Below are 69,957 nucleotides of genomic sequence, written 5' to 3'. Positions count from 1 at the left end.
GCAAGAAAGAGGTGCCGGTCACGTACTGTCCTCTACATTCACCTGGAGAGGAGCATCCGCCCGTGGTTTAAGACGCCGTAGGCAGCAGCCCGTTGGTGGCGGCGAAGCGATAACCCTCCGTTTGGAAACACCGGCCGGCGCACAGGCGACGACGTCGCGGACCGTTCCCGGTCCCGGTGCCGGCAAAGAAGGTATCATCTCGGCAAGACAGGCCATGCTTGCCGACGCCGCTTACTCCCCGGTCTTCCTCGCTGGCATAGAGGAAGAAGAGCATGGCAACAGCTGGTACGACTCCCTCCTCCGCGAAGCTCAGGCGATGGAGGCGATTGATGAGCCGGGACTCCATGATCAAGTACCTTTTTTCCAGCAACAATTTCCAAGATTCGACGAGGAGCCCAGGGAGGAACCCGGCTACAGTCCCCCCATGAGATTGCGCGTCGTCGACCCTTGTGATCTCGACCTCGACGAGGCAGGCCCGTCGACGACGACGCAGAGGCGGCAGAGGGTGCTCCCTCTGGCCCACGACGAAGTGTCCAAGTTCGACTGCGGCATTTGCATGGAGACCATCCCCATACTGGACCTCTTCCACGGCATGCAGTGCCAGCACAGGTTCTGCGTGGAGTGCATGGGCACGTACATCGAGGGAAGGATCAACGGCGGCGAGGTGCCCATCCCGTGCCCGGACCCGGCCTGCCCGGAGGCGTACGGGGAGGACATCGCCGTCCTGCACCCCGAGGTGTGCAAGAAGTCCATCGACTTCGCCGCGTTCAGCAGCTGGGGCGACCGCCTGACGGAGCGCGCCATCCCGCCCAACCTGCGCGCCTACTGCCCGAACCGCCAGTGCGGGATGCTGCTCGAGGCCACCGGCGGCAAGACGCTGGCCAAGGCGTTTTGCCCGGCGTGCAGCCACCCAATGTGTGCCACGTGTGGCTTCGACTGGAGCCATGACGATGCTGATGGCAGCAGCCAGCACGATTGCGACGAAGGCCCAAATGCCGAGCTTGTGAAGAAGCTTGCCGAGGAGCGTCGGTGGAAGCAGTGCCCAAGATGCAAGATGCTGGTTGAAAGGACCTTTGGGTGCGATTTCATGAAATGCAGGTACTATATATACTCAATCTCCTCTTATTTATTTGCCTCAAGTTACTTATTGTTGTTTTATTTAAAATTAATTGTTGCATCATGAACACTTTGCATTTACTTAATTTGGCAACTACTCTCCTACCATTGTGAGTGCTTGTTTCAACGAGAAACTGGACTGAGCCAATACAATACTACTCCGTCCAATTTTGTTTTGTCTTATTAGCTAGCTTTGTCCTATCCTAAGTTAAAGTTTTCTATCTTTGACTATTTTTTTAAAAAAAAGCTGTATAACATAACTTAATAGCATAAGATTTATGTTTTTAGAACTACTATAAGAAATGCTTTCATAATATAATTCACATGTGTAAAACTACATGGATATTTTTTTAATTTGGTGGTCAAAGTTAGTAATATTTGGCTTAGAAAATGAAGAGTCACAGAAAAAAGCTTTGCATTCAAATTTCCCAAACTTGACATTAATATTAACATCTAATCTGTCTTAAAAAATTTAAAACGATAAGCTCTTTTTCTCTGTGAATAATCCAAACAGGACGGATCTTCGTTATTTTAGAATTCATTGATCTTCTACTTATTATATAAGAAAACAGATCACTTTGGTCCTGTTTGGTTCACCTTGGTAAAGTTTAATTCCCGTCACATCGAATGCTTGGTATATGCATGGAGTAAGAGTATTTATCTCTACAACTAAAAAGAGCCACATGTTATCGTCTCCGCGTTTCATCGGACTGCCTCCGTAATCCCGTGCCTCCCCACGACCTCGCGACACCGCCTCACGACGCCGCTGCCTACCAACCTCCCCCTGACCCCGCGACGACGCCCCACGCCCGCCGCCGCCAGCCTTGCCCTGCACGTCGGCGCCGCCAGCCCCTACTCGCCGGCGCCCGCCGCACCGTGGGAAGCCTCCTACTCCCGTGCCCAACCTCCCCACAACCCCGCGACACCGCCCCACGACGCCGCTGCCTACCAACCTCCCCCTGACCCCGCGACGACGCCCCACGCCCGCCGCCGCCAGCCTTGCCCTGCACGTCGGCGCCGCCAGCCCCTACTCGCCGGCGCCCGCCGCACCGTGGGAAGCCTCCTACTCCCGTGCCCAACCTCCCCACAACCCCGCGACGCCGCCCTGCGACGCCGCCGGCGGCCCTTGCCCTGCACGTCGACGCCGCTAGCCCCAAGGGGCCTCCACGAACGCAGAGTCGAGGACCCCCTACTTCGGTCCGGCGCATTTGGCCACAGCCCCATTGCGGATCCATTCCCACTCGTCCTTGCCCTCGCCGGAGCCCTCACTTGATTTGGCACCCTCGTCAAAGCCTTCGCCCTCACTGGATTCTGCCCTCGCCGGAGCTCGCGGTAACCTGCTCCACTACCCCGCCGCCCGCGGCCAACGATGATTTTGTTCTGAATTTGTTTTGATTTTGTTCTGTGAATTTGTTTTGATAACACAGCCCGTGTAAACATGGAGTATTTCAGCTCATTTGCCAAGGTTTCTTTTGGTAGTTCTATAATAGCTGAGTAGGAGTGTTTTGGCTTTGAAAGTAATTTTTTTGAGACAATGGATTCAACTCTCGGCTGCAAAACAGTAAAGATTTACGTTTTAGAAAGGCCTAGCTGGATGCCTGCAACATATGTATGTTTCTCCAAAAAGGGTTGGAGGAAAGTAGATATCCTTTTCATTCAATCGCGTTTCATCATACTTTTGTCACTATGCCCTGTCATTCTTGTGTATGTGTCATGTTTCTATATTTTCTTTTATAAACATTATTTGCAGGTTTTAGAAGATTTACGCACTATTTGGAACTGGGTACTGACAGAAAAGCTACATATCAACCCAAGAGACAGAGGTCTATATTCTGCAATTCTTGTTCTTGGGAAGACATTTGACAACCGAGGTATTTCTCCCTTCATCATACATAGAACTAGGTAGCGTGCCCGTGCGTTGCTACGGGATAACTAACATTTTATCTTTAAAACACATGGATCACACGATAAAATAACAGTACTGTAAAAATTAAATACCAATATTAAAACAACATTATCTCAAAATATAAAGTTTATGAAATCAACACAGTCACGGAAAATGTGGCATCACAAACTCACAAACTCTACTTTATAGACATTTCTATAATACGGCTAAGATAATATTTAATAACGGCAGAAAGAAATCTCCAATATCCATTTCATTCATGCGCCGGAATCAACATTGTTTCCTTTGAAGTTTATATCCTAAATTTCATATCTACCACTCTCAACCAGTATATTGCTTAATCTGCAATTACATGATATGCTTATTAGATTGAATAGATGGATCTAGATAAAAATGGTTAATTAATGATCGAAATGGTTAATCAAAGGCTAAGCCATGTATAGGAAATATTGGAAACTAGACTAACATTTGTCATGGTTGAGTGCTTACCAGTAACCATTGAAATAGTTTTCCATGCAACTATGTATAAGTCCTTGCTGAACTGGTCAACACAAAAAGGATATTGACTCCTGAACTGGTTTCTAGAGTTGCATCTCTGAGAGGTAGTACCACTGCAAGGTGGTCATACCAAACCTGAAAAACATATATACAAATCTACTAATGGCTTTGATATGTATATCAATGCACCGTTCATGAAACTATTTCACTGAATGAACTTGGCAATGAGCTTGACTTGAATGGAGGAAAGGCAACATATTTTCGAGACATGATAGCCTGAGATCCCAAATTTTCTTTAGAAAAAAATAGTTTACTGAAATAATTGACCTAAGATGCTACTGAGAAGAAATTGCCAAATCACTATCATTGGCATTACCTTTGCCTTCCTTTCCTTTACAGCTAGAAGCATTTCTTCTTCCTTCTTTAGCATGTCGAGAAGATCAAACGCCTGTATATGGAAATAAAAAGAATAATATAATAGTAAATCAAATGTTACTATGAATGCAAGTACTACAATTCTTTAAACAGAAAAAAGAACTCAACAATAAGTGTTATGGAAAGCGAACTAACCTTGCAGAGAGCCAATGAGATGGTAGCTAACCAAGCCTGCAGCATACTAAGAGGAATTCAGAACCAGAGCATATGTTCTCATTGATATAGAAGCAAATGCAAGGTAAGAAAAGTTGGAAGCAAACATTGACACGATATGAAAAGGCACTAACAACAAGATTCCAAAATAATTATTCAGTCATGAGAAATAAAATAGCATAGAAAGAACACTGTGGGCTAAAAAATTGAAGACCTTGCAGTGAGGATTTTACTGCTATGGGATAAATTTGATGGTAACACTGTTTCTGTGTCACTGACTGACTGAAGAGAACAAAACATCCTCATGGGCTTGGTATGCACAGAGCATTACAGGGAATGTGTTTGACAGGTATCTAAGAACCTAGCTACATGCAGCAAATTATAAAGCTCCCTACAGCCATTAGACTAAAGAAATTAAAATGCCACCATCAAATGGAAAAGCTTTATCTTTTAGAATATCACAAGCTTATTTTAATTTGAAAAATAAATAAAATCTCTCCTTTCAAGAAAAGCAAGACCATACTTATGACATACACAAGCCACAGATCATTCTGATTTGAAATATGTAAAAACCTAAAACATATCATGAAAACAGCTTCCAGATGTGGGATGCTGACCTCTCTTTCTTCCTCTCCATCATCCTCCAGGTCATCTTCCTCTCCAGCTTCAATTGGGGCAGATAAAGCAGCTGCTCTCAATGAGCGTCCACACCTTTCTTTTCTCTCTCTGATCTCTTGGAGCTTCGTTTCTGCAGCCTTCCAGATATCTAATTCTCTATTGGGTCAAACCCCTAGCTAAATCTGCTAGGCCCTCCTAGAGTCTTTTTCTCCCCTCTTTTCTTCTTTCTTTGTTTCTAAACTTTTCTTACCTTCCATTAGTAATGTACATTATGTACAATACATATAATAATACCACAGTAGTGGAAGCAACTACTGTATATGTGTTTTCTGTTTCCACAATAATTAGAGCAATTAGAAAGAGACCATGAAGGAAGTAAAAAAAGGAATAACAGTCTCTGCATGTGCAAATTGGAGCCTTGTCTTTTCATACATACCATCAGGGTAGTTTTCTACAATACCAATAATCTTTAGAGCCTTGTCTTTTCATCCTGCATTTAGAAACATTGAAAAGTTATTTGCATCTAACTCTAGAGCCTAGCAGGTAAGAAACATATGGCATAAAACTCCAGCTTCCTTTTCCATGTTTCACTCTTACCTACTTACAAAGAAACCAGAGAGAAGAAACATACTTAGTTGTAAATTTGAGGTGATAACAACTCACAAATTCAGTTGTGACATCTGTAGAAGAGGTTCCTTTTGCTTCTTTAGATCAGGCTCCTTCCTTTTCATGTATTCTTGGAAATTGTCCCAAAGTTAATGTTCTTTACACAACTACAACAAATAAAAAGATAAACACATATTCATTTGTGCATGGCCTTTCTAAACAGAAAAATAATTTTTCAATATGTAAGTATGCCTGCATAGTAATCAAGATCCAGAAAAAGCATGTGCACTGAGAATTCTTTAGCCAAAAATTCAGCTAGATTGTAAACAAAAGAGGAAGAGCTTCCCTTATTTTTATTCTAACCAATGGCACAACTAAGCCATCTTGCACTTCAAAGCAGCTGCTCCATCATCAGAACAAACAGTCGAAGCCAAACCTAAAATTGCGTGCCCGCTCATTTCATCGAACACCTATGGCGCGTTACCTCATTGCCAATACCCTTGTCCAATGAGCCAGTTCTGTCCTACGCTCACGGCCAGCGGCTGACCGCCGCAACCTACTTCCACCAGCCACTCCCATCGTCGGAGTAGATCAAGGTGTATTCGCACGTCACAGACCCAAGGCCGTATGCCTCCGGCTATTCAGCGTTAGAAGAGTGATGTGTCCTTGCTGATTGGATGGTGCACTGGAGCGAATGGTGCGGCACGAGGTCGACCTTGACGCGGGCGTCGGTGATGCGCCGGACGCTGGGGCCAGTACAGGGGCGGCCTTCTGGGTTGAGGATGGCGCCGGAGAGGAGGTTAGGGGAGGCGTCTCGGGAGGAGACGCCGAGGGCTGGCGCTGGGCCACGGCGGCAGTAGCGGAGTTGGCGGAGGGTGAGCCTTGGGTGTGGGCGTTGGTGATTCGTCCAAGGTCGCGGCAGTGGAGGTCGGAGTCCTTAGAAGCGGGCTTGGCAGCGGCGGCGGTCTCCTTGGTGTCCAATGGCGGATCACAGCGGTAGGGATCTGGGCGTCGGTTCCACGGTAGAGAGAGCGGGGCGGGGCGGGCGGCGGGGGACCTGCTATGGAAGGGAACGTGCGTGGGGGAGCTGCGTGGAACCGTGGGAGGGAGCTGCTGCGGCGGTTGTTCGTAGCTGGGTGAGATGGGCGAGAGGAAGGGCGCAGCGGGAGGCAGGCCGATGGATAGGGTACGACGATATCACTTGGGTCTTTTTAGTTGTAGAGATTTTACGGTGCAAGGTGGGCTCACCTGTTTATGAAGTACATCTATATGTCTTGATGAAAAGCTGATTTCCAGGGCCATAGCACTACATGAATAGAAATAGGTTTCTTTTCCTGTAATTGGCACTTTTGTCTATTTTGTATAGATTATATAGATAATAACCAACAGTTTGTGTATGGATGTAGTTTGTCTTGGATGTAGTTTGTCTTGGATGGTACTACTATGCACACTACGCAGCTAAGAATTAAGCCTTTTGCTTCATTAATAGTCGTGATAACCTGTAATTTTTCAAATGTGTTTCCTTCACTGATAAACCTATAACTTATTTGTCCTCAAATTTGCAGAAGCTGCAGCAGCATGAAAAGTTCCTTCATCTAGCATTGAAATCACTCGAGACCTGTAATCCAAGCTTCTGTTCATCCAGGTGAGTCTCGTCGCCATCACCCTTTGGTTCAAGCCTCTTAAGCCCTTGTGTTGCAGCCATGGACAATTTCTGTCAAGGGGCTAAGGTCTGATCGCATGCCTGATCTTAATCCGCATTTTCTTTTGTTGTCAATCTGTGATAATGAGTAAATAGTTCTATGGTGCTTGCTTATGATAGCTGATAACTGATATCTCCACAAAGTATCATGGACCTAGCAAACCCATGGAAGCATACTGAATAAAATTCATGTTTTAATTGTGGTAAAATTGAAGTCGCATATTCACACTGTTATTTCAAAAAATAAGATTAGTGTTTGAAAATTTAACAATGGACATATTCTTTTGCTAATATTGGAAACTTACTATAATCATCTAAAGATACTTCCCTTTTCTATTCACGCAAGTATATTATTGGTGTTGCATCCCTTTTCTATGTATCAAGTGTTATAAACATGCCATAAAAATAAACTGGGTTTTTACTTTTTAGTGTACTTTGATTTGAATATGATATGAATTTAGTCACCTAAGATATTTTTTGTATGCAGTTGGAATCAAGCAAAAAAAGTATGGGTTAAAGCAACAAACTAAAATAGCTCTCAAGCTGGTATTCTTTTTACCAACTTTGTGGCTCTTTTTTACTCTTGTGTTGGCCTATTACTATATTGAATACTGTTTGGGGGTAAGAATTTTGCAACTTAGTTTTGTTCACAGCCTTTGATGTTTTCTACTACTTGTGACAAGAGACAGCCTCTTCCACTATAAATTTGTTGATTTTGCAGCGTTGCATCTCTTCTTGTAATGCTAGGCCTAGAATGGATCCAAGACAAAGTTTGATAAGTTCTTAAGTTAGAACTAAAGTTCCAAAAACACCTGCATAGCTGGTTGCGGCAGCTAGACAAATTTTATTATTAACCTTTTTCTGTTGGTTTACTTGAGCATTCACTACTTTGTGCTGCTACCTTAATGAAATGATGCGCAACTCTCCTACGTAGTTTGAGAAAAAAAACTACTTTGTGCTAAAGATTTTGTTTATATTAGTAACCTTAGATATCCTGCACACTTGATCAGATCCCTAGCCTTTTTAATCTAACACCATAGAGGATTGAGATGCATGACACCTTTCATGTTTTCCATCTTGTAGAGGGTTTCTATATAGCAGGTTGGGTTCTAGCAAGGTTCTGAAATATAAGAATAGAACCTTTGCTAAGAACGGATGCAGATGGATGCATATTTGAGTTTCCTGCTTTCATTTTAGGACACTTTAGTTTGTACTGAAAATATTAACTTTGTCAACTATGCTCACTTAGTCAGATTATGGTATTTTTTGCTGCTTGGTGCTTAACTCATCTTTTTATATTTCTTTGATTGTTGAGAATTCCCATCTAAGTAAAGTGATGGATTACTTTACTGCTTTGCTTATATCTATCTGATGAAAAGATATCTCTAATACTTGACCATTTGGCTGGCATATTTAATATTTGATATTTGGTATCTCTAATCATTCTAAATGATTCATGGCACATTGTTTGCTTCTAAGTGCAAAAGAAGATAATGAAATATTGCTTCTAAGTGCATGCTTTTCTGAATTTTTAATTCCCTATATTAGTCTATTACTTGTTCACTGCATTTCTAATTATGTTCTGATGATGGTTGTGTGATACGCAGGTTTTGGGTCTTTTGCTCAGTTAAGATTCAGCATCGCATCTTCAAGTTTGAAGAGTTGATCCATATATGTAGCTTGATCAATTTTTTATCTGTGACCTTCGCTTATTTGTTGCCTTATTTGAGGCATTTGGATTTATCACTTGAAACAGGTAAACTTTTCTGTAAAGCTCTCTTATTTATGCATGATCAGGAAACATAGTTATAAATAATTATCTGATGACAAGAGCTAACAAGTGATATCGTCATCTTTAGCAGCATTGCACTTGTGGCCAGCAAAAAGAAAAGATTGTTTCCATTAGTGTCCTCATGTTTTTGTTCTATGGCAAGCAATGTGACAATATTTGGCTCTATCTGATAACAAGAACATAAGTTACTCGCTGCCAAAATAGCTATTGATCGTCCATTTGTATCCAGTTGAGGTCCTTTGCAAATTTCCTCATCACTCAGTGGGTGCATACAATTTGGAGTGTTAGAAACAATGTCATGCAAGCTAGAGAACAGATCTCCAATAGCGATGTGTGTTTTGTTCCATTGCCATCCAAGGAGATGGAGGCATCAGTATTTCTGGAAGTTAATAGTATTTGTATGGAGTTTCTCTTTGTATGTGAGTATGTCTAAATGAAAACTGATAATTAGCCTCAATCGGCTGAATATATTGTTGAACAAAGGTTCCTATGTTAGGTTTACATAATTTGTTTTATTTGAGTGGACTATAAGAGATAATGAATTAGCATGGTTATGTTTGAATCAAGGTAGCTAGCCATCGTTTTTCTCGAGCACATAATTGAGCACGTCAATATATTAGTTATTAGCCTCCATGACATGGGTTAGTCATTGTTAGAAAACAAAATTGGTTCACTTCCTCTGTGTAACCACCAAACAAAAAAATACCTCAATCCTACCTATTGTGTAGACTGACCGCTTGCTCGATGTCACTATTTGCTAGGCCCTAACTTGCCTTTTTGATTCTCACCTAATGGTTATTGTATGATTCTCAGGCATTTTGATGGTTAATTCAATGGAAAAAAGTGGCTCTCGAGTACCATTGGTTGACAAAACTAACACTACTAATGGAGGTAAACAAAATAAATCAACCTTTTACTATAATATTATTAAATTCAGCCTATTGTTTACATTATCCATGATAATTTAAGTATCTGGATGTAACACTACAGGAAGCAATGTTAGAGAAAAGAAAAGAGAAAGAGAAAAGGCTCGATGGATCGCAATGTCTCAAGAGAAAAGGGATGAAAGAAATAAAAAACGTCGAGAAGCATATAAAAGGAAAAAGGAGCAACACCTACATGTTCAAACTATCGATGGTAGTAGAGACATTGTTGTGTGACAACATAGATATTACTACTATACTATTGATGTTACTCATACGTGTTGTGTCAAAATTGGTAGATGGTCAGGATGCATCAAACAAGGAAAATATGGATCCTAATGAGACAGATGATTGGTTGCATAGGAATGATTTACTCCATGCAATTAATATTGATGATATATCCCATCGGATATCAGGTAATTCAACTGTTGTATATATGGCATCAGCGCCTACATGTTAGTGTTGGTAAATCATTTAAGGATATATGTTGTGTTCCGGTTGTCTTGCCCCTATTTTAACTCAAACACAACTATGTAGGTGATGATGATGTAGTTACTGCTCGTAGCATAGTTAATCAAGAAATGCAGTCAAAACGCATCAATGCTTCACGTAAGAGACAACTAACAAATGATCAAATCATGGCTAATCGTGCAAGGAAGAGGATGACATATGCAAACATGACACCTGCACAACGGGAACAAAGGAAAAATCAACAAAGGATTTACAATCAAACTCCATCTCGTAAAGAGGCAATGAAAGCTACTACAAACCTCGGTAGGGAGGTGCGGAGACACACCTTAAACAGTGAGTCCATCGCAATGGAGAATCCACTCTTTAATCCAACGATGGAGTGGCCCACTACAAGCTCACCTGGGCCTCAAGGCCCCACAGTATGCCCCAGTGACTGGGCTATTCCAGAATGTAGTGCAACACCTATTAGTTTTCCCCCACAAGCTACAGAAGACACACATGATGATGAAGATGAATGCGGTGATATACGGTCTGGTCACACGACACATAGACAAAATGTGCCATCTGGACAAAGACATGTATTGTTAGCGCACCGTAACACTATGTTTGAACGCCGCATCGGTCGAAACACAGGAGTATCTAACAATGATGGTGAAGGCCACGCAGATGAAAATACGCCCTTACCTCAGTCAACTATGACCAACATCGGTAAATAATGAGGCCTCCCTATCCCCGTTCCTTGACATGAAATAACTTTATTCCTATCTTAACCATGTCCATTATGTGATTGACAGAAAGCGCCAGACCAAGCAATCAAAATGCTTCAGATACACCTGAACAACCATTATTTGATGATACAGGTAATTTGTACTACTTTAACATCGTGTAAAATATGTTACCTAAGTTGTAATATCTCATGGCATTGTGATAATCATAGATGATGATGAGGGCGATATATTTGAAGATGATGAGGAAGAGGATGAGGGATACTTGTTTGCTGGGCAAGGTATTTGTACCAAATACCGAATACCTTTCTAAACATCCACTGCTTTATCTGACCTTCATTTTTATGTTCAAAACATTACAATAGAGGAATCGGATGACGATGTCCAAAGTGATACGACCGAGGAAGACACGACTTCTAACCTTGAAGGAACTGACCCGTACGAAGTGGTGTATAGTAACATGCCTAGAGAGACACACATGCTAAAACCTGTCCCAGATTGCCACCATTGCGGAGCAAAGAGGTTTCCAAAAGAACCTCCTGGGTTTTGTTGCCGCAACGGAAAGGTTGAGCTGAATGCGCCCATCATACCAAACCAGCTCATGAGGCTTTGGACAAGCTCTGACGCGGATGCTAGGCACTTTCGTAACAATATCAGGTTTTTCAATGGCCACTTCTCTTTCACTTCCCTATATTGTCGCCTTGACAGTGCTACTGCTAACATTAGAAACAGCGGCATATATACTTTTCGTGCACATGGCATGATCTATCACAACATAAGGTCATTTGGGAGAGAAGATGGTAAGGAGCCTAGACATCTTGAGCTTTACTTCTATGATGACGATCCGAGCCTTGAGCACCGGTACCGAAGGTGTCGTGAAGAGCAGTATCAAAAAGATAAAGAAGTTATAGATAGACTGGTGGCCATCCTTCGTGACAACCCGTACTCACAACATTTGAGGAGTCTAGGTCACGCTGAACACCTTGAGGACTATCATCTTACACTTAACCTTGATCAGCGATTGGATCAAAGGACATACAACGTGCCGATGGCTTCGGAGGTGGCTGCTGTTTGGATTGAGGGTAGTGAACTCCTTGGTCAATTTCAGAATAGTGTTGTCCTACATGGGAAAGATAGGAGCAGGCATGGCATCCGATCATACCATGGATGCTATGATGCTCTTTCATACCCACTCTTTTTCCCTAGAGGTGAGCTTGGATGGCATATGGATATCCCAAAGAAAGGTGTTACTATGGAGGATGTCAACACGGCTCGTGCCCTACGTAAGGCTCGTAGTGGTACTGAAGAAGAAGAAACAGGTTTGTATATCTTCTTGTACTTTTCATGCATATCAAACCGTTATCACATGAACACCTCTAATACCATAATTTTTTTCAGACTCCCCAGGAAATTTATGTGTTTCTGTGCATGACTACTACTGCTACAAGTTCCAGATACGGCCAGGAATATTTAATCCCATACTTTATGGCAAGCGTCTTTTCCAACAATTTGCAGTGGACACGTACATCAAAATCGAGAGTTCTCGATTGGATTACATACGCAACCATCAAACTGAGATTAGAGCCGATCTGTACCAAGGATTGGTTGATAGCCTACATGCTGGTGAGGGAAGATCAGAAGCTGTTGGAAAGCGGACAGTGATGCCTTCATCGTTTATCGGAGGCCCGAGGGACATGAGGCGTAGATACATGGATGCCATGGCACTGGTGCGAAGGTTTGGAAAACCAGATATATTCCTAACCATGACATGTAATCCAAAGTGGGATGAGATCACACGTGAGTTGTACCCTGGACAAACACCACAGGATCGTCCGGACCTTATTGATCGGGTTTTTAGGGCAAAACTAGAAGAGCTTAAGCACATGTTGTTAAAAAAGGATATCCTTGGAAAGGTTCGTGCACTCGTGTATGTTGTGGAGTTCCAGAAGAGGGGTCTTCCGCATGCACATTTTTTGCTAATCATGGACAAACGCTACAAGATCACGTGCCCAGAGCAGTATGACCTTCTCATCTCTGCCGAACTCCCAAATAAGAAGAAGTATCCAGACTTGTATAAAATGGTTACAAAGCATATGATGCATGGACCTTGTGGAGTACTTAATCGCAATTGTCCGTGTACAAAGGGCCGTGAATCATGCAAGAACCATTACCCACGACCTTTCTGTGATGCCACATTACAGGGCAAGGATTCATACCCAGTTTATAGACGACGAGACAATGGCAGAAAAGAAAAAGTTCGCGGGCATGAGCTTGACAATAGATGGGTTGTGCCTTACAATCCATACCTCCTACGTTTGTTCAATTGCCATATCAATGTTGAGGCGTGTGGGAGCATCAAGGCAGTGAAGTATTTGTTTAAGTACATTTACAAGGGTCATGATCGCGCATCTGTGGCTGTGAGAGAGGCTGACAAGGAGGACAATGAAGGAAACATTGATGAGATCAAACAATACAGGGATGCTAGATGGGTAACTCCACCAGAAGCCTTGTGGAGGATATATGGTTTTGATATAAGTGATAGGTCCCCTTCGGTGTTGTCCTTGCAGCTCCATCTTCCTAACATGCATATGGTGTCATTTCACCAACGCGAGGGTGTTCGACGAGTGCTTAATCGTCCAGGTGTTGAAAGGTCGATGCTTACAGCCTACTTTGAGAAGAACAACACATCTGAACATGCTCGTGGTATATTGTATCGAGACTTTCCTGAGTACTATAAGTGGGACTCACAGGGAAAACAATGGATTAGAAGGGCACAAAAGAATCATTTAAGATAGATTGGAAGAGTTGTATGTGCCAATCCGGCCGAAGGGGAGCGTTACTATCTTAGGGTGCTTCTAAACCACGTGGCTGGTGCTACCTCGTTCACTGATCTAAGGATAGTGTCTGGTGAACTACTACCAACTTTTCGTGAAGCTGCAGAAAGAAGGGGACTCATTGAAGCAGACAACATGCTACATGAGGGCCTTGCTGAAGCTACTCTATGGATGATGCCATATGCATTGCGAAGGCTCTTTGCAACAATCTTGGTTTTCTGTGAGCCGAGTGATGTATTAGAACTCTGGGAAAAGCATAAGGAGGCAATGTCAGAGGACTACAGGCGTAATAACCAATCCAGCTTTGCAGTGGAACAAATGGTCCTCATAGATATTCGAAAGTTGTTAGAATCAATGCAGAAGGACATAAAGATGTACCCACTTCCTGATATTGATGACACATATGATCCATCTGGCGATATTCCCAGGGAGATTTTTGAGGAGGCTAACGTTGAGGCAGGCATTGATGATATGGCACTATCAGTGACCCTTAACGAGGAGCAGCGGGCTGCCTACAATGAGATTATGTCTGCTATTGATACCGATCATGGGGGTTTGTTCTTTGTCGATGGACCTGGTGGCACCGGAAAGACTTATCTATATAGGGCCCTACTCGCTACTATACGTAGTCAGAACAAGATTGCTGTGGCAACAGCAACATCTGGTGTTGCTGCGTCAATAATGCCGGGTGGTAGAACCGCCCACTCGCGCTTCAAGATTCCCCTTACCCTCGATGATGGGGCGTTTTGCACCTTCACAAAACAGAGTGGTACCGCCAAGCTACTTAAGACCGCCTCCCTTATTATTTGGGACGAAGTGACGATGATGAAGAGGCAAGGTGTTGAGGCGCTAGACAACAGTCTCCGTGATATCATGGATCGTCCTAACCTACCGTTTGGGGGCAAGACTGTTGTGTTTGGTGGAGATTTTAGGCAGGTTCTCCCAGTTGTTCGAAGAGGGTCTAGGGCACAAATAGTTGGTGCCTCACTACGGATGTCATACCTTTGGAATTCCATGCGACATCTCAAATTGGTGCGAAACATGAGGGCAAAAAGCGATCCATGGTTTGCAGAATACTTGCTACGCATCGGGGGGGGGGGGGCTCTGAGGAGACTAATTGTAATGGTGAAATCCATCTTCCTGATGATATATGCGTACCACAAACTGGGAAAGACGGTGATCTTGATACGTTAATTGACTGCATATTCCCTGCCCTCAATGCCAATATGTCAAACAAGAGCTACATCACCTCACGAGCAATATTATCTGCACGGAACGACTGGGTTGATATGATTAACATGAAGATGATAAGTCGTTTCGAAGGGAATGAGATGGTGTACCATAGCTTTGATAGTGCAATAGATGATCCACATAACTACTACCCATCTGAGTTTCTTAACACTTTGACCCCCAATGGTCTCCCTCCACATGTGTTAAAGCTCAAGATTGGGTGTCCGGTCATATTGCTAAGGAACATCGACCCTGCAGGTGGACTTTGCAATGGAACCAGGCTGGTGGTTCGAGGGTTCTAAAGAAATATTATCGATGCAGAAATTATGGTTGGAGACCATGCCGGAAAGCGAATCTTCCTACCACGGATTCCGTTATGTCCCTCGGATGATGAGATGTTCCCATTTCAGTTTAAGAGAAAGCAGTTTCCTATTAGACTCAGTTTTGCCATGACGATTAACAAAGCACAAGGGCAGACTCTCCCCAATGCTGGTGTGTATTTGCCTGAACCAGTGTTCTCTCATGGTCAGTTGTATGTTGCGCTATCTAGAGCCACTGCCAGATCAAATATTAGGATCCTTGCTGTCCCACCCAGTGATAAGAATGATAAGAAACAAAAAAAATGGTACATTCACAAAAAATATTGTCTACAAAGAGGTCCTCACTCCATGATAAGGTAGTCTTCTATTTTGCACAACTATTGTATTCTTATATTTGTGTCCTTAATTAGTGACATTTTTTGTATCATTATAAATTTCAGTTAATAGAGAAAGTCCGAAAGAAATGAGAGATAAGTAGTTATGAGTTCTTGATATGTTACTGACTATATATAAAAAATATATATATTTCAAACCTATTGATTATAGTATTTCTAATATGTTTTTTCTCTGTTTAATATTTAGCTTTTTACGTAATAAATTACTAATTCGTAGTGTTGGTTGCCATCAAAAGAAAAAGAAATATAAATTATTGAGATGCAATACAATGTGCCGATCCTGTATTTTCCAGCCGGTCGGGCCATCAGGCAAGCTGCAGTTTCACCTTGCACCAGCAAACGGTGCCATGGAAACACGACCATGCATGCATGCGTGCAGGCGTGTAGCCGACCAAGAGCATAACTTGAATACACATATATATACACAGTAGCATATGGTACTTGAATGTAGTTTCGTATCTGGCGGAGATCTTGCAAACAAAATTGTCTTTGAGAACGAACGAGCAGCCTGACCACATCCTCGACGTCCGAAAGGGGAACAGGCCCCCGCGCGCGGGATACATCGGCTACGGTTTGCCACGCTCGCTTCGCTGCCGCTGGCTTGGCGACAGACTGCACTGGCCATGATGGTCTTGAGCCGGCGGCCAGCCACGGCAAACCTAGCGGCAGGCACGCGGTGAAAGTCCTTGGGTGCCCGTGTGTTGGTTGCTTTTTAGGTTTGACTCAATTTATGCTATATATATAATATGAACTGAAAAGGTTATTTCAAAAAGTTCTAGATTTTATAAAAATTTTAAAGATAACTTCAAAATTTTGTTTGCTTCTAAAAGCAATTGATTTTGATTTTCATACGAATTTACAAAAATAAGGCAAATAAAAATAAAATCTCCTTCCTCTATCTCTCTCTTTCTGGCCCAATCTGGCCCAACCTTTTATCAGCTGCGCACTCTCTTCTTGGGCCAAGGAGCAGCAACAGGAGCCCGCCTTCTCCCTCACGGACAGCTGGAGCCCGCATGTCAGTGCCTTGTCCTCTTGCTGATTAGTTGACACCACACGTCAGGCTTATCTCTTTCCTCCGGCTCCTCCTTCCTATCCATCCGTCACGGCCGGGTCGTGACCGATACCGCCGGCCGCCGCGCGACCGGCTCTACGCGGACCAAGCCAGCCGCTGCCGCTCCACGGTCCTCTCTCGCCTCCCTCAACTCTTGCGACTCTGCTCTCTCCTCTGTCATTAAAAGGGAGTTTTCTCTCATTCTCCTACTCTACATCGCCACCCTGCGCATCCTCTCTCTCCGTGCCGAGCCGGCGACAAGAACATCGCCATCAGTTCGCGGTGAGCTCTTACCCTTTCTGCGCGAGGCCTCTTCGCCCTCTGTGGTCTCTAGCTTTTTCCTCTGTTCCACGGTGACCGCAATACCGCATAGGCCATGGTGCCCTCGGCGTGGTGCTTCCTTCACTCGTGCACGCGAAGGCGACTGGTCCATAGTCCGTGGAACAAATCAACAACACAGTCAACTCACCTTTGGCTATTTAGCCTCTATTCTTATACCTTTCCATTTAATTTAACTATATTTTCTGAGTCTATTCAATCTTATGTTTTAGGCTCTGTTCTTTTGAAAATATGACGTCAAGTAGTGTGGAAATTTACTTTTGATTTAATTCAAATGCAAATGTAACCTTTGCCTCAGATGCAAATGCAATCTATATGTTTTAAATAAAAAATACATGTTCGTACTGACCAATTCTTTTATAGCATTACACATTATGGCTATATATGCTGCATCTTTCGTATCATTGGAAGATGCATTGAGCTCTCCAAACAACTCACAAGTTGATTTAATAGCGGTTGTGGCTCATGTCGGGTCGTGGGATTGCCAGACCTTGTTTCCTAATTCATTTAGGGAGCTTGTACTCAAAGATAATAGGTATATACTTATTTAAAAAATAATCTTTTTAACGTTTATGTATTTTGTCTAATCATTGTAATTGTAGTAACAATTACTATTTTATTATGCAGCCGGATTGGATTTCTCCGTGTGTTCACGTACGATGCTGAAGAAAACTACCATATGTTTTTTTCAGCCGGTACTGAAAACTATTTTGTCATTGCCATTAATGTGGTTGTGGATTCTTATGCACGTAAGTTGATATGAACATAATTAAATTTAGTATTACGGACCAGATAATTAATAAGCATCAAAACATTTCATAGGTTGTTTGATAATGTCAGAACATAGTTCTATGATTTTTGTGGGACCATGGGATTATTGTCCTATTTTTGCATCTCTAAGAGGTAACTTTCTCGACCCTAATTATAATATTAAACATCATCCTAAAAAATAATTCTAAAGATCTTGTTAAAGACGTCTAACATTTATCTTGCAGCTATCAGGGACGAAATGCGAAACTTCGCTTGTTACAATGACCAAATTAAAATTGCACTCAGCGCTCGAGCTAATGAGGTCAAGCGGCTTGAATACGAAGAATGTGCAGCAATGTCAAACAACCAGGGTGTTATTAGTTACGTTAATGGTTGCAATATTGAAGAGGTAGATGAAGAAGTATTTGTGATTAAACATTAGTATATTGTTGTACTTAGATTCTTCAAATCAACATGTTTGATACAAATGAATGTATCGACGCTGCACAATTAGGTACAATGATAAGAGAGAGCTCCCAATTTGATTCAAAAGCAATTACCAAGCTGGCAACCTAATTTGCTAGCCTTGTTTAGAAGCGAAAAGATTTTGGGTTTTGCTACTGTAGTATTTTCGTTTGTTTGTGGCAAATATTGTCGATTAACTAGGATCAAAAGATTCGTCTCGCAATTTACAGATAAATTGTGCAATTAGTTAACTTTTTTATGTATATTTAATGTTCCATGCATGTGCCGTAAGATTCGATGTGATGGGAAACCTTGTAAAGTTTTGGGTGTATCTAAACAAAGCCTTGCATTCCATCAAATTGGGAACACCCACAGCTGGCGAAGGCAAGACATGAGCAAAAGAACAGAAATCAAACTCTCGTCCACAATTTTCTAAACCTTGATTATATTATTCTCAAACCTTGGTTACATTACTCTCGTCAAATTGGAAACTGAAATCAAACCTTGGTTATATTGCTTCATTTTCTAAAAAAAAATCTCAAATTCACTCTCACTCATCCACCTGTTACAAAGTAAAACAAATAATATCAAGGCCCACTATGATCAAGGCCCAATAGGTTATTACGTGGAGAGTTATTAAGGAAACCACGAGTCAGCCACGGTCTCCGCAACCGAGACTCGCGAACGCACGACTCTCGCCCACGCCACTTTCCTTCAATCGGTTGCCAAGACCGAGCCTCGACGTCCCTCCGATCTTTCAAAGCACCGCCCGGCGCACCTGGCTGCCGCTTCCACGCTGCCGCGAGCCACCATGCGTGCATCCTTCGGCTTCGGTGTGGAGACCTCCCGGCCTTCCCTTTGCCGGTGATGTGAAGATCAAATTGGCACGAGACAACCTGGACGACGCCGGACGGCAAGCTGCCAGACTGTCTGTGCTCCGTCACACCAGGCTGACTTTCCACCACCGCCGTTTGCGCCGCCCTACTCCACAAGATTGTCGACGACACTAGACGTCACGACGCCACACCACACGCAGGCTTCACTGGTCCTCCCTCTGCTCCGTCACGTTAAGTGCTGAGGTCTCCGTGCCGCTACTGTGCTCGGATCTTCGTCGGCACTCAACAGGTATGCCCATCCCTTCATATAGACCTGATTTAAATGAGTTGCTTCTTAATGATTCTCAGTCTGCTGGTAGAAAAAAAACATGTGAGCAGAGGAGACATTAAAGTCACATGTACATGTATCATGCTTGTTAGAAAACGAATTTTGTATGAAGGGGTTCATGTACATGGATGGCATGTGAGCAAAGTAGAAATAATTTTGTATGGAGAGGTTCATATACATGGATCATGCTTGTTAGACCAGCAAAGGAAAATGAATTTACCAACCTGAGGAAGTCCATGAATTGTTTACTAACCTGACGCGCTATATGTTATCCAGAAATTAACTAAAGGAGATCTAGGATTAGTTTATGGCATTCGCGCTGGTTTGGTCACTGCAAAGGATTGAAGAAAAAGATCATACACAAGAAAGAAAAATCCTCATTACATAACACCTGACCTTTTCTAATTATTTTTTTTGTAGACCAAACATGCCAACAAGTCTTAGTTTGAAGAGAGTATGTGCTGAATTCGTGGAGAGTTCTGAGATGACCAGGTAAATTCCAAATCTCATATTCTACAAATATTTTAATAGCTATTAACAATTTGTTTTTCTCATATTATATTATAGTAATAAATACTTTACTGATGTTAAAGCTTACTAATAATAAATATTTGAAAAGCTATTCCATTAGATTATATATAGGAACAAAAGAACACAGTGAATCCATGTTGGAGACAAAATACTCCAAGAATGTCCAAATAAATTTCAACTTTAGTACTTGCAAAACTAAAGAGTATAAAGGAAGACAAATAATAAATCCAAGAATGTCTTACTTACTGTTAAGATACTGAGGGGTATTCTTTTGATGCCCAACGGTAACGAGGGGTCTCAGACTAGCATAGATAGTGCTGTCCATTATCCCAATGATTTGGACAGCTCTGCATAGTGCATACCCTTCGCAAGATGACATTAAGAAAAAGCTAAGCCTACAAAAATAACTTTCTGTAAGGGTATGTTACAACCAATGTACATGGTTCAGTGCTTCGCTAAATGGAAGCATGCACATAAATGCTAACAAGATTGAGGGTTAGCTACCACAAAATTTGGATGAATTCAATATCAAGTAGGTTTGTGAGCCAAATATCCTAAACAGAGTTCTTCAGAATCAGACAGCAAAAATGACAAAATGGGCAAAACATTTGGAGCAAATCCAACTGGTAATAGTCCAAAGATGACCTACAATCCTAGATATTCTTGAAAGAACAAGCATTCAAGGGAAAACAAGATGGTCCTCATGCAAACACGCCTTAACTAATCTACCTTGGAAAAAAATACTTTACATCTTCTACTATAAGGGACAACCAAAATCAGTAGAAGCTCCTACAATATTTATCAATGAAAAATGACAGGTAGGTTGATGCCCAATAGTAAGTCAATAATGAGGACACTGATAATTACGTACACAGTATTTTCCATTATCCAATAGTAAGTTTATGGGTCAAAGTTACTAACAATGTTGCTCAGAATCACATATTTTCTACTTATACTAACAATGTTGCTCAAAATCACATATTTCCTACTTACTTGGTGATTCCCTTCAAGCCTGTTAATGAAACTGACAAAATGGGAAATCAATTGGAGCAAATGCGACTGATATATAGTCCAAAGATGACCTAGATATTCTTAAAACAACAATATATAGAATTACCCAAATTATATATATAGAACAATATATATGTAATCACAAATTATCCACCAGCATGGCATATTTTTGGTAGTAAATTTGTTTGGAATCTTGTATAAATATTCTTTGTGACCTTATTGCAACTCAAGGTTTATTACAAGTCATTAACATGTGTTCTTTGTTATTTCTTACAGATTTAAGAGATTCCAAGATATTCAACTTGTTGACATCGGTTACTCTTGGAGTATTACTGTTAGAATTGAAGCAAAGTTCCCTTTCTATCGAGACTCTCAGCGCTTCATCCTCATGGATACTATGGTAAGACTCAAGAATAATAGAAGTAAAATAGTTTCATTCATAAACTAACATAGATGGTAATAACACTATATAATTGTAGGGTTGTAAATTAGTGGGGATCATGAGTGGCCCTGAGACTGAGAGGTTCAACAGGTTATTACAACAAGGACGTGACTACACTATTCATGATGTCAGGTTCCAAATTAAGCCGCACAGTGAGTTTCGAAATATTCAAAGCAATTACGAGTGTAGGTTCGACCATTTGACTACAGTGGAGCCTTGGAAAATGCCCATCCAGTTTCCAGTATGCTCAAACCATTTAACATCCGTTCTTGATGTGATGCATTGCCCTAGCAAGACCTATATAGGTATTTTTAAAATCTACACTCTCTTATTTTACCTTTAGTATTAACAACAATACACTACATGTACTGTTTTTATATAGACTTTGTAGGAATTCTTGTGCACTGGGGGAAAATTGAACGACCGCATTCAGGGCTGTGTAGAGAGGTTGTCTTCATGGATAAGAGGTAAGATTTATATGTTATAACCATTTCTTTCTGAAATATGTATATATGTACTATATGCATCCTATATTCTAACACGTACATATGTGTAATTATAGATGTGATCTGGTAGTTGTCATAATGTCATGCAAAGTCTTGGCTGCACATAAAATAAAGTTGCAAAATGCTGCCCTTGACAATACTGTCGTTTTTGCAAGTATGCTTAGGGTGAACCATATACATAGTAAGTAATTGATTCCACTCAATGTCTAAATAATACATCATATATATATATATATATATATATATATATATATATATATATATATATATATATAACAGTCTACGAACTGACCATTGATTTTGATTCAAAATTATAACCCAGGGTGTTTAGAAACATCTGATTATACGACTTTAGCATTCAATCCACCTCACCGTGCAGCGAACGAACTTCAGGGTGAGTATACCAAATACGATATTTACATATAAATGAAATTACCTTTCTAATCTATGTATTTTTCAAAGATAATGTTTAATACATCATTTATATCGAAAATTGTAGGCATCCGACAAGCGTTTGTTACAAAGGCGGATACGACATTCATCAATAGATGTGTAGCAAGGCGGTGGAGCTATTTGGCAACTGTAGTGTAATAGTTAGTCGATGGTAGCTTCACTATACTTTACATAACTTGATGTATATATTTGCAATCTGTTACTGCAAGCTGCACTCATCTGTCCCTATTCGAGATGCACATTTGGTCTTGCTATTTTGGACATCAGGTCTTGAAAAATGCTACGCCCGACTAAGTTCTTGATGACATGTTAGTATGAATCTTCTATTGCTACTCTAGCTAGAGAACAAGGCTCCTAGAATGAAACTAGGGGGTTGATCATCTAAGGTACCTAGCGGCATGTTTCTGCCAGCGTTACAAACTCTATAAAAAGATATAGTGTCCTCTAATTTAGTGGTTTTATGAAATATAAGTTACGAATTTGTGAAAGAAGAAGCAATTAGGAATACACTCAAACAGAAGACTACCGAGAGAAGAAGACAATAACTTATAGCTTCCATGTTCCTCTGATGGGTATAGGGGAAAGAGTTCTCTGATTCATATAGCTTACAGGGAGATCACGAACACAGCCGGGCTGCTGCTATTCTGGGCCGCCGGCTGATGAGAATACAAAACCTCACTCTAATTTCAGCCCACCAGTCCGCCATGATAAAATCAATCTCGTTTAGAGGTCAAAATCTCAGATAACAATAAAAGGGAAGTCTTGCCTTATCAATCCGCTAAATCATCGGATCGAGGCCCATGCCCATGCGAGGTCGTTGCGCCATCCGAGCAGACGTACCAAGGGGACTACTACGTCCACGGCGGTTCTTCGAGGTGCCCTCGCCATCAATCAGCAAAACACGACAGGTCGTCCTAAACTACGGTATGTTTCCTGTACCAATGGCGGCACGCTGGCGGGGGAACGGGGGATGGGGGAGCGAGTGAACGCACCTTGCCAATCTTCTTGAAGGAGTCAGCGCGACATGGGCTCCATCCGCCGATGGCCTCGACAGCGATGTTGGAGAGCCAGGCGGGCCAATCGGCGGTGATTTGCTCCCCACGCACCCTGTTGACGAAGCTGGGGCCGAGGCCGATTCACGACGAGCGGGAGCGCCTCCCCCGCTCGGCCGGCCGCTATACTGGTAACGCCGCCTGTTGCACCTTCCTAGCGGTCTCCACCGCCGCGGAGGCCGGCGGCTAGGGTCGCTGGAGCGGCTCGTCGGTGCTGGGCATGAAGAGGCGGTCCAGGACGCAGGCCATGGGCTGTTCTTCACCGGCGACGGCTCATGGGGGGATTGGAGAGCGAGAGTGGAGTGGAACGAGCGCGATTAACTACAGAGGGGGAGTGGAGTTGAGCAAGTGCGAATCCTTCCCGGCGGCCTCCTGCGCCGCCGCGGGGGTCGGTGGGTCGGCCGGCTGTGGACGGTCAAGTCTGGGCGGAGTCCCGGTCGGAAAGCTCCCAAGCTGGGCTCTGGGCTCCCAAGCTGGGCTCTCTCCCAAGCAACAAAACATTCCTTATGCTTTATCTTATTATTATTACTATATATGTTATTAAGTAATATATGATCTACTCCCTCTTTAGGCTATAGGAAATTTTATTGTTTCATTTAAGCTGTCTGACATTCAATTTATGAAATTTTAGATGTTGTCAGTGACTAAACCATGTAATAAACAAGAAAAGGAGGTGTATCCATCTAGGTCCGTGTTGCAGTATAACAAACCAAAGAAAACGGACACGGTCAAAATTCAACCTCAAGGTGCTTACTTTCATTGACTCTTCCCATTTTCCTTTAGCTAATGAGGACTTCTAATTCTTTATTTTGCTATTTTTTATGCAGATTATGTTTGCAACGCCGAAGATTATAGTACTATTGAAAATATTCTGTCACAACCAAAAAAAAAAGTATTGGTGGACATCTAGGGAATAACCGTAGAACGACATATTTTGGAATGTCTCCTACATGATAATAGATTTTTGGAGGGAGATGTAAGTATATGCATGCATGGTTTAATGTTTCAAAATAGTTTGCTCATTCTAATTTACTGCTTGCATTATATATATGTATAGGTCTTAAGTGCCTACATCCAGCTTATGAGGTCTGAAAAACATCTCCAAAACAGAGCTGGTGGAACGGTATTCCTAGAGAATACGTTCAATACAAGTATTCTACAGCGTGATGGCAAGATAAATGAGGAGTACCTCGATCCTAAGGTAGATCACATAGCAAAAAGGGTGTGCAACTATTTGGAATATGACATGGTAAAATTGTGCATCTCAAGCCCATAAATGTCGTTCTCATTTAGGTGTATTCTATTATAATATTTTTAACTTTTGATTTAGGTATTTCTTCCGATCAACATCAAAGACTTTCACTGGTACCTAGCAGTGGTAGATGGTATAAACGAAGAGATACATGTGCTCGATTCATTAGGTAAAACACAGGAGAATCGTTGGGAACTTGTCTATACGGTTAGTAAAATATTAATTTCATTTAAAAGTTTTGCCTGGTTAATATTTTTTTATTACTGACTATGTGTTATATTAGATAATTGGCCTACAGAGACACATAGATATTGTAGCAAAACATAAAGATATACAAACAAAATGGAAGAACCTTCAAGTTCAAGATTGGAAATTCAATGAGGAATTCACAAGTGCCATGCAAACAGATGGGTATAATACTCCATCATATGTATCATATACAAATACCAATATTTAAAATTCAACTAATAAACTATAGATATAACTTTTAGCGTTACATTTTCATGTTTCAAAATTGGTAGGTCATCATGTGGCTTATTCATGCTTAACTACATGGAATATTGGAGAGGAAAAGGAAAAGGTCTATCAGACAGTGTAACTCAGGTATATAGAAATAATAATGTTTTATTTGTTGACTTATTATATTTTTTATACTAACGTGTCATCAAAAAATAATATGCATACTTGATGTTACATAGGGTGATATGAAAAACTTTCGATTCAAACTACTTGCCATTTTGTTGAACTGCCAACAAAATGCCCGGAAATGGTGGTTGGCTTCTGAAACTGATGATAAGGAAGAAGAGAGTATAGATGAAATTGAAATTTTAGATAGACCACTAAAAAAAAGCAGGGGTGAGAAGTCATATGCCTATGAAGAAGATTTAATATTATCCAGGGTTTCAAATTATATCAACTCCATTAGTGATGCAGCTACTTTAGAGTAAGTAACCTCTATTATATATATATATATTAATAATAGTTGGTATTTTCATTTAATCATATGAATAATTTTTTTGTAGGTCCTTTGCAAAGAAGTTAGCTGACATGTTGCAAAATGCTAACGCACATGCTCTTACATTTCATGACTTGCCAATGGGCGAACAAGAATTAAGAGACCGTGTTTGCAATTATATCATGACAATTAACCAAGATATTGCTTTAGAGTAAGTTTATTTTTGTGATAAATGTCAAATCATATACCACGTATTGTTACATGTATACAAATATTCATATTTTACAGGCAAGAATGGGTTGTAAGTGAAAGCCCTATCCGATTGTGTTGAGTCTCAAGAAAATTCAAAGCATGTTAAACAAGAACGAGGGAATTCATGATGATTGTTTTAACCTGGTAGCACGGAAGTTTGCTTTTGAAGAACTTGAAAAGTTGAAGGGAACAAACAAGAATGTGTCAAAGCATTACATGGATTTAAAGTTTTCGGTAAGTTTTACTTTATATAATGGCATGATATAGAATCACTATTTCTTTTGTTTTATATTTCTAGACTTTCATTCATTATATTACTATATAGCTTGCGTGTCAACTAAGTAAAGGTGATGAGTATCGAACAAAAGTTGATTATAACCAACTGGCAAAATTTGCTCTTGAATGGCCTTGGAGAAAATACAATGTTAAAGAGTGCACATGGGTAACGTTGCTTCTCTTCTTATGTTCCTTACATCTTTTGTGTAAATACCATGTTATTCTCAAATACCATATTAGTGAGATCTCCTTTTCAATTACAGATTCTTATACCACTTCAAACGGTTACAGCATGCAGTATTTATAATCTTTTTATTCTAGACATGTCTAGAAGAGCTCTCTACATAGTAGACCAAACTCCTAAACCTGATCTTTACAAGATTCAACCACTAAAAAAATATACAAACAAAATTCAAAGGGTTTCCACTGTCCTAAATGAAGTCATGAAGGTTTCATGCCCTTGGTGGCGAGATGATTTAATCCTCTTTGACCATAGAGTTGCAGAAGTCAACCAATTTGAGTTAGATGGGTAACTACTTTTACAATAGAAACTATTCGTTTTTATATTCTACTATTTATATAATAGTAATAATTTAATGCTTCCTCAGGGACTTATCTGGTTATAATGTTCTACTTGCCATGCATGCGTGGAATGGTAAAAGGATAGAAACATCCATTTGCAATAATGTGAGTATTAACCTTTGTAAATAATTATTCTTTTTTCACCTTATATATTTGTTTAACTATAGCTATATATGTGTATAAAAATTTGACAGGATAATTATGAAGTGAGGAAGCATATATTGCTACACCTACTCACATATACCGGGAACAAAAATATAGCCAACATACCGAAAGGTGTTCGAGATCACCTTGAACGCTATATTAGTCTCACAAGCAAAAAACAATGAATTGTTTCTTATTTTTTCTCTATCAGTGTGAAGTTAATAGTGTCGTACTTGTTTCTTTATTTTAAATATAAGTAGATTGAGATGTGTGTTTTAATATTAATTATTATTATATTAATTGTGATGATATGGAAATTTACGTATAATTTATTGTGCGATGTGTTACCCGTAGCGACTTTACGTATAATTTGTTGTGCGATGTGTTACCCGTAGCAACGCACGGGCACTCAACTAGTAAAACTAAAAATACAGTTAGAAAATAATTTGTGAGATGAATCTTTTAAGCCTAATTAATCTATGATTGGACATTAATTGTCAAATAAGAAGAAAATACTACAGTGGCCATTAAACTTTAACACCCGCAATCAAACACCCAAGATATAAGATTTTTGGTTTCTTCAATGATACTAGCATCATCACTCATCACAAACTGACGACGTGGTGCACGAAATGTGATGTGTTACTGTACACTCCCACCATCCAAGCTGTGAATCACCTTCATTATCTCCAATTCGATACCTATTTGTTCTTATTTTTTATTAAGTTTAGTTTCTCTTATTAGGTTGGTTATTAATTAAGTGTTTCAGAATAATCTCTTATCTAAAATCCTGAATTTTGATTTGAAAGCTAGTTATTTCTATTCATATATGTTGTTAATTATAATTTCTACTACACATTTAGATATTTTGATCTTGATTTCAATGTATGGGTCTTAAAAATTAGTAGTATAACCTTGCACTAATGTTTATCTAAAGGTGCGACTTCGTCTTCTGCTACGGCTGCGGTCTCCCGAAACAACAAAGGGGGATGGAACAAGGCGCCAAGCTGTGCCGGTGCAAACAGGATCCTGTCGATGCTGTTCTAGAAAATTTCCAATTTCTTATTCAGCACGAATAAAATTACGCCGCCTAGGCGGCGACATCTGATGAAAGACGAATCCTCCAAGTATGAAAAACTGTTATTGGTTACTTGAAACATCCCAATTATGTAAATAAACTTATTTAGGGCAAAATAAAATTATACAATATGGTAGTGATCGTTTGGCTTGCATAGCCCCATTTGCATCGCGTCAATGTTTGGTTGCACATGCGGGTTGTGCAGGGACTGGACAAGCACAAAAGTTTTTGTTTTTTTTTTGTTTTTAAGATAATGACTGCACAAGGTTATACAATAGACTCGTATTTGGTTGCATCTATTCTATTCTATTAGGTCGTGTGTTCACCTAGCTTGGTTGTGTGTGATATCTTATTACCCACACAAGTAGAGCACATATTACCAATCATTTTTAATCGGTGATATCATGCATGACTTTTCTTTAAGTACAATCGTTTTATATTAGAAAGCAAAAGGGGCAAATTTGCAAAACGTAATTAGATTAATCAGCGATTGAAAATGTTCTGCTATGCTGGATATTGAAGTTGAAACCGTTGGATACAGCTGAGACATTTCGAAAAAGCAAACCACCAAATTCACGGTTCAGAGATATCACTTAGCCTGGCTGGAAATTGGAAAGAAAGCTTGCTAGCGATAAGCCCTGCGAGTGCGCAGCAAACTTGGGTCAAACCAAATCTTTAAACTTTGGCAATAATCGAACAAACTGACAAGCTGGTAGCTAGGGGATAATGAACAACAGTGTGTTTAGTTTAATTAGGACTTTGGTAGGATGGGACGGATCTAATCCATTCTATTGGGATAGGACGGTCCTCTGGTCCTGAGTATTTTTGACCTTGAACGAACCTAAAATTTTAGGCCTTTTTATATAAATATGATAATACCTTTACAACCTATTGATAGTATACACACACACACACATGTACATAAAGTTACTAATAAACAGTTAACTAAATACAAAAATAATATTTATATGAAATAATTTGTATATATATTAAATTACCTGAAAAAATTCTAACATTTTTTGATGCAAAGTCATCGATGATGGTTTCAATATTAATCCCATCCAACAATTGCTTCTCAATGCATAATGTTGCCAATCCATTCAGCCTTTCTTATGACATTTTAGATCTCAAATAGTTCTTAAAAAATATTTTGAGAAGCTTATTTTAGCTAATAACACAATCACTAGCATAGTAAACAAGATGTGATAAGCAATGAAAGTACTAGGATAACAATCATCTTCCCTAACAAAATCTTAATTATGAAGAGCTCCTCTTTGTGATACTATCAAATCATCTATTCGCTTTTCTTCTTTATCTTGTCATTACCAGAAGCATACTTTTTATGACATAGTGCTGTTAAAATTTAGAGAAATAATTAGTAACTATAATTTCATAAAGTAGGGGATCATATGAAAAAACAACCAGTAAATTTCAGATTCCTACCTGCTCTGATGCGGAACTGCTGAAAAGCGAACCATCGAACTAGGATGAGGGATTAGGGAATAGGGATCACTAGGTCAAGGTGAGAGGGCCCTTGCAGCCGCCTGATGCCTGCCTGCTCTGCTCTATTGGAAGTGGAACCCTAGAAGGCTAGAACACCAATCGACGATCACTGAAAGCCACCACTCGCCAGGTCCTCACGCGCCCACGCCACAAACCAGGAAAGGAAGCGCTCAAGCGGAAGCCAGAAGGTTGCGTGCGTGATGCCGCGATCACAGAAACAGGGAGTTGGACTGAACCTGGCATACACGTATCATATACTCCTATTTCCTACTAGTGTATACTACCTAGGGGCCCATCAGTTTATTGGACCTGGGACGACCGTCCCTCCCGCCCCCCTCAGGGCTGGGCCTAGACGGTCCCTACTATGTGTTTGATTGAGTGCTAGGGATGATACCTGTTTACGGTTTGATAAGAGGGATGAAGGAGAATAAGATGGATGGAGTATTTGCACCGTCATACATAGTTTCTAGTTGACCTTGCCTGTCATCTTCTCATGGACATCTTCTTCCTCTAGCCGCGTCGCTCATAGTTTTGTTGTAGTGCCGCTGCATCACTAGACCACGCCACCCTTGCCTCATGCCCCAATTGCAGGCCGTCATGTTCGCTCATCCATTATAAGTCGTGCAGTCACATGGGGTTGCTCACCTAGCCGTCGAGGTGTCGCGAGCTCACCCAGGCAGTGTGGGCAGGGCCAGCGTGGTTGTAGGGTCGAGATGACCGACTAGAGGGGGTGAATAGTCCTTTTTAAAATTAATTGAGCTGGTTAACTGAAATAAATATGAAATTAAAACTATCAGTCTAGCCAAGACTGTACCCCTCTATCTAAGTTCACAAGCACCTTGTAAAAGATCCCAATTAAGCAACTAAGGTGTCGGGGCTAGCTAGATCTCACCTAAACAATTCTAGTTAGCAAGTGTTAGTGTTTTGTAAACCGGACTAGTAAATTCACGCTGCTTTAGGAAGACGACGGTAGAATCCAAAAGACATGAGAATTTACACTAGTTCAGGCCGAAGTCCTACGTATAGTCTCATAGTTCGAGTGTGTTGCTCGCTTGAATGTTCTAAAGTTCTTACAATAGGGAGGTGCAAGAATGGTGGAAGAGGTAGGAGGGCTAGATCTAAGAGACAGGTTGCCCAAAGGGAAGCTTCAGGAACCCTTCTACGATGTGAATGAGAGAATGAAAATAAGTTCCTCGAGATGGGTGTCTCTACTCTTATATGGAGTTTGGGGCTAGGGCATTTGAAAAGAAGAAGGTTCCCCTGACACTACATATGTATTGGGGATTAGCTAGGTGCACAGCTTAGGATTACGAGGTGATGGTTAGGTGTCGAAGTTTTGTCAGGAAGTTCTTTTGTAGAGTTTTAATTTGAAACAACCATCAGGTCATGACACTACATATGTCATTTAGAATCTTGATAGATGGAATGTTGAGTATGTTCCCACCATCAATCAAGACCCTCTTAAAGTTGGCGTTGTAGATGGTGGGATCTACGAGTAGAGGTTGTCGCCTTATCTAAGCAGTTGAATTCGAATTCCACATCATACTACTTGAAAAATTGGGGGAGGAGGTCTGAAAGGTCCTTGTTTGGTTTTGGTAATTGAGTGACAACTTAGGTGGACTAATAGTGTTTATGTGAGATACACAGGAGATTAGTCGACAGGTGATTATATGATGATGGAAGAGCTCATTGCACATGAGACATGACATGGAGTCATGTGACCAAGGTGGAGAAGATCAAGATGAGGCTTGGCTCGATGGACCGGTTGCAAGAGTGAAGGGCAAGTTAGAGGCTTTGAAGCGAGGGACCGCGTGTGACGATGAAGCTTGAGCAAGACTTGGCGCCGATGGACCGAGGCAACGGTGAAGAGCAAGTGAGGTCAAGATCGATGAACCAATATGGTCACGTGATGATATGAAGTGGATCATATCATTTGGTGATTGGTTGGTGCATGTGTTGCATCAACATTGGAGGAGATGGAATGGAATGCGCAAGGCAAAGGTATAACCTAGGGCATTTCCATTTCACCGGTCATAGGTGTGTAGAGAAGTTTATGATCGGATTTAGGATAGATGGCCGTACTATCAAGAGGGGCAAACTTGTTTACATATCGGTCATCTAGTGCCACTTGAGCTATCTAACTTTGCATACGTGTTAGGATCGAGTGGCGTGGCAAGTTTGAGAGGCTAACTCCTTTGGAAAAATATTTATTAAAATGCTAACACACATGCACATGGTGGTGTACACTTGTTGGTGTTGCCACACTTTACAAAGGAGGTGGTGTTCCTAGGGTTGAGGCGGGATTCGGCGCTTTTGAGAAAATTAAGTGCATATTTTCTATTACGCCGGTGGGAAATTTGGAGAAGTCACGGGAGTGTTTCTCACTGAGAAACACTCACCGGACGCTCTGCGCGGAGGCACCGGACGCTGGCCTTTAGCGTCCGGTGTGCTGTCGGGTGTAGCAGAGTGCACCGGACGCACCGGAGTGAGTCCGGTGCTCAGCGTCCGGTGTGCGGGCGGTTTGGCGACTCTCTCTGCGCATGAGTCCGGTGAGCACCGGATGCTCTGGGTGCGTCCGGTGGCTCACGTCCAGTGACCGTGCGAGTTTGCGGATCTCTCTGCGCACGAGTCCGGTGTGCACCGGACGCGTCCGGTGTGGACTAGTTGAGCGTCCGGTGGTGCTGTGTCAGGCACGAGCGCGTGGTAGCCGTTGGCGGCAACGGTCGAGTTCTATCGGCTAGTGACACGTGGCTGACGCCTGAGCACCGGACACTGGGGGTTGAGCGTCCGGTGGCTCCCTGTGAGCGTTCGGTGCCCACATGTTTTGCCGAGTGAAGGGGCAATGGCTAGTTTAGCCCTTGGAGCTATAAATAGAAGTGGTGGCCGGCCTTGGCTAGTGCAGAGCACCCTTGGGACTTAGTGTCCATGCTTGGGGAGTGCTTGGAAGGCCTCTAACTCACTTGTGCTTGCAAGAGTGCGAATCAATAGCGAGTGAGTGATTCTAGTGCGTTGCATTGAGAGATTGCATCGAGTGGCACTAGGTGTTCGTGTTGCAAGCCGGTGGTGCTTGTTACTCTTAGAGGTTGCCACCTCCTAGACGGCTTGGTGGCTTGTGACTCCGTCGAAGCATGCAAGGAGATTGTGCGGTGCTCCGGAGAAGAGATTGTGAGGGGTACGGTGCTCACCCCGCGGGGATCGCGAAGAGCAACTCTAGTTGAGTGAGACGTGAAGAGCGACAAGTGGTCCGGCCGGGTCAAGTGCTAGAGCTTGTGGTAAGCACTCCACGTGGGAGAGTGTGACTTGCGGGTCACCACTAGCAAGAGGACCGGCGGCAACCTTGGAGCTTGTCTCAACGGGGACGTAGCTTGGTGGCAACCAAGTGAACCTCGGGAGAAAATCATCGTGTCAACATTGTTCTTCCCGTTGGTTTGCAAGTCCCTAACACAAGCTTGTTCTTACTTTCATATACTTGTGCTTGTGTAGTTGCTCTTGTAATTAGTTAGCTTGTGTAGCTTGCTAGTTACCTTCTTGCTTGTGTAGCTAGAAGTAGTTTCCTTGCGTGACTAATTTGGTTTGTGTAACCTTGTTAGTCACATTGCTTAGTTTGTGTAGCTAAGTAAGTTGCGCTCTCTAATTTGGCATTCGTTGCCTTGTTATTGAGCTTGCTAGTGAGCTTAGGCTTTGTGCGCTTTGCCTCACTAGTTTGTGTAGGAGCTCTCCCGGTTTGCAAAGTACTAGTTGCATAGGTTTGTGTGACCTTGCTTCTAGATTTGGTTAGGTGAGCTCTTGCTAAGGTAGCACCTTGTTTGCTTGTTTAGGTTCTTTTACAAGGTGCTAGAGAACTTAGATAGAGGGGTGTAGTCTTGTCTAGACCGATAGTTTTAATTCCGCATTTGTTTCGGTTAGCCGGCGTAATAAATTATAGAAAAGACTATTCACCCCCCCTCTAGTCCGCCATCTCGACCCTTCAAGGTCCACCTTAACCACAAAATGAGATTGGATGCAATGATATGTACCAGCTAGCATGAGATTGGATGCAATGATATGTACCAGCTAGCAAGATATGATTTCAGTCGTAGTGTCAGTTCTTGTAGAGTAACGTTTGATGACATAATATGCAGGTTGAAGGATTTGGATAAGTGGTGGAACCAATGATTTTGATTAAGGGGGCTAGACAAATATGATCGCATTTTACTATGATAATATATACATAGTTATATGTTTCGACAACAGTTTTTAAATATATTTACGCTATTTATAACCAAAATCATAATATTTTAATAAAATTGGTGAAAATTGATATTTTTGTGTTGTACATTCAAATTCTTATATAGGTATTAATCAAAATCTACTATGCTTAGGGGGCCATGGCCCCTACTAACCCCCTGGTTCTGCCACTGATTAGGATATCTTTTATGTAGCAAATTCATTTTCATTTATAAAATATTCAAGACAATTAATATGCAGCCATATCTTGCTTTCTATGGGCTAGATTGCCTAAAACTACACTTATTTGGCCTTCATAATCTTTTTTTGCCGCGTGAGTACTTGCGTTGCGTGATACCCGCACCTACTACTCTCCTTATATGTTTACCAACCACCTACTACTCTCCTTATATGTTCACCAACCATCCTTTGACCAACTCATTTCTCTCTCTCCCTTCCACCTCTCTCCTCAAATCCACAAAGATTGACTTCCTGGTGACCAAAGGCAAGCATCTGGCGGTGAGGTTAGAACACATCCTCTCCTTTCCCCCCACCTCCTCCTCCTTCCTGCCTCCTTTCCTTCCTCCTTCATTTCTTCTCTAGAATCGGAGCATCTAGTGTTTGAGTTACGATTGGCGTTGGGATTTAGATCTAGATTAACAGCGGTGACATAGATGTAAAGGAATAAGGGGGTAGGGCTTTGAGGATAGATGTGGTGGCGAATTACTCATAGATAGGGTTAATAGGGTTGATGAGCAAGTAGATTTGTTTGTGGAGGATGGGTGGTGAGAGAGGCATGCGACATGGAATGGAGGCGAGGTCACCATCGACCATAGGTGATGGTAGGGTCTATGAGTGACTTGGTTGATGGGGACAACAACCTTTTCATTTAGTTGTTTGAGTGTAACATCTATATAGGCTTGCTTTTGCATGTGACGTGACAACTAAAATGCCCCCTTGGATTTCATCTATACATTTCTAGCCACTCGATTGCTTAGCGGTGGGTGTCAACTAATATCATTTGGATGCATATAAGGTGTGACTTGGGTACAAAGTAGGATAGATAGGGAGGGAGCGATAAAGTTTTGTGGCATATATGAGGGACTTCAGAATAGATCTACCTTTTTGTTAATAGACTAGTTATGCTTCTCCTATGTGAACGCAAGAAACTCATTTATCTCTCCCTTTCCTATCTTCAGCGCATAAATCTTAGGGAACCAATGTGCTGCTAATTAGTGACAAGCAACTGAAGAGGTTGGACCTCCTCCACCACCATTGTTGCCTCCTGTCTTCCTTAATTCGTTTGGGTTAAAGCTTGATGATATCGAGGTTATGGTTAGGTTTAGGGTTTGGGACGATGCTAAAGTTGGAAAGGAAAAGGGGGTGATGCATATAAGGATAGTTATGTGCAGGAGCCAACATGGTGGTGATGCAATCGCCCACTTTGAGGCAAGTTGGTGAGGGAACTGATAGTTGGGTTGTGAAGAACGACATGTGTAGATGGTCGGTGGTGGTGTGAGTAGGTAGTTCGATTAGTGGAGGATGTAATAGGGGCAAATAGGTGGATCGATTAGTGGGGGAATGAGTAGGGAGAAAAGTGGATGATATGGTATAGAGGTGGGGTATAGCCATCGGCCATGGGCAGTGATGGAGACCAATGTGATGCAATCAATGGGGACAATAGCTTTGTCATTTAGTTGTTTTGGGATTGCAAGCTTGCTCATGTTCTGTGCCAACTAAAATGATCCCTTGGCCTTCCAATTATACCTTTCTACATGCTCATAGCTTAGTGTTGGGTTTTTAACTAGTGCCTATAAGCAACATCTAAGGTGTGCCATCACAAGGTAGGGGTGGGAGCGAGGGGGAAGTCAACACTAAAGTTTTGTGGAATGTGTGAGAAGTTTTGGAATATATCTATTTTTATTAATACACCTCTTATATTTCTCCTACGAGAATGCTATGGAGTCTGTCTTTGTTTTTAGAAGAAGTATAGTATGGTGAGGCTCTTATTCACCGCCTTTTATGAGATTCTTCAATAAAGGAAATATGGGTTGGGTTGTATGCTCCATGAGGTTTCCCCAAAATATCAAGCTTTGGCGGAAGGCGATGTCAACAAGTCGTGTAAGGCATAATGGTATCACACGTTAGAATCTAGTGAGGGAGTATAGAGTGGGACATAAGAGAGTGATGCTAGATTTGGGTGAAAAATAGGAATTTAAGTCAGGAGAGCCTAGCTAGCCATTGTGAGACTAGTGGTGAAGCATAGGGACGCAAGGTTCTAGAGAAAAAGAGTCAAAGAGGTTGTGGGTCATTTGGGAGAGAAGAGGGGTATGATTTCATATATGTGGAGAGAATTTGAGCCATATGACCTTTAGGTTTAGTGGCCGCACATTTGAAGTGTTTTGGCCCCTCCAAAGAGAAACTCCAAGAGTCTAAAATAGTCTCCGTATCTATATTATTTGGAGAGACATTCAATGAATATACTCCAATAGTTTATTATAATTTTCCTTATATGTAAAAAATCATGAGAAAACAATTATGTATTTCATTAGAAAAGCCCTCTCAAAAAGTGGAGAATGGAAAAGATAGATAGTAGTTTATGGAGTCTATTGGAGTTTTTGTTTTGTTTTCTAAAGTCTGTGATAAAGAGTCGTGGAGAGAGTCACCTAGCCTAGAGATGCTTAAAACACCCGCGTTGGCAACACAGGTCCTTATACTAAGCATCTCCAAGAGATTAGTTAAATCATTTTCTAAAGGTATATTTTGCTATTATTGAAGAAAAAACGTCTCCAACAGACTATGTAGATAACTCTTTAAATTTAGAAACTCTCCATACCACCTTATTCGCTCTCTACTTTTAGATAGCCTACCTCACTAGCCATCTTTTATAGAGAGAGTACTCTAATATCTTTTTGTCAAATCTATTTGGCTAATCTCTTGGAGATGCTCAATGTGCTATACATATGTTGTATTCTCTATTTTGTTTCTTGTAATGTTAATGTCTCAGATTGACACATTTGACATGTCTATAAGTTGCGCTATTGGAATGTCTGTGTTGCATTCTGGCAAGCTATCATAACTCATAAGTGAATCTTACATTCCCATCTTCTGTGTCATTATGCAGTTTGCGATGGAGAAAGAGAACTCCAATCCCCCCATGGACCACCAGTCAAAGGAGGAAGCCGTCATCCGTGATGCTGTGGCCCCCGATGTAGTGGACGGATCCAAGCAAGGAGCCCTCGTCCGCGATGCTGCTTCTACCTCAGCGGATACAGTGGAGACAGGCACACAGAACGCAACGATGTTCTGGGACGAGGTAGACGAGGATGACTACTGGTTGCAGGAGGAGGATTTGCACGCTCCCCTGCAGGATGTGGAACAGGTCGTCAATCCTTGGCTAGACTTCCTCATGGCCTCAGTCGCACCCGAAACGGCGGCACTCCTCCGCACCATTGATGCCAACACCAACATTTTCAACGTTGGCGCCCATGTCAACACCAACAACCAGCTTGCTGCCCTGACAAGGACCGCAGCATCAGCGACGGCGAGGCGGAGTGCTCCTGTCAACGCAACTATCTTCGCCGGCAGCAGTACGGAGGAAGAGGACGGCAATGAGTGGTACAAGTCCGTCGCCCGTGACGCTCAAAGGCTGGAGCAGATGGAGGACCCAGAACTCCAGGAGATGTCTTCTTCCCCGTCCCCGCTGCAACTTCCCGGCAAGTCCAAGGCACCACCAAAGGACGAGCACTGCAGCCAGATGCGTCCCTCCGCCGCCGCCGGCGAAGACGGACACGAGCTGACCCTGGAAGACTACTGCAAGATATGGGGCGTCCACCCATCCGAGCTCGAACCAGACGAACCTGGCCCGTCGACGACGAAGAGGCAGATCAGGGTGCCCCCTCTCGCGGACGACGAGGTCGCCAAGTTCGACTGCGGCATCTGCCTGGAGACGCTCCCCATCCTGGACCTCTTCCACGGCACGCAGTGCGACCACAAGTTCTGCGCGCACTGCATGGCCACGTACATCGAGGGCAGGATCCGCGACGGCGTCGTGTCCATCCTGTGCCCGGACCCGGCGTGCAAGGAAGCAGCTGGAGAGGGCAACAATGGCGGCGTCCTGAACCCGGAGCACTGCAAGAAGTCCATCGACTTCGCCGCCTTCTGCAGCTGGGGTGAACGGCTCACCGAGAAGGCCATCCCGCAGGACCAGCGCGCCTACTGCCCGAACCCCAGGTGCGCGCTCATGCTTGAGAGGACCTTCGTCGTCGGCGCCGATAAGGCGGCGTGCAAGGCGGCGTGCCCGGCGTGCAACCACCCCATGTGCACGGCGTGCGGCTTGGGCTGGGTCATCGATGGCCGTGACGATGACCACCACAACTGTGACGAGGGGAAAGGGGCAGCGCTCGTCAAGGAGCTTGCCGCCCAGCGCCGCTGGAAGCAGTGCCCCAGTTGTAAGATTGTGGTCGAGAGGATCATGGGGTGCGATACTATGCACTGCAGGTATATATATTGGACACTTATCTCGCGTTTTATTTCCTATCATATTGCGTAATATATATTTGTACCACTGTTACAAGATAGTAGAGTGGTTTCTGAAGTTCTACCATATGGATTATGATCACATCTTGTTACCTGACCACCGGTGCTTAATAGTTAATACTAGCATTAATTTTGAGATCAATATCTTATCTAATTTCAGTATCTTTTTGTTGTTTTGGATTTGTATATAGCTTCTCATACATGTTTCAACATTAGGATTTTTTGATTTTGGTAGCTTATAGCTTCCTGTAAATGGTACCTCTGTTCCAAATTATAAAGCATTTTGACTTTTTTGTTTATCTATTTTGTTATATATCTAGACATATTATTATATTTAGATGTATAATAAAGTGGATGTACAAAAAAAAAGTCAAAGGGATTTATAATTTAGAACAGAGGAAGTACAATGATAGGTAGTACAACATCTGTCTAATTTTTACTATAGACATGCAAGAGAACACTCAGTAGAATTAATATAGGAAGTTAGCTAGTACACTGCATGTCATGCCGCAGCACGCGCATAATGCTTAGAGTGAATTTGTTAATTGTTTGAAACTATCAACCCGATAGCAAAGTTGATTTTGCATATATTTAACAGATAGTAGGATATTTTTAGGTACATGCAAAATATAATTGTTATTTGCGTTCATAAAAAAGTCAAGATTGTGCCTAGAATTTAACACAAAATTTGCAGTATTTGCACTGGAAACTAGAATTGTAACTATCATGTTTTGTTTGCTATTCCATTTTCTTGTGTTTATTATTCTGTTCTCCTTTACTACTCCATATCACAAGCTTTGTTTTAAACAACATTAAGAATTTGATCAAGTCATTCCTAGCTATTAGGCGGCCTCTGAAAAAAAAAGATCGCTTTATTACATGACAAGCCATACTGTCTATATTTATGCCTATATATGACAACAGACCTGTTAATTCGTATGATGTACCAGCTGTCTTTGCACTGCTTGGCCCAATGCATGGCAATGCTAATCCTAAACGTCTTGCACGGTGTTTCTGACGCCATTGGCATGCAGGTGCGGAAGTGTCTTCTGTTACAAATGCGGGCGCCAGATGGCCCCGATGGATGCCGAGCTGGACGAAGGAGCCGAGCTGTGCCAGTGCCGCGACAACGTCTTTCGTCTCCACGTCCCACGCCGCCCCCTGCTGCTCGGAGCTATGCATCATCAGACAAACCTAAACCTCAACTAGAGCTGCGCCGGCCTGCGGCATCGACTCGCCGGAGCCAAAGAGATCGATGGAAGGGCAGCCGACGTGCACCAGAAGTGTCTGACGGATTTGTGCCGGCTTCGTCGTCGTTACTGAACTTTTAAGTTGCTTCGTTCGTCCATGTCATGCTGTGGGCTTGCCGGCGGACTAGCTAGCTAGCAAGCTTGAGTATCTGGTTGTTTAATTTCAGCGCCTTTTGCAGTTCATTTGGTACTGTTATCTGTGTGTTTTCTCCCTTTGCCGCATCAGTGTGGTTGGGACTTGAGGAGATGTGACCATGAAAACAGTGGCTCATGCGACAGTATTTACATTGTGACAGTGGTACTTTGCTGGGTTTAAAGTTAAACAGTGCTTCATATCGGATATTTATACCTCTTATTAGTTTTTCCTATTTTTTTAGATAAGTGATAAAAACAATATCCGACCTCTACATCCAGGGATGTACACAGCCAATTATTACAATGTTGGGATTAGAAAGGAGTGAAAGCAAACCATGGTCTGAGACATTGACCAGAAAAACAATAAAAATGTTTCCAGCCTCTATGAGATATCTCTAAAGCAATAATCTCTAATGTCTTGCTTATCGAAGATAGGACGTCCTTGGTTTGCTCATCACGCTGCAGTGAGGCCCAAAAGCGGAGCCAATACGCTCCCCTGAAGATAACCTGTATAAAAGAGTTAGTTTTGAGATCGTTAAAAATAGCATCATTCCGGCAGCGCCAGATGGCCCAGCACATGGCAGCAACCCCAACCCAGATCACATCTCTAAGCTTCTTATTCTGATTAGAAAGTCATGCACCAAACATATGGTTAATGGATCTAGGTGGAGTTAAACTAGTAGTAAAGAAAATAATCCTCCAGATCATCTTGGTGAAAGGGCAATCAATGAATAAGTGTTGGATAGTCTCATTCTTATTACACCAGACACATTTTTGGCTCCCTTTCCAATTCCTCCTAGTGAGGTTGTCTTTGGTTAGAACAACACCCCTTTGTAGGAATCAAAGAAAAATTTTGATCTTTAGAGGAATTTTTATTTTCCAGAGTTTCCTATGGGCAAAAGGTGGTTTTGTATCAATGAAATGTAGATACAGTGAACGAACAGAAAATAACCGGATTTAGTTAAGTTCCATCTAAAATAGTCCGAACCCGCCACCAATCGAACACTATAAAACTTTGCTACTAAATTGAGCCATTGTACAAGTTTATTTCCCACCAGTGCCCTGTGAAAGGAGATGTTCAGGGGACTAGTGGACAACACTTTGGCCACAGTTGCATGGCAATCACGTACAATATTAAAAAGGGAGGAGTATTTTACTTTTAGCGGCTTATCTCCTACCCATGTGTCTTCCCAGAACCTCGTTTTGGTTCCATCTTTAACATCAAAGGAACCTTTAGCCAATACCTCATCTTTAATACGCATGGGGCCTCTCCAGAAATGTGAATCATTTGGTTTGGCTTTGACTTGGGTAAGTGTTTTCGATCGTAGATATTTATTTGTCAGTAGGGTCTGCCATAAGCCCTCTGTGTTGAGTAAATTCACCAACCACTTGGACAATAAGCATTTATTCTGCAATTGCAAGTCTAGGATACCTAGACCCCCTTGGTCCTTAGGACGACACAAAATGTCCCATCTGGCAAGTCTATAACTATGCTTGTTTGAGGATCCTTGCTAGAAGAACCTTGATCTAAAAAAGTCAAGATTCTTGAGTACTCCTTTAGGAATCTCAAAGGACATCATAAACATAGGTAGACTGTTAAGACGGAGTTTAGCAAGACCAGCCTTCCTCCATACGACAAGTATTTTGCCTTCCAGCAGGAGAGTCTTTTTTGGAATCGTTCTTATATTCTTCTCCAATCAGAATTCAGGAGCTGTCTATGGTGCATTGGGATTCCCAAGTATGTGAAGGGGTATTTCCCTGCATTACACCCAAAAAGACTAGTATAATAGGGCTCCATCTCTCTAGCTGCTCCATAGCAAAAAATCTCGCTCTTGTGGAAGTTGATCTTAAGCCCAGATAATTGCTCGAAAGCACATAGCAAAAGTTTCAGATTCTTTGCCTGCTCTGGTTCATGGTCTAAGAAGATAATGGTGTCATCTGCATATTGTAGAATTGATAAACCATCATCAACAAGGTGGGGGATGACTCCTCTTATTTGTCCATCGGCTTTTGCTCTATTAATAAGAAGAGCTAGCATATCAGCGACGATGTTAAATAAAATGGGGGACATAGGATCTCCCTGTCTGAGACCACGTTTGGACTGAAAGTAGGGGCCAACACCATCATTGACTTTGATCCCCACACTTCCACCAGTGACCATACTCTCTACCCACCTACACCATTTAGGGGAGAAGCCTTTCATACGTAAGGTTTGTTGTAAGAAAGACCACTTGACCTTATCATATGCCTTTTCGAAATCAATTTTGAAGATGATCCTGTCTTGTTTTTTAGTATGTAACTCATGAATAGTTTCGTGCAATATCACTACTCCTTCCATGATATTCCTGTCCGGCATAAAGGCAGTCTGTGTTGGGCTCACTATAGTTTTTGCGACCATATTCAGCCTGTTTGTGCCTACTTTTGTGAATATTTTAAAGCTCACATTGAGGACACAAATTGGTCTATATTGCTGAATTTTAGTAGCGTTTTGAATTTTTGAAATTAAAGTAATTATTCCAAAATTCAAGCTATGAAGATCAAGAGCCTCGCGATGGAGATCAGCAAAGAGGTGTAGGAGGTCGTCCTTGATAACTCCCCAAAACGCCTGATAGAATTCCGCAGGGAATCCGTCCGGGCCTGGAGCTTTATTATGCTCCATTTGGAATACCGCGTCCCTCACCTCGGATTCAGTGAAAGGGCTAATAAGGATATCGTTTTCTTCCGGAGATACTTGTGGAATATCTAAATATTGATCTTCCATAAGAGTGATGTCGGAGTGTTCCGGTGACCCGAAGAGATTTTTATAATACGTAGTAATATGGCCTTTGAGGCGCTCATCGCCAACAACCGTGCCTTGATCATCTTCAAGTTTATAGATGTGTTGCTTACGATGTTTCCCATTGGCCACTAGATGGAAGAAGCAAGTGTTAGCATCTCCCTCCAATAAGGTTTTGACTTTGGCTCGCTCATACCATTTCAGTTCCTCTTCCAATAAGGTTTTGACTTTGGCTCGCTCATACCATTTCAGTTCCTCTTCTCGCAGAAGGGTAACTAGTCTCTCTTTTAGATAGTGTTTAAGATTAATCTCTTGATCAGAAAGGTGAGTGACCTCCGCTTTCTTTTCTAGCACCTCTAAATGGGATAGCAGGGTTTTTTTCTCCTTTCTTTATGTTCCGGCAGTGTGTTTAGCCCAGCCTCTTAGATATTGTCTGAGCCTGCGGATCTTAGACTGCCATCGTTCAAGCGGGGTGAACTCAGGACATGGTGTTTGCCAAATAATTGCAACCATGTCAAAAAAACCATCACGTATCAACCAGCCCCTCTCAAATTTGAAGGGACGGTTTTGGGTTTGATGGGTTGAGGTTCCTGTGTTAAGCACCTATATGTTCTTTCGCATTCTTATTCGACCTCCTGACATTAGATATTGTATGCTTCTTCTTCTTCTTCTTCTTCTTCTTCTTCTTCTTCTTCTTCTTCTTCTTCTTCTTCTTCTTCTTCTTCTTCTTCTTCTTCTTCTTCTTCTTCTTTTTTGATAAACATACACTGCATTTCAGAAATTCAAAGTTGCGGTCACGGATGCTATACACTATGATTGTGCATGTAGAGTGATTTGGAAATTAGGAAAAAGTCCAGTCTTTCGGTTGGTCGATCTATCCATTAATAAGGTTTGTCTTCTGTTTTCTGCAGTGCAAGTTGAGTTTTAGGTTCAGATTTTATACATTGATCCGAACATGTCCTAAATTATGTTAGAAAAATATATTATGATTTTTGTATAATCTTGTATTTGTAGTGTTAATTTATTATTAGATGCCTAAGATAAAAAAAATCATAATGTATAATACATTTATGAAGTTCTTTATATCCCTACAAAAAAACTGAATTTAAAAACTCAACTTATATGTGGAGAACCAAAAAACAAATCTTATAGTGGGATAGAAATATAGAATGGACCAACTAAAAGATTTGGAGGAGTAAATCAAAGACAAAATTGGTTTTTTTTTGGGTTTATCCAGACTATGTTCTGTCAGCGGGAGTATATTGGACTTTTTCCTTTAAATTAAAAAGCGACAAGGGTGTATAGGTGTTGTGCAAGGAGGCAGCATCCGTCATAACCGCTCACCTGCTTGCTTTACTATATCAGGGCTAATATTACAAAGGAAAGAAACTTATCATATTAAAAGGACTTTTGATTTGAGTATGTAGTAGTTTCATGAAAAGTTTAAGTTTGTAGTGGAATTAAATACAAAAAAGTCTGGCAACTTACCATGGTCTAGCACCTTACCATCTGCTCATGCACTAGAAGGCACCTAATATCTCGCAAGGTCCTTGATGATTCAATGGTAATAGGGATTTTGCATGGTTTGAAGTAGATTAGATAGATTGATGACATTCCTCAATTCCACTTGAACCAAAGGTTAAGATATTAATTGACCTTCCACGGTATCACTAACACCAAGAATTTCACAACATGGTGTGAAATCCCAAGAGTCAATCAGCACAAGTTCAAACGCAAATAGACCCCAAGTAACATAGGTTTTGTTTATCAAATTTCACTACCACAAAGGAAGCTACATCTATGTTGAGAACTCACAAAAAGTCAGGTCTTTCTCTCAACACTATACTCACTAAACTACCACAAAGATCGAGCTTGGGGTACATATTCAAAAATATGGAGCGATACAAACTTTTTAGAGCACCACACAAAGAGGTGATTTAAAGGGTTACACCTAACCATATAGGAGCTTTAAGCTCCAAAATATGAACTGACGGCTCTCAAGGATAGAAGGACGTGGAGATGTGGAAAAATTAGCTCAACGGGTTGGAGATGTGGAAGAAAAGCATAGTATAGTATAATCCTTGTACCATGGTAGTTGAGCCTTTATGAGTGGAGGAGATGATGTGGTATAAATAGCTCATCCCAACACTTACCGAATGATGTGGCAAGCTATCTAACAGTCTACTTATAAGAATAAAAAAGCCTTAAGATGGTCGAATTGAGTCTCTAAACATTAAAATAACTAATCTTAAACTACTAAAAAAATTTAATTCCTTGGTAAGAACTAGCTTTGACACAACTACAAAAGAGAAAAAAACTAATGTAAGTCCTTAGGGCCATCAAACTAAGCTAGGTCCTTAGCAAGAACACACTAGCAATAGTTCATAAGATGTTGAAAAGAACTAGGGCATCACACTAAGACAAAATCAAATCAAGCATAAGGTCCACACAATCTCTAAGACACACAAAAAGATAAGCAATGAAATAATGCTTGTGGAAAGAAAAAGTTGGACAACTGACAACCGTATTTTCGTGGAGTTGAGCAATTGCTACTGCCCCCTAGTCCATGTTAGAGCACCCACTAAGGGCTGAGCTCGGTTTAGTCACAAAGGCTAAAGATCCACCTATTCACCACTTCAGATTAGCGAGTCTTAAACCAAGCACACCTCTAGGAGACTTCTAATAATCAACTCATCTAGGAAAGTCACTTAGTCCTCGTACATGATGTTTAAGAGCTAGAAAACTCCAAGAGCAACAACTTTTGATCTTTAGTTCATCAACCTCCAAGCCAAGAGCAAAAAGATGTGCACTATGATCATTCTTAAGCACTCATGTTGACTTGGAGTGCCCTCAACCCCTTCTCCAAGCCTCTAATGTGTAAATCTTCAATAGATTCAAAGGGAGATCCAAATGATTCAGAGAACACATATATAGATGACATAGGTGATATCCTAGCCACTAGAAAAGTTTGTTGAGAAAGTCAACACAGGATGATTCGCAGTGGCCCATTGAGGGGCACCGGATCATCTGGTGACCTTGCTTTTCTTGTATTTTTAGTGGTCACTACTCGAGATTACCTAATATACATCATTGGATGATACGCTACAACCACTAAGCTAAGCAACAGATCATACAGTGCACATCAGTAAGCATGTCCGACTTCAACTAGTTGTTGCACAATACACACTCTAACAAGCACATCCAAGATGAACTCTTCATGCATGACACAAAGATGACACTAGATCATCTGGTCCACACAAGACCCTTCATAGTATTGTCTAGCAGGCAACACTACCTAATACATAGTACAACATAATGTCACCATACAATTTGATGGCCTTGACCAACTCATCTAGTGCACTACAACCTTCAAAGTTGGCTCCATTTGAAATCCCTATCTCATTCAACTTGTTCGAAATCCTTGACTTAAACTCTATTTGTTTTGAGGGTGTTGATTTGGTGTTGGGGATAGTAGTACAAAATTCTAGGTGCCCCCAACACCAAATCATCACTTAAACACTATTGTGCCCTTAGCCTTCACGAATATCCTTGGGCTATACACTTAATCCAATCATCAAGGACCAAGAAAAACAAGTAGCCTCAACATAACTAACTCTTTTTCAATAACCCTTCAAAATAAATTTAGCCACATACACTGGTGGAATCAGGGGAAAGCAGGGATCATGCCCCCCAAACACAATGAAATTTTTTGATACCTTATAAAAAATCAATTGCATAGCATAAAAAATTATTATCTCACCCATTTTTAACGATAATATTGTGTTTCTTTGTTATGAATACTAAATATATATGTAAAAATATTAAAAAACTATTAATACATACACTTATCGTATATATATTTATCATATTTACAAGGTGCATATTGTTCAGTCCCCTTTAATAAAAAGTTCTAGTTCTGCCATTGGCCACATATCCCCATGTTCATCAATCATCATAACCCAAACTAGGAGCCTTGATGCATGTATTCATCAGTCGCTACATGCAAAGGAGCTAAAGCAAGTCATGTATCAAGCAATTTGCTAGATTTTCATAAATAAAACCCACACTAAGCAAAATTACAAGGAGTCTTGCTAGAATCCTTTGAATGGTCTAGCACCTTGTTAGAATTACTTTGATCAAAATTTGCACTCGTCTTGATATTAAGGTGTATATGTACTCATTTTCATAAGTAAAAAATTTAAACCATATTTTAGGCCTTTATGCTATTGCATATTAAGCATATGTTTGGTTAGTATGTGGTGGAATGGGGTGGATCTGTCCCTGATTTTAGGATCAAACCATCACATTCTGTGTTTAGTTGAGGGAATAATTCCATTATAGTTTTTTGTTTGGTTGGAGGCAAAATAAGAGCGGTGGGATGTTGATGCATTTTTTATGTTGTAGCAACCGTTATCAACAGGTAGGGGTGTAAATGGGCTAGATAGGGATAGATACCTACGTATATGAATACGTATAGCTACATTATTCCTTGGATTCAGATTCTACTAGGAATAGTTCAGATAAGATATGAATGGATATCGAGATACAAATATGGTATGGTCCAAACGGATATTGAAGCCCTTGTATTGATCGAGAAATATTTGTACCATTTACACCCTTATCAATAGGCTACAATTGTCATCCTCCTTTCAATTAATTTTCTATTTTTATTTTTGTTTTGAGTTTGCCTTATGTTCTTCACATGTCGTTGGCCTTCCCACCCACCCCCACCTAATCCACACCTTGAGCCAATGGCCATTGCTAGTCAGGCCTTCCCAAGCCATTGGATTTGGGTCAAGATTAGGAGCGTAGGGTGATCAGAAATATGTTATCTTCCAGAAAAACTACTTTTTATCTAAAAACACCAAATCATGAGTCAAAAATCTAGAGTACAAAAAAAGTCTACAGTACCAAAAAGATACACGTTTCTAAGAAGACAACTATACTAGGGTGCCACATCCTAGAACTTTAGAAAGATATTATGTATCAGAAAGATATACATCTTCATAAAAGACGACCATATAAGGGTTTTAAAAGATATGCAACATAGCTAGAACGGCACAGTGATATGCAATAAGAGAAGATGGTCATCTCTACTCTAAAAAGTGTGGAGCACTTATGTTTAGACTTCGTTCGCGTGCCTCCTCATCGAGACTAGAGGAGAATATAAAAACATGGGGAAAAATGAGCATAGCATGCAATATATTCTTCAAAAAAATCATTTTGAACTAATAATGATAGATTATAAGTCAAAAGTCTAGAATACCAAAAAAATCACTTATTTAAGATGACAGGTATACTATGGTGTTACATCCTAGAACCTCATAAGGATAGTGGGCTTTTTGGATGGGTGCCATTACAATTTTTCAACTTCTCAGATATACCACTACAATTCATCTATTTGAAAGCATACCATTATAATTCTTTTGTTGCCTGAAATATACCATTTTGTATGCTTTTCAAGACCGTGGACCCACCTGTAGACTAATATATTTTGATATTGCCTAAAATGCCCCTGTCCCTCTCTTTCTCCAACATCACTAAATCACTAACGTGTGGGCTCCACTATCATCTTCTTCCTCCTCTCTTCCCCTTGTTGGCTCCTATCGGCATGTAGCTGAAGTCACATGGGCTCCATGCCCGCGTTGTAGACGATCCTATGCCTGCATCAGAGCCCGATGGTGCTCATGCTCGTGCCAGCCACGCCAAAGTCCCTTGGCCACAAGCTCGCACCATCGCAGCGTGACCCCACGATTCCGGCCGTTGACGTCACGCACCACCGTGTTACCAGTCAGTCCCATAAGCCACTCATGCCTCACCACTAGTGTTGCCTCTCCTACTCGTGAGCTAGGCCATGCACTACAGTCACTTGCGCTTGTGCTTGCGAGCTCAGCATACCACCTCGATGCCATGGCCGCAGCTCGCCTTCCTCATGCGTCAGTCGCTTTTGGGAATCTAGTCCACCCAACCTCGAGCCTCACTACCGACGTCACTACTCCTACTCGTGAGGTCGGCCACCCACTGCAGGCGCTCATGCTTGTGCATGTAGTGAGGAGCTCCGCACCAGCCCTCACATGTGGTGAGGATGGCATTACGCGGTGGAGGACTAGAAGTCAATGACCGGCACAAAGAGCATGGCGACGATGGGGGAGGGCGACGGGGAAGAGAGGTGCTTATGCGGCGAGATGTACTGCACTTGGAGGAAGAAGATGATGTGTGAGACCCAAATGTTAGTCACATATAAATTGAGAAAGGTAAAGGTGTGTTTTAGGCAATACAAGAATACCATTGATTGCAGGTGGGTCTAGGTTCTCAAAAAGCATATAAAATGGCATATTTCAGCAACCAGAGAATTATAATGGCTTGGTTCCTAATAGACAAATTGTAGTGATGTATGTCATAAGTTGAAAAATTACAATGGCGCCCATCAAAAAACCCAAGATAAAGGATATACATCTTCATAAACATGATGATACAAAGGGTTCTAGAAGATATGCAACCCACAACCGCATAATGATACGCAATAAGAGGTGAAGGTTATCTCTTCTCTAAAAAGCATGGAGTACCTTACGTTCACACTTCATCGGCTTACCTCCTCACCCTAACCCGAGGGAACATAAAAACATGAAAAAATATAATATGTAACATGTTCTTGTCGGGTGACTTAGCTCCGGCAGTGTCTAGCAATGAGTTCGCATAGGAGAAATCAGATGGTAGTACATGAGACACAAGATTTATACTGGTTCAGGCCACGGTGTTACGTAAAACCCTAGTCCATTTGGTGCTACTGCTCTTCTTGTATTTGTATGCTCGGTTACAGTGGTTGTTGCTCTAATCTACATGGTAGATGAGATGGATCCTGATTGTGGGGTCCATACCCTCCTTTATATAGTGAGACGGGGTAGGGTTACGTACAACGAGGATGATCGCTTGACATATTGGTTTTTTAGTTTGTTATATAAAATATAGAACAGATTGATCATATTCTATCGTCCAGATACGTCGGCTCTAGATATCCTTAGCGTGGCTTGATCTTCAACTTGGTTGGTTCAATCAGCCCTCGTGGGCCTCCTTCACCATAGCTTATAGCCCGATAATTAGATGTGGTCAAAAATATATATATATATATATATATATATATATATATATATATATATATATATATATATATCCTAGGGTACTGAATAATAAACAGTACCCGAGCCCAACTTCAGGACCCGAGCCAACCATGGACGTTTCAGCCCACCTAGGCCTTTTATCGTATCTAGTATTTTTTTCTGCCGATCTAAATTCCAGATGTGGGGAGTCGAGGAGACGCCGGTTTCTCCGACCGTCCGACGTCGCTCCCTCCGCCGGTTTCGCCCGTCGCTCCCTCCGCGGCGCCGTATGAGCCCAGATCGCCACCACGTACGTCCACAGCACGAGCCTAGCTCGCCCCTCTCTCCATCTCCTTCGCAGCCTCCGAGGTGGGTTCTGCGGCCCCCGATGCCTCAGCAGCCTTCGACCGTTGCCTCTCACCCCGTCGGCGCCGCCCCCATCCCATCGACGCCACTCCCCACCCCTCCAGCGCCGCATCAGGGAATCGCGCCGCCGCCCGCCGTAGCGCGTGTCGTGGCTGCTGGCATCGGTCGTGGGCGACCAGCTACCACGCATCATCTTCCTCATGCCGAGACTAGTTTGGAGACGGTCACACTGGCGGTCAGCGTCATCCGCGGCAGCAACGACACTACGTTTTTTGGCTTTCTTACTAGGTCTGCTAGCTCGATCTCCCCCTCCCACCCTGCTGCTCTCTCTTTTTGCAAGCGATTTTTTGTTGTTGCACTATATATGTGAGGAAATCATACTAAATTGTCACATACAGATTTTATACAAAGATATATAGTTTAAATACATAATTCTTTGAACCAAAAAGTAAATTCTGAAGACATTAGGAGCTTATCTGTGCAGTCAAGATGTTCTGTATTATTTTTTTTTGTCAGCTACTATATTGTGAATAACTTTTTTCTTGTCCAGGTAAGTTTAAGCATTCTCTCTGTCATGTTCTTGATTTTTATGTCACTATTTTCAATTCAGTGTAAGATCAGCTATTTTATTGCAATTAGCAAAATCTTTGTTGACTGAATACAATCCATATTTTGATCTTGCAGTAATCAGCTGGAGTCTCCAAGCTGCGCTAAACAATTAGTAGTCTTGCAAAACACAAACAGGTACCAGCACTCAAACTAGTTTGATAGATCAAACCCTGTAAATCCAATATGTATATTTCTGTTAATTTTGTCTTTATTATTAACAACGAAAAATATGGCATATGCAGTCTAAGTGGATTAAATAGTTGCTGTCTCGGTCAGCACCATGAGCCTATTTTAGAACCAGAGGCCTTTTTACAAGTGAAACCATATAAACCTATTTTTGGGACACTAATATTTTTGGTAGTGATGAGTTTCAACCACAGCATCTCATTGTTCAAACAAAATATTGTTCAAAATAAAAAAATTCTACACCAAATTTAATGTTTCAACCACAATAATTTTCTATAGTATATGTTGCACAAGTATTTATGCTCAAGGACACTTCGCTTCTTGTCAAATTTGCTGGTGGACACTATGTTTAATCAAACATTATTACAAAATAGATATAAAATCATATAAGTGCTAGAAAATTATAGTATAATTTTTTTACACTCTACATGATGAGAACTATAGTGTAAAAATATTATTTAGTATTTTTAGTATCTTACTAATATTTTTAACTAATTAACCATGGTTATCTTTGTCTATTTATGAAGAGGGGCAAAATGGTCATTTCAGTGCAAAACAATATTTTTGCACTACAGTTCTCATCATGTAGAGTGTAAAAAATTTATAGTATAATTTTTTAGCACTTATATGATTTTATATCTATTTTATAATAATATTTGATTAGACGTAATGTCTGCCCGCAAATTTGATAAGAAACAGAGTGTCTTTGAGCAATCTATTTTTTCCTAGTGTCCGCTGGCAAATGGTCACCATTCTGCATGTCCTACCGCCAATTCTCCCTTCTATTTGATAATAACTATAAATTTATTTGTGTAACGATTGTCATGCAAGATATATTTTTAATGATCTAACTAAAATAATATCTATAGTATACATAATAAACTATTATTTACAAGTAATTCATCACAAGAAACTTGGTGTAGAAAGAAAAAAATATGTAGAAATAAAAAAGGGCAAAATATATGCAACCTTGGCCTAGAAAAGATGACCAAGCAATGCGTACTGAAGGAGAAAAAATCGGCCGGAAACACATAGGCGCGAGTAGGCAACAGAAACAAAAAAAAAACTAACGAGCGTTGCGACTAGGTGGGCGAGCGCGCGTCGTCTGCGGTCGTGGGAAGGCCTCTGGTACTAAATAACTACTAGAACATTGGGCGCCCTATCTTGACCGGATTAAATTAGATACTAAAGTATTTAGTTAAATTTATAAAAATAATTTTCTTTTTTCATAAAAAATAAAATTAAGAAAATTGCATGTAACATAGTAAGGGACCATTTAGATCCCTTTATTTTAGAGGAATTAGAATCCAATTAATGGGTCAGGCTATTTTGCCTAAAATTTGACATTCTACAATTTTTTCAGGCTCACAAATAAATCTATCTCAAATTCATAGGGTGGAGATGGAAATAGATTCTATATATCAGCAACTATATTTATACCCTTCAACTTATAGCACACTCCTCTTTAACTCATTTTTCTGCAACAGAAATGCAATATAACAAGTATGACCCTTGTATGGCTAACAATAATATGCAAATATATTTCATATGCAACCATATTAGCTTAATTAATACATGACTAAATTGTAATTATTATAATGAATTTGATTCCAAGGATCCAAATGGGTCCTAATATTCTTGCACAATAAAAGAAAATTAAATCATCAATGTCATCGGGTATATTTGAAAACTCTTACATTAGGCAGCACTATAAAGGGTCATTGTACAATCACAGAGATCATTTTGGGGTAAGAACCATAATGAACTTCAAAAGAGTTTGTCCTAAACTTGGTCCAAAACAAAAACTCGTAGAATCTCTAAATAACGTGAAGTTAACATCAATTTATACTCCTAAACTCCTCAACGGCGGCTGTGCAGAGGAGTTGCTTGACGACAACAGGAAGTCTTTACCGCATCTTTGTGTTCCTGCTTCAAAACTCGGCAAGACCACTAAACAAAGTTTAATCTTATCCAAACTTGAAAAGAAACATCTTACAAGCTATCTAGAAAATTAGCTTTTCGGCAAGTCCAAAATCAGTGGTGACAAGGCCACTGAAATGGTATAGATGATGTACAGAGTTATAGAGTTACTAGTTGAGTGCCCGTGCGTTGCTACGGAAAAAATATATATCATGATAACTCAATTTTAAACATTTTGTACTACTAAAAAAGTGCATAGAAAAGTGTCTCATCTTATCTTTCAATTTAACAACGCATACATCTCCCTTCTAAAATAGGTGACACTTTTGACTTTCAGATATTATATTTGACTATTATCTTATTTAGTTTTCTTTGTGCACATAATAAATAAATAAATAAATAAATAAATAAATAAGTTATTATTAAAGTGTATCTAATCATAAAATAAGTCATAGCAAAATAAATAATATTTATATAAAATTTTTGAATAAGAGAAAGAGTCAAACAAGATGTCTAAAAATAAAATGACACATTTTGGTGGCGACGGGAGTATGTCATAGTTCTGGTTTGAAATATATATATTTTCTATATATAGTCAGTAACATATCAAGAACTCATAACTACTTATCTCTCATTTCTTTCGGACTTCCTTTATTAACTGAAATTTATAATGATACAAAAAATGTCACTAATTAAGGACACAAATATAAGAATACAATAGTTGTGCAAAATAGAAAACTACCTTATCATGGAGTGAGGACCTCTTTGTAGACAATATTTTTTGTGAATGTACCATTATTTTTTTGTTTCTTATCATTCTTATCACTGGGTGGGACAGCAAGGATCCTAATATTCGATCTGGCAGTGGATCTAGATAGCGCAACATACAACTGACCATGAGAGAACACTGGTTCAGGCAAATACACACCAACATTGGGGAGAGTCTGCCCTTGTGCTTTGTTAATCGTCATGGCAAAACTGAGTCTAATAGGAAACTGCTTTCTCTTAAACTGAAATGGGAACATCTCATCATCCGAGGGACATAACGGAATCCATGGTAGGAAGATTCGCTTTCCGGCATGGTCTCCAACCATAATTTCTGCATCGACAATGTTTCTTTGGAACCCTCGAACCACCAGCCTAGTTCCATTGCAAAGTCCACCCGCAGGGTCGATGTTCCTTAGCAATATGACCGGGCACCCAATCTTGAGCTTTAACACATGTGGAGGGAGACCATTGGGGGTCAAAGTGTTGAGGAACTCAGATGGGTAGTAGTTGTGTGGATCATCCACTGCACTGTCAAAGCTATGGTACACCATCTCATTCCCTTGCAAACGACTTATCATCTTCATGTTAATCATATCAACCTAGTCGTTTCGCGAAGATAATATTGCTCGTGAGGTGATGTAGCTCTTGTTTGACATATTGGCATTGAGGGCAGGAAATATGCAGTCAATTAACGTATCAAGGTCACTGTCTTTCTCAGTCTGTGGAATGCATATATCATCAGGAAGGTGGACTTCACCATTACAATTAGTCTCCTCAGATCCTCCCCCGATGCGTAGCAAGTATTCTGCAAAACATGGATCGCTCTTTACCCTCATGTTTCGCACCAATTTGAGATGTCGCATGGAATTCCAAATGTACGACATACGTAATGAGGCACCAACTATCTGTGCCCTAGAACCTCTTCGAACAACTGGGAGAACCTGCCTAAAATCTCCACCAAACACTACAGTCTTCCCCCCAAATGGCAGGTTAGGACGTTCCATGACATCACGGAGGCTGTTATCTAGCGCCTCAACACCATGCCTCTTCATCATCGTCACCTCATCCCAAATAATAAGGGATGTGTTCTGAAGGAGCTTGGCGGTACCACTATGTTTTGTGAAGGTGCAAAAGGCCCCATCATCAAGGGTGAGGGGAATCTTGAAGTGCGAGTGGGCGGTTCTACCACCAGGCATTATTGATGTAGCAACACTAGATGTTGTTGTTGCCACAGCAATCTTATTCTGACTGCGAATAGTAGCAAGTAGGGCCCTGTATAGATAAGTCTTCCCGGTGCCACCAGGTCCATCCACAAAGAACAAACCCCCATGATTACTATCAATAGCAGACATAATCTCATTGTAGGTAGCTTGCTGCTCCTCGTTAAGTGTCTTTGATAGTGCCATGTCATCAATACTTGCCTCAACGCTAGCCTCCTCAAAGATCTCCCTGGGAATATTGCCAGATGGATCATATGTGTCATCGATATCAGGAAGTGGGTACATCTTTATGTCCTTCTGCATTGATTCTAACAACTTCCGAATATCTATGAGGACCATCTGCTCCACTGCAAAGTTGGATTGGTTATTGCGCTTGTAGTCCTCTGACATTGCTTCCTTATGCTTTTCCTAGAGTTCTAATACATCACTCGGCTCACAGAAAACTAAGATTGTTGCAAAGAGCCTTCTTAGTGCATATGGCATCATCCATAGAGTTGCCTCAGCAAGACCCTCGTGAAGTGTGTTGTCCGCTTCGATGAGGCCCCTTCTTTCTGCAGCTTCACAGAAAGTCGGTAGTAGTTCACCAGACACTGTCCTTAGATCAATGAATGAGGTAGCACCAACCACATGGTTCAGAAGCACCCTAAGATAGTAACGCTCCCCTTCAGCTGGATTGGCACATACAACTCTTCCAATTTGTCTTAAATGATTCTTTCGTGCCCTCCTAATCCATTGTTTTCCTTGAGAGTCCCACTTATAGTACTCAGGAAAATCCCGATACAATATACCACGAGCATGTTCAGATGTGATATTCTTCTCAAAGTAGGCTGTAAGCATCGACCTTTCAACACCTGGACGATTAAGTACACGTCGAACACCCTCGCGCTGGTGAAATGACACCATGTGCATGTTAGGAAGATGGAGCTGCAAGGACAACACTGAAGGGGACCTATCACTTATATCAAAACCATATATCCTCCACAAGGCTTCTGGTGGAGTTACCCATCTAGCATCCCTGTACTGTTTGATCTCATCGATGTTTCCTTCATTGTCCTCCTTTTCAGCCTCTCTCACAGCCACAGACGCGCGATCATGACCCTTGTAAATGTACTTGAACAAATACTTCACGGCCTTGATGCTCCCACACGCCTCAACATTGATATGGCAATTGAACAAACGTAGGAGGTATGGGTTGTAAGGCACGACCCATCTATTGTCAAGCTCATGCCCGCGAACTTTTTCTTTTCTACCATTGTCACGACGTCTATAAACTGGATATGAATCTTTGCCCTGTAATGTGGCATCACAGAAAGGTCGTGGGTAACGGTTCTTGCATGATTCACGACCCTTTGTGCACGGGCAATTGCGATTAAGTACGCCACAAGGTCCATGCATCATATGCTTTGTAACCATTTTATACAAGTCTGGATACTTCTTCTTGTTTGGGAGCTCGGCAGAGATGAGAAGGTCATACTGCTCTGGGCACGTGATCTTGTAGCGTCTGTCCATGATTAGCAAAAAGTGGGCATGCGGTAGACCCCTTTTTTGGAACTCCACAACATACACGTGTGCACGAACCTTTCCAAGGATATCCTTTTTCAACAACCTATGCTTAAGCTCTTCCAGTTTTGCCCTAAAGACCCGATCAATAAGGTTTGGACGATCTTGTGGTGTTTGTCCAGGATACAACTCACGTGTGATCTCATCCCACTTTGGATTGCATGTCATAGTCAGGAAGATGTCTGGTTTCCCAAACCTTCGCATTAGTGCCATGGCATCCATGTATCTACGCCTCATGTCCCTCGGGCCTCCGATAAATGATGAAGGCATCACCGTCCGCTTTCCAACAGCTTCTGATCTACCCACACCAGCATGCAGGCTATCAACCAATTCTTGGTAGAGATCGGCCCTAATCTCCGTCTGATGATTGCGTATGTAATCCAATCGAGAACTCTCGATTTTGATGTACGTGTTCACTGCAAATTGTTGGAAAAGACGCTTGCCATAAAGTATGGGATTAAATATTCCTGGCCGTATCTGGAACTTGTAGCAGTAGTAATCACGCACAGAAACACATAAATTTCCCGGAGAGTCTGTCAAAACTATGATATTAGAAGTGTTCATGTGACAAAGGTTTGATATGCATGAAAAGTACAAGGAGATAAACAAACCTATTTCTTCTTCTTCAGTACCACTACGAGCCTTACGTAGGGCACGAGCCGTGTTGACATCCTCCATGGTAACACCTTTCTTTGGGATATCCATATGCCATCCAAGCTCACCTCTAGGGAAGAAGAGTGGGTATGAAAGAGCATCATAGCATCCATGGTATGATCGGATACCATACCTGCTTCTATCTTTCCCATGTAGGACAACACTATTCTGAAATTGACCAAGGAGTTCACTACCTTCGATCCAAACAGCAGCCACCTCTGAAGCCATCGGCACATTGTATGTCCTTTGGTCCAATCGCTGATCAAGGTTAAGTGTAAGACGATAGTCCTCGAGATGTTCTGCGTGCCCCAGACTCCTCAAATGTTGTGAATATGGGTTATCATGAAGGATGGCCATCAGTCTGTCTATAACTTCTTTATCTTTTTGATACTGCTCTTCACGACACCTTCGGTACCGGTACTCAAGGCTCGGATCGTCATCATAGAAGTAAAGTTCAAGATGTCTAGGCTCCTTACCATCCTCTCTCCCAAATGACCTTATGTTGTGATAGATCATGCCATGTGCACGAAAAGTATATATGCCGCTGTTTCTAATATTAGCAGTAGCACAGTCGAGGCGACAATATAGGGAAGTGAAAGAGAAGTGGCCATTGAAAAACCTGATATTGTTACGAAAGTGCCTAGCATCCGGGTCAGAGCTTGACCAAAGCCTCATGAGTTGGTTTGGTATGACGGGCGCATTCAGCTCAACCTTTCCGCTGCGACAACAAAACCCAGGAGGTTCTTTTGGAAACCTCTTTGCTCCACAATGATGGCAATTTGGGATAGATTTTAGCTTGTGTGTCTCTCTAGGCATATTACTATACACCACTTCATACGGGTCAGGTCCTTCAAGGTTAGAAGTCATGTCTTCCACGGTAGTATCACTTTGGACATCATCATCTGATTCCTCTGGCGAAATGATTTGAACATAAAAGTGAAAGTCAGATAAAAAGAGTGGATGTTTAGGAAGGTAATTGGTATTTGGTACAAATACCTTGACCAGCAAACAAGTATCCCTCATCGTCTTCAAATATATCACCCTCATCATCATCTGTGATCATCACAATGTCATGAGACATTACTACTTAGGTAACAAACAAGAAACACAAATATTGTATACAATGTTCAAAGTAGTGCAAATTACCTGTATCATCAAAAAATGGTTGTTCAGATGTAGTTGATACATTTTGATTGTCTAGTCTAGTGTTTCCTGTCAATCACATAATGGACATGGTTAAGATAGGAATAAAGTTTGTTTTATGTGAATGAACGTGGATGCAAAGGCCTCATTGTTTACCGTTGTTGGTCACGGTTGCTTCGGGTAAGGGCGTATTATCTTCCGCGTGGTCTTCACCTTTATTAGATTTTCCCGTGTTCCGACCGATGAGGCGCTCAAACACATTGTTACGACGGGTTAACAATGCATGCCTTTGCCCAGATGGTATATTTTGTCTATGTGTCATATGACCAGGTGATATATCAGTGCATCCATCATCATCTTCATTTGTCTCCTCAGGAGCTTGTGGGAAGCAAATAGGCGTTGCAGTGGATTCTGGGATAGCCCAATCGCTAGGGCTTACTGTGGGTCCATGAGATGACATAGATGAGTTTGTATTGGGCCACTCCACCGTTGGACTAAAGAGTGGATTCTCCATTGCGATGGACTCACTATTCAAAGTGTGTCTCCATACTTCCCTTGATCGTTTTTTAGCAGCTTTCATTGCCTCTTTACGGGATTGAACTTGATTGTAAAGCCTTTGTCGCTTACTCTTTGGTCCCGTTGCTCAGGTGTCATGTTTGCGTATGTCATTTTTGATCTTACACGATCGACTATTACTTGCTCGTTTATTAACTCTCTATTACGTGAAGCATCAGTCAATTGTGACAGCATTTCTTGATTAAGTATACTACGAGCAGTAATTACTTCATCCTCCTCACCTACATAAATTGAGCAGTAATTACAACAGATTATCCATCAATGATCCTCTAATTGTAGCCATTGATGTCAGATTAACAACAGTTAAATTACCTGCGAGCCGATTAGATATATCACCTCTATTGTTTGCATAGAGTAAATCATTCCTATGTAACCAGTCATTTGTTTCATTAGGATCCATATTTTCCTTGTTTGATACATCCTGTCCATCTACCAATTGAGACATAGCACATATGAGAAACATGAATAGTAATATCTATATTTTTATTCACCAATATTTCTACTATACAACCATTGACTGTTTCAATACACAGTTGTTGCTCCTTTTTTCTTTTATATGCTTCTCGACGTTTTTATTTTTTTCATCCTTTTTCTCTTGAGACATTGCATGCCATCGAGCCTTATCTCTTTCTCGCCTACGCTGTACAACATCACTTCCTGCAATATTTACATCCATATATAGTATAGGTTATCATTTATACTATAATATAAACAGTCTGTTGAATTAAATACAATAATTGCCCTTCTATTTTGGTTATGGTTACCTTCATTAATAGAGTTAGTCTTGTCACCCAATGGTGCAGGAGAGCCCCTATTTTCCATTGAAATAACCCACAATCCCTATAGTCTACCTGTTCTTTAAAAAACATAGAGACCATCAGACCACACCCATATGAGCTTCAAGTTATATTTTGCCATTAAACAATCACTCTAGAGTTACTTAAGCATTCAGGTACTATTTTTATCCAAATTACTTATTTTCAAAATCTAATGCCAAAGCAACAATTTGGATGAAGGGAAAAAGAAATATACAAATCAGAGCACTTAGAACTGCAGGGATTTTTCAGCACATGGAAATCAATCAAAGCACACAGAACTGCAGGTCACAAAGTCACTCATCTTGCAAGGATTTGCTAAAAGATGTAAAGCATGCTCTAACTATTGTTATCTGTGCACCTCACTCTCTCTCTATGAATATGGTCTATGGCATTCAGAATGGGTAGGTTTAGTTGCTGATTAACAATTTTTTTAGGGAAGTGCCACCCAACTTATTAAGAATAGGTACGACTAACTAAATGTTATATTCTGCCATCAAACAATCACTCTAGAGTTACTTAAGCATTCAGGTACTATTTTTATCCAAATTACTTATTCTCAAAATCTAGCCAAAGCAGCAATTTGGATGAAGGGAAAAAGAAATATACAAATCAGAGCACTTAGAACTGCAGGGATTTTTCAGCACATGGAAAATCAATCAAAGCACACAGAACTGCAGGTCACAAAGTCACTCGACTTGCAATTTTATATAACTGAGAACTGAGTTCATTTCATATATGCCATACTGGACATTGCTATAAGTTGAATTCTGATTTTATAACAGGATTTCTAAAGAGCCACATTTGTATAAATTTCTGAGACAAAGTTGAATGTTGTTTCTATAACAGGATTTCAATACATCATCATATCATCATACAGACAACGGACACTGAATAAATACCTGCGACTGTAAGGTCTCTGTCTTACCCACCAAAAGTTCAATCTTCCCACCACGATCCAATATCTGAACAAAAGTACAGAATAGTGAGGAACTAATTAGCAGAAAAATATCATGACCTACCATGCGACTACTGAAAGTTTCACTATGTTTCAGAGTTTCTGCCTAGTCACTCATGCAGGTAATGCCCAGTCAGAATTGTACTAAAAGAGTGAGAAGTAAGAGCGTAGACAGGAAAATTGAAGAGAGACATGAAACGGTGATTCTCTTTGACTAAACAAAGTTGCCAGGAGTTGAAACCTATGCATACAAATTGCCACTAATTTGCACCTTTAAATCTCTACACCTAAAAAGACTGGGATGTTATCGTCTGACACCGCCGCTACCCACCGCTGACACTGCCGCTACCCAATAGAGGTTGCTAGCCCACCGTAACGTCGTCCCGCCATGCCCCTGCACGGCTGCACCGGGCTGCCCCAGGAGGTCGCCCTGATATGCCAGCACTGACAGCCTGCCACCTCCTTGCCACTACCATGCAGACGCCACCCCCACCCCATCCAAACTTCCAAAGCACAGTCGACGGCGAGGAGGACATGAAGCAGAGTCAATGGTTTAGTGGACATGCCCATCATCCATAGGTGGCCCGCCCCAGCCGAAGGAGAGCGGGATCGAGTTCGTCGCTTGCATCGGCACCCCCGCCCCTGCTTGGGTCAGAATTGATAATTTTTAAATGTGTTTCTATGCTTGCTTGTTTGAAGATTTGTTAGAGATTCACACTTTTGCTTCATGTCAGCAAGGAAGCAAAAAGATGTATATTTTAGCTTTGGATTGTAAAAGCATGCACTAACTATTGTTATCTGTGCACCTCACTCTCTCTCTCTCTCTCTCTGAATATGGTCTATGGCATTTAGAATGGGTAGGTTTGGTTGCTGATTAACAATTTTTACAGGGAAGTGCCACCCAACTTATTAAGAATGGGTACGACTAACTAAATGTTATATTCTGCCATCAAACAATCACTCTAGAGTTACTTAAGCATTCAGGTACTTATTCTCAAAATCTAATGCCAAAGCAACAATTTGGATGAAGGGAAAAAGAAATATACAAATCAGGACACTGATAATTGCGTACACAGTATTTTCCATTATCCATCCAACCACAACTCTTTGTAAAATAATAGTATCAAGAGAGATCGTGCAATGTCACTGTGAAATACCTGGACTGGAGGAAGGGGATGTAGAGACGGAGAACTGTGTTTGATGGCCTAAACCCTAAACCCTAAACCCTAAAACCCTAAACCCTAAACCCTAAACATTTGAAATTGACTTAAGGCAGTGAATTTTGAAAACCTAGATGTGTCATTCAAAAAACAGAAAGTCCGTCAATTGTTCCTACAAGTTTAGGAACTTTAGGATACACTTAATTTATTTTAACCATATACGTGCTCTTATTAACATCTAAACTGATGTCACCCGATTTTTGCCTTTGCCTAAAACACAAGCACATAACACACGTTGGTATATTATCAAATAGGAGGTGAGCAAGCAAGTTACCTGAATAGGCGAGATTGGTGCTATTCAAGAGGGATTCAAGCTAGTCAGGATAGTAAAGTGTCTGCAACAGGGAATCTTAAATTTGGCTATCCATTATATACCAACATGGATATAAAATAGACTGAATAAGCACCTAAATAAATTGAAGAGATAAAAATAACTAAATCATGGAACATTTCAAGGCATCAATTATCTCATATCTTCCAAATCTCAATATATGCCAAGCTACTTAAGGAGAATAGTGAAGTGTCTGCAACTGCAGGGCCAAGCTATAAAAAATTATCATGACTTACCAAGTGACTACTAAAAGTTTCACTATGTTTCAGAGTTTCTGCCTAGTCTCTCATGTAGGTAATGCCCAGTCACAATTCTACTAAAAGAGTGAGAAGTATGAGTTAATGCCTAGACATTGGAAAGTGTAGATAGGAAAATGAAGAGAGACATGGGAAGGAGCTTCTCATCAAAGAAGCAAAGTTGCCAGGAGCCAAAACCTGTGCATACGTATTGCCAGGAAATTGCACCTTGAAATAAACCCAAAAAACTATCCACATAAGGATTGAAAGAACCCTTCTATTACGGTGAAGCACAATCACTGCTGACATGATTTCCATTCTCTACCAAAGATGCACATTTATTTATAATAATGCAAGAAAGAAAATATCATAGGCTGAACAAATTCTTTTTAGTTGAAAGAATTTGTGTAGGTCACTCAGTAAAAAACATCAATGCAATCATTCTAGCAAAGCAGCACTGGATCGAAAATCACATGTATATGGTCCATACAGGTGTTTTGTAGCAGGTAGAGCATTGGCTCAGAGTTTCAGACAACGGAATTCACAATCTATAGAATGATTGAAAAACACCTTTTATTATGGTGAAGCTAGTAATCCCCTAAACTAAGTGAAACATGGATAGAGTAATATCATCACTGATAGCAAAAAATAAACGCCACTTCATCAAGAAAAAATAGCCAGAAGTTAATATCGTCACTTGTAGAAAAAAATAAGCAATGAAAATAATTTTTCCCCAATCCTCATACTCACCCCTGCTGATGATTTTGGTGGGAAATTGTAGTGAATTTTTTTTATCGTTAGATAGTTTTTTTTAATCAACAGCAGAACGACATAAACAAATCACAGAACCTCTGAATGTCAATTACCTTAAACTCTGAACTCCTTAAACTCTGAACTCGGAATGTTGTACAGGGAGGCTTCCTAGGCAATGGTGTGTCCTGACAAGATCTTGCTAAGAGGAAGAGAATGGAGGGGAGAACCAGAGGGAAACTCACCAGGCGCTGGGGCCACAACGGTCTAGGACGCCCGTCTCCGGCCTCCAATGATGGGGCGGTCAACTCGGGAGCCACCGGGGCTGGGACCTCGCCTCTCCCTCGGCAGCGGGTTGTGACGGCCTCTCGCCGTTGTCTCTCCCTCCGAGGCAGCAGCTCGACGATCCTCGTCGTCTCTACCTCGATGGCGCCAGGTGTGGTCCTTCTCCTTCTCGGCTTGGTGGCGCGTGATTGGGGACGAGCGAGGGTGAGAGGAGCGCCGCGCGCGGGCGTGCTTGGAGGGACGGGGACGGGGCTGGTGGTGGGCGTGGCGGCGGGCGTGCTCGGAGTGGGTGGAGGAGAACCTGGAGAGAGAGGACGTCTGGCGAAGAGGGCTGGCGGCGGGCGTGCTCGGCGGCAGCTACGGGGAGTCCGAGGGGAAGTGCGGCGGGCGTGCTCGGCGGCGGCTTCGCGGATTGCGTTTGGCGTCAAAGGGGATTGCGTTTACCGACGCTGATGGAGCGCGTTTGAGGGGGAGGTGGGGGCGACCGAGGGGGGACGGTCGGAGGCGAAACCACGGGAGTGGGGGGGCGAAACCACGGGAGGGGGGGCGATAACCGCTGGAGACGATGACCTTCGGGTCTTTTTAGTTGTAGAGATAGGCTGGGTAGCTAATTTTGCCAATATAATGAATGCTAATGATCTTGTAGTGAGCATGTAATTACTAATCATAAAAAATTATAAATACAAGCATCAAGCTAAAAAACATGGTAACAATCACTAAAATATCGCACAAAATAAATTGAGCAAATCATATAACAGTATGATATACACTCTACTGAAGACAGGGTATACACCTATTGTTGTTGTAAGCTAGCATTGGTCCAATTAAAGTGATAACCATTGATTAAAGAATAAATATGTGCTGACAAATAGTACTATTTTCTTCGATCAAAATATTGTGTGCTCGTGTCTAGGTCAATAACCAATCTATTGTATACTTCTGAGCTAGTGCAAAGAAACAACTCAATTCATTATAATTGTAATTTTAGAACGGTTCAGACTTCTGACATGCTGGCAAACAAGAAAGAGAATAGAAGTATTAAAATCCATTAGGTTATTTTGTCTTGTTCACCGGATAGCATTTCAGTTGATTCATGCAGAGTTATAGGTGAAAAAAATGTAAAATTGTATCAGCAATTCAGGGAACACAGAAATTCAGGGAACACAGAAATACCAACTCTTGAGGACTCAAATCCATCAGGCAAATCCAGTGGAGGATTGGGGCAGGCTAACACATTGTGTTACTTGCCACCATGAAACTTTACTGTCAGTTAAATCAAGAAGTCTAAGATCTGAGATATGAAAACAGTTAAAAACTCAGACTTCAGTGTGAATGCTGAATTAAGCCCCTATAGAAACATCTGGGATACTTCTGTCTCATCGAGAAGGCACACATCTGTTCTGAATGCAGAGGAAAATATGTAATCAGGGATTGTTATTAATGAAATCCAACAAAATGCAATAATGGTTGCACAAACGTTTACTTTTCTGAAAGGAAGCAACGCATTGTGACACTAAAATAAATTACAAAGGCACATATTCATGCTAGTTGTTATCATGCACTGCACTAACCTTGTCATGGATGCGGCAACAGAGGAGGAATTGGAACCAAGGCAATCGAGTCTACAAATTATCAAATCTAATAACTAATCACAATAATCAATCAACGCAAGAAGAACTATTTACATTGTTTAAAGTCCACACCTAAACCGCTACTTATCCCTCCTAACACCTTCACATATATTGTCAAGCAAAAAATCTACATGAAAGTTAAGGGCTACAGTCACAAAACTTTTCAATCACAGCTGATGTTGTTTGACATTCTGGAGAGGCAATAGAAGCACACAAAAAATATCCTTGCTAGAGAAATTTTTATTTCACTTCATATGAATTTGTACCTACAAAAATATTGACACAGGCAACCACCATAAATAGCCTACATGTAAAATTACTTTAATTTAGTAGACCAGAAGGGAATTCACATGATCAGACGCAAGTTGATTTGAAATAATATGCCCTGGCCACTTGGTCGTTGTGAAGCTCAACACCGTGACATTGAAGATGCATCAGAAATTCACAGGTAAATCAATCAACATTCAGCAAGATTCAAATCAAACTAACCAATCGTGAGCTCACCTGCCAAGAACCATGACAAGCATGCCGTGGTGCTAGATCTGATCCAACGCTAGGCTTCAGTTGCCAGATCCACCATGTCGGCAGCCATGAAGCACCAAACCATAAAAACCCATGAGATCAAGTCTAAATCACCCCCCAACCGAACCCTAGGGCTTGAAAGCCCCCACGTTTCTCACCTTGAGCCTCTTTGGGGGAGAGAAGGGGGATGGCGATGGGACTTCCGCCTGATCTGCGCACTACCGGATCTCACAAGCTCCCTCATGCTACAGAGGTCGCATGGCTTCCCATGCTCAAGCCATGATGGCACTCGTGCCGGGAAGAAGATGGCGTGGGGTGGAGAGGGCAGGGAGGAGCTAGTGCTTCCTTCTCTGGCGCTGACCATGGCCACCATGCGCGCCTGCCCGGTGAGCCGTTGCCCACGGGAGTCACGCCCCATGGGTCGTGGTGGAGGGCGAGGAGCACGACGGCGAGCTAGGATGCGCAGGGGGGCGGCGAGCCGCATCGATGCATGGGAGCAACCAGAGGAATGAGGAGGGGATTAGGGTTTGCTCGTTTTTGAGTGTGGGGGTTCTTTACAAAATGTCCAAGGACTGCGGGTTGATTACTAAAAAACGGTGGACGTTTTTGCAAAATGTATAGAGACGTGTGTCGCCGCGTGGAGAAGCCAGCAATGCCTCGAATTCTATCGTGGCTCCAATCTGGAGTGACTTTTAATAACCCCTGATTCAGGACCCTGGGTACCCATTAGCGCAAAAATAGTAAATTATTAGTTAAAAGTCTAGAATGCTGAAAAGGTTCGTGTATTTAAGAAGACATATATACTAGAGTACCGCAAAATTTGTGTAGAATATCACAAGGATATTATGTATTAGAAATGGTAGTGACTTCAAAACAGGACACCGTTTTTTGTTTTTGCCACTGCACGCCTACCTCCCCATCTCACTCCAACACACATGGTGAGCCCACCAGTGCACTGTTCTTCTTACCTACCACAACGCCCGCATCTGACGGCCACTCTCGTGTCTATCCTAGCCCTTTTTTTTCCAACTCCGGCGAGCTTAGAAGAGAAGAGGTTTAGGGAGACATCAGATAAGTAGTTGGAACAGCGAGAAGGCGATTTAGGGTCCTGGTGATGGTGGAGCCAGTCGGACTAGATCGGGCGAAGGAGCTCCATGCCTCCATGGCCATGACGCAGGGAGAGGAAGGAAGAAGGGTGCTGCCAAGGGTGGGCTAGGGCTTTGCATATACGGGCCAAGACGAATGGCCCGTAAGCCCATCAACGTTTAAAATAACGGCAACTTTTTTCAACAGCTATGTAGCTATAGCGGCGCTATAACAGATAGCGTTTTAATAAAAAAATATATATATAACACGAGTAATTGATGAAAAAGACACAGTAAATATCAATTTTGATTAATAAAAATATGTTTTCATAAGTCTAGGTAACATTATAAAATACCAATATGACATTACATCATGGTTCATAAAAGCTTCATCATCCAAAATACCAAATTAGTTACAAATGATAAATGATAATCTAATCTAAGATAGAGTTTTGAGAGTCAGACTGAGAAGATTTATCATAGCGGCGCTATAGCGTATAATAACAGTGAAATTTATTGTTAACAAATACAACTTAGTGGCGCATAGCGCGTAATAGCGATGAAAGTTGTGATAGCGAAAAAATATATAAATAGTGTAGCGACAAGTCTGTCCAGCAGCTAAGCTATAGCGCCGCTATAGCTCGCTATTTTTTTTTCTTTGAAGCCCATTGCAATCCATTTCCTTCGTGTTTAAGGAAAGGGAAAAAACTTACAAGGAAACAACCGTCAACGACTTGCGCGGAGTCCACTACCTCATCGGCTCGCGTTCCCCGTTCCCCCACCCACGCACCCCCATCCCATGGCGAACGCAGCGGCCGCGGCCGCGTGCGCCGCCTCCGACGACTTGTACCTGCAGGAGCTCATCCGCGGCTCCGTGCCGGGCCCGTCGTCATCGCGCGCGCGTGTGGCGCCGCTGACCGATGACGAGATCGGCTGGTTCTGCTGCGGCATCTGCACGGAGAGGCGGCTGGTGCTCGATCGGTTCCGCGCCGGCGGCTCCGTCCTAGACGCGCGCTGCGCGCACGACTTCTGCATCGAGTGCGTCGTCCGGTACATCGAGGGCCGCGTCGCGAACGGCGCGGTGCCCGTGCCCTGCCCGGCGCCCGAGTGCCGCGACGGCGTCATGCACCCGGAGGCGTGCAAGAAGCTGGTGGACATCGACGTGTTCGACGCCTGGTGCGTCGCGCTCTGCGAGCGCGCCGTGGGGCCCGCCCGCGCGCGGTGCCCCTACAGGGACTGCGGCGAGCTGGTGGCACTGGAGGCCGCCGACGGCGGCTTGGTGTCCGAGGTGGATTGCCCCACGTGCTCCCGCGCGTTCTGCCTGCAGTGCGAGGAGCCGTGGGACGATCGCCACGGAGGCGGCAGTGGCGACGGCCGAGGAGGGTGCGTGCTGGCCGGGCTCGCCGTCGGGAACAAATGGACGCGCTGCCCGAGCTGCCGCGCCATGATCGACAAGATCGACGGGTGCAGGCGCATGGTGTGCAGGTAATTATCCGATTTACGTACTGCGTATTGTTCTCTTCCATCTGTCTTCCTCCTGTCAGTCTTTCTTTCTTGGGATCGTCAAAATGCGAGTCTGAATTTTACTGCAACTCTTCAGTAATACTGGAGGCATTCAGTTACGAACTGTGCAGGCATCTGAAACTCTTCAGTTGTCTGGCCTTCAGTGATGTCTGTGCAGGCATCCGATGACTGAACCTCTGAGGAAACTGATCAGCATCCTTCGATCGCGACAATTGCCTAACATCCGTCTTTTGACTGCTTTTGAGATGTGCAGGTGTGGCACTAGCTTCTGCTACGTCTGCGGCTCCCCTGTGTCAGAGAAAGGTTCCCGTTGCAGGTGCTTTTTCGGCAAAAGAGAGGACCCTGCTCTTACTCTGCAGAAAGCAGGATTGGAATGCAAGTCAGGCGTGTCGATCGACAAATGTTAATCGGCGGAGTTATAGTTATCCATTGCTTATGATGGTTCTTCTTGGTAGGGAGAGCAAGAGCAAGACTGCAGATTTACAGCCATAGATGTCTGAAACAGGTTTCAGAACTACAGTAGTATTGAGGACAGCTTGTGTTGTGTGTGACATGTTCTGTGAATTGTCTTTGCTCTTCAGTGGCAATGCCACTGCCAGTCTGACACCCACACATTTTCCATTTGAGAATGCCATTGCTATTCGTGCATCAGTGAAATGTCTGCATTTTTGTGGGGCAGAAAAAGAGATGCCTTTGGTTGGCAAAACTTCCATACTGCCAGATTTTACGTAGTTTCAGAAGGTGCCACAATCTGTGTTTTCAGTTCCGACCACGGGACCTATTTCTGAATTCCTGATTGGGTGTATCCATGTCATCCATCCTCGCCATTTTCTCTGTGCACATGGCGATGGCAACGGAGTCCGCACCGAGCCATGCATCGACCCTGCTACTTTCATGTCTAACTGTATAAAGTCTTTTGTTTTAGAAAATGTATAAACCTTTTTTTTGTTTAGAAACTCTCTTTAGATGCCGCCGCTAGCCATGGAGAAGACAACCTAGACGAGACGACGGGCCATCAGCCATGCCTGATGCGGTGATGATGCCCCGCCGGCTCGCCGATGAGTGAGGAGGACGAAGGCGTAGGCACCAGAGTGCTGTTTCGCGTGATATCTGGGCGTCGTTGCGAGCTTTTTGCGGCTTGTGGACCTGTGGGGAAGGGAATGGGCGACGAACTCGATCGGGGGTTTAGTACCAAACCGGACAGCGAACTAAGCAAACAGATTATAAGAGCAACTCCAAGGGAGCTGACATTTAGACATTTGGAGTTGGCATTTGTGGTTTTTTGCAAAGTCCCAAATACAAAAGCAAAGTCTAAAAATAGGAGTACTCCAAGGGACTTTGCAAATCAAACTTGGCATTTGTCTAGGTGGATCCGGCAAACAAATTTTTTTAGCGCGAACGAGTTCCTCGTGCCGTGCGCGGTCTTCTTTTTTCCTGCGATCTTATTTTCCCGCGCGCCGATCTGCAGTCCTTCGCCGCCTCCAGTCCTTCGCTACCGATCTCCAGTCCAATCCTTCTCCGCCGAAGATGGAGACATGGAGACATACCCGGCTGCTTGGTTGTCCATCTGTGCGGAGGCCGATGAAGGAGGGTGGCCTTGAACGGACAAAGGCCGGCGTGGGAGGGATGGCGGGCTGCCTTGAGTTCATGGCGACGGTCGAAGCGATCTGTTTGGCGGCGGCGGCGTGGGAGGGGACGATCCAAGATGGCGGCGCGATCTGGAGAAGCGAAGGGACCGCGGCAACCTATTTGTGGCGCGAAGAAAAGTCCCACCGTGCGGGAGTACGTCACGGCCACGAGAAACCCGCAGATACACCACTTGCCAAGCCAAGGAAAGTTTGGCATTTTTGCCAATTCTCCTTCTCCAAATGCCAACTTGCCCAAAATGCAAAACTCAAATGCCAAACCATTGGACCCCTCTTTTTCAGTTTTTTTGGCAAATTCTAAAATGCAAAACCCATTTGCAAACTCCCTTGGAGCTGCTCTAAGCTGAGCTACTCTAACCATATTTTAGATGTAGATTTGGACCTAGAGTTACTAAAAGAAATAAAACTTTTTGCGCATG

The 69,957-nt window shown here is 42.0% G+C and overlaps 7 protein-coding genes and 2 long non-coding RNA genes across 11 annotated transcripts; 6 read left to right on the top strand and 3 right to left on the bottom strand.

Moving 5' to 3' along the window:
• Window positions 3,090–5,911, bottom strand: LOC8062733 (PP2A regulatory subunit TAP46). The gene is made up of 6 exons (XM_021453548.1): window positions 5,817–5,911; window positions 4,726–4,882; window positions 4,091–4,126; window positions 3,897–3,968; window positions 3,512–3,655; window positions 3,090–3,364 (listed from the first exon to the last, which is right to left on the bottom strand). Exons 1-5 carry the CDS (start codon window positions 5,909–5,911, stop codon window positions 3,542–3,544), a joined length of 474 nt encoding a protein of 157 aa, XP_021309223.1. The 3' UTR covers window positions 3,090–3,364; window positions 3,512–3,541.
• On the top strand, window positions 16,807–18,489 carry LOC110433110. Its single transcript, XM_021454772.1, has 5 exons — window positions 16,807–17,057; window positions 17,478–17,649; window positions 17,742–17,863; window positions 17,937–18,017; window positions 18,110–18,489. Exons 2-5 carry the CDS (start codon window positions 17,489–17,491, stop codon window positions 18,304–18,306), a joined length of 561 nt encoding a protein of 186 aa, XP_021310447.1. The 5' UTR covers window positions 16,807–17,057; window positions 17,478–17,488; the 3' UTR covers window positions 18,307–18,489.
• LOC110432941 lies at window positions 18,736–23,972 on the bottom strand. Its single transcript, XR_002450241.1, has 3 exons — window positions 23,429–23,972; window positions 20,271–20,419; window positions 18,736–19,824 (listed from the first exon to the last, which is right to left on the bottom strand). It is a non-coding gene; the product is annotated as an uncharacterized LOC110432941 (long non-coding RNA).
• Window positions 19,918–22,650, top strand: LOC8062730. The gene is made up of 7 exons (XM_021454231.1): window positions 19,918–19,985; window positions 21,312–21,435; window positions 21,515–21,782; window positions 21,860–21,944; window positions 22,040–22,164; window positions 22,306–22,377; window positions 22,483–22,650. The coding sequence occupies exons 1-7, from the start codon at window positions 19,921–19,923 to the stop codon at window positions 22,572–22,574; spliced, it is 831 nt and encodes a 276-aa protein (XP_021309906.1). The 5' UTR covers window positions 19,918–19,920; the 3' UTR covers window positions 22,575–22,650.
• LOC8062729 lies at window positions 23,250–27,173 on the top strand. Of its 2 annotated transcripts, XM_021454230.1 has the most exons (14): window positions 23,250–23,360; window positions 24,120–24,234; window positions 24,316–24,464; window positions 24,546–24,737; window positions 24,819–24,947; window positions 25,024–25,151; window positions 25,262–25,343; window positions 25,439–25,683; window positions 25,763–25,906; window positions 25,984–26,181; window positions 26,273–26,389; window positions 26,487–26,752; window positions 26,832–26,910; window positions 27,000–27,173. In XM_021454230.1, the coding sequence occupies exons 4-10, from the start codon at window positions 24,570–24,572 to the stop codon at window positions 26,024–26,026; spliced, it is 939 nt and encodes a 312-aa protein (XP_021309905.1). In that variant the 5' UTR covers window positions 23,250–23,360; window positions 24,120–24,234; window positions 24,316–24,464; window positions 24,546–24,569; the 3' UTR covers window positions 26,027–26,181; window positions 26,273–26,389; window positions 26,487–26,752; window positions 26,832–26,910; window positions 27,000–27,173. The 2 variants fall into 2 exon arrangements, with proteins under 2 accessions (XP_021309905.1, XP_021309904.1); XM_021454229.1 differs by having other exon boundaries at window positions 26,832–27,173.
• Window positions 34,180–39,484, top strand: LOC8056015 (probable E3 ubiquitin-protein ligase RNF217). The gene is made up of 3 exons (XM_002462391.2): window positions 34,180–34,260; window positions 36,861–38,236; window positions 39,310–39,484. The coding sequence occupies exons 2-3, from the start codon at window positions 36,867–36,869 to the stop codon at window positions 39,482–39,484; spliced, it is 1,545 nt and encodes a 514-aa protein (XP_002462436.2). The 5' UTR covers window positions 34,180–34,260; window positions 36,861–36,866.
• On the top strand, window positions 49,713–58,805 carry LOC110432477 (poly(U)-specific endoribonuclease homolog). Its single transcript, XM_021452964.1, has 3 exons — window positions 49,713–50,187; window positions 50,584–50,643; window positions 58,335–58,805. The coding sequence occupies exons 1-3, from the start codon at window positions 49,733–49,735 to the stop codon at window positions 58,414–58,416; spliced, it is 597 nt and encodes a 198-aa protein (XP_021308639.1). The 5' UTR covers window positions 49,713–49,732; the 3' UTR covers window positions 58,417–58,805.
• On the bottom strand, window positions 58,891–60,058 carry LOC110432478. Its single transcript, XR_002449919.1, has 2 exons — window positions 59,300–60,058; window positions 58,891–59,192 (listed from the first exon to the last, which is right to left on the bottom strand). It is a non-coding gene; the product is annotated as an uncharacterized LOC110432478 (long non-coding RNA).
• On the top strand, window positions 67,069–68,543 carry LOC8062727 (E3 ubiquitin-protein ligase RNF144B). 2 transcript variants are annotated; one of them, XM_021452597.1, is made up of 2 exons: window positions 67,069–67,853; window positions 68,138–68,543. In XM_021452597.1, the coding sequence occupies exons 1-2, from the start codon at window positions 67,168–67,170 to the stop codon at window positions 68,382–68,384; spliced, it is 933 nt and encodes a 310-aa protein (XP_021308272.1). In that variant the 5' UTR covers window positions 67,069–67,167; the 3' UTR covers window positions 68,385–68,543. The 2 variants fall into 2 exon arrangements, with proteins under 2 accessions (XP_021308272.1, XP_002462435.1); XM_002462390.2 differs by having other exon boundaries at window positions 67,072–67,853; window positions 68,146–68,543.

This window comes from Sorghum bicolor, chromosome 2, assembly GCF_000003195.3.
Source record: "Sorghum bicolor cultivar BTx623 chromosome 2, Sorghum_bicolor_NCBIv3, whole genome shotgun sequence".
Classification (NCBI taxonomy): Eukaryota; Viridiplantae; Streptophyta; class Magnoliopsida; order Poales; family Poaceae; genus Sorghum; species Sorghum bicolor.
Note: the sequence above shows the minus strand (reverse complement) of the source record. Positions and strands in the feature narration are given on the sequence as shown.

What these genes read in the sequence shown, in the direction of transcription:
- LOC8062733 (XM_021453548.1), bottom strand. Translation starts at nt 5,911, where the DNA reads ATGGGAGTGGCTGGTGGAAGTAGGTTGCGGCGGTCAGCCGCTGGCCGT. An exon ending in ACAAGGGTATTGGCAATGAG is followed by an intron (nt 4,883 to 5,816) that starts GTAACGCGCCAT and finishes TTGACCCAATAG; the next exon opens with AGAATTAGATATCTGGAAGG. An exon ending in ATGGAGAGGAAGAAAGAGAG is followed by an intron (nt 4,127 to 4,725) that starts GTCAGCATCCCA and finishes AGTATGCTGCAG; the next exon opens with GCTTGGTTAGCTACCATCTC.
- LOC110433110 (XM_021454772.1), top strand. Translation starts at nt 17,489, where the DNA reads ATGGCTATATATGCTGCATCTTTCGTATCATTGGAAGATGCATTGAGC. An exon ending in CTTGTACTCAAAGATAATAG is followed by an intron (nt 17,650 to 17,741) that starts GTATATACTTAT and finishes TTTATTATGCAG; the next exon opens with CCGGATTGGATTTCTCCGTG. An exon ending in TATTTTTGCATCTCTAAGAG is followed by an intron (nt 18,018 to 18,109) that starts GTAACTTTCTCG and finishes TTTATCTTGCAG; the next exon opens with CTATCAGGGACGAAATGCGA.
- LOC8062730 (XM_021454231.1), top strand. Translation starts at nt 19,921, where the DNA reads ATGCCAACAAGTCTTAGTTTGAAGAGAGTATGTGCTGAATTCGTGGAG. An exon ending in GAGAGTTCTGAGATGACCAG is followed by an intron (nt 19,986 to 21,311) that starts GTAAATTCCAAA and finishes TATTTCTTACAG; the next exon opens with ATTTAAGAGATTCCAAGATA. An exon ending in TAGGGTGAACCATATACATA is followed by an intron (nt 22,165 to 22,305) that starts GTAAGTAATTGA and finishes ATTATAACCCAG; the next exon opens with GGTGTTTAGAAACATCTGAT.
- LOC8062729 (XM_021454230.1), top strand. Translation starts at nt 24,570, where the DNA reads ATGAGGTCTGAAAAACATCTCCAAAACAGAGCTGGTGGAACGGTATTC. An exon ending in GTTGGGAACTTGTCTATACG is followed by an intron (nt 24,948 to 25,023) that starts GTTAGTAAAATA and finishes GTGTTATATTAG; the next exon opens with ATAATTGGCCTACAGAGACA. An exon ending in AGTGCCATGCAAACAGATGG is followed by an intron (nt 25,152 to 25,261) that starts GTATAATACTCC and finishes CAAAATTGGTAG; the next exon opens with GTCATCATGTGGCTTATTCA.
- LOC8056015 (XM_002462391.2), top strand. Translation starts at nt 36,867, where the DNA reads ATGGAGAAAGAGAACTCCAATCCCCCCATGGACCACCAGTCAAAGGAG. An exon ending in TGCGATACTATGCACTGCAG is followed by an intron (nt 38,237 to 39,309) that starts GTATATATATTG and finishes ATTGGCATGCAG; the next exon opens with GTGCGGAAGTGTCTTCTGTT.
- LOC110432477 (XM_021452964.1), top strand. Translation starts at nt 49,733, where the DNA reads ATGTGGGGAGTCGAGGAGACGCCGGTTTCTCCGACCGTCCGACGTCGC. An exon ending in TTTTTTGGCTTTCTTACTAG is followed by an intron (nt 50,188 to 50,583) that starts GTCTGCTAGCTC and finishes TTGATCTTGCAG; the next exon opens with TAATCAGCTGGAGTCTCCAA. An exon ending in GTCTTGCAAAACACAAACAG is followed by an intron (nt 50,644 to 58,334) that starts GTACCAGCACTC and finishes TTGTCTCCTCAG; the next exon opens with GAGCTTGTGGGAAGCAAATA.
- LOC8062727 (XM_021452597.1), top strand. Translation starts at nt 67,168, where the DNA reads ATGGCGAACGCAGCGGCCGCGGCCGCGTGCGCCGCCTCCGACGACTTG. An exon ending in TGCAGGCGCATGGTGTGCAG is followed by an intron (nt 67,854 to 68,137) that starts GTAATTATCCGA and finishes ACTGCTTTTGAG; the next exon opens with ATGTGCAGGTGTGGCACTAG.